Raw genomic sequence first — 72,089 nt, 5'->3', positions numbered from 1 at the left:
ACCGCGATCTTCCACCCTGACGTCGTTCCAATTCTTCATCCATGTTAGTTTTGTATCTGGTTCTTACTTGTTGCCTCGATTACTTCTTAATCCACCTATTCTGTTTAACTAATCACAATTTAACTTTAGAAGTAGCAACGAATCTCTCACGAAGATGCTACTTCTAACTAATATTTTCTTATAATTGGTGGCACGTGTAAGTTTTTTCAGAGTTAAGCAGTCTGCTCGTTTGTTACTCTGTAATAACTCGGCTGTTACTGATGGCACTGAAGTTGACTGGATCGACATCCACAAGTTCCTACACTTTATTGATCGTCTTGAGGTCCTTGTGGGGCGTTTCAACGGTGGAAGGCCACGTGGGATATGTGTGCCACTGCTGCACTCGTTGAACAGGTCCAACTGTGTCGAGAAATTTATGGTACGAGTTGTTTTCTGTTATATATGTTGTTCATGAACTATTGCTTATACACAGTTTTACAGCTGTGATCTTCTTGAAATAGGAACTGCCCAGTTCTATTGTTCCTATACAGATGCCTGACCATGGTCGGGTCAGACTTGCGCTTGGTCACAACATGATGTTTATGCCGACCTACTCAATTCCCCTTGGAGGTGAAAAGATACTTATTCATGGGTGGTCTCAAATGATGAAGGCCCGTCCATCTTGGAGAATAAGACAGAAGATTATGTTCATGCTTTTCCATGGCTCTAAAGAGAATATCCTGTTTATTGACCACGTTGCGAGATGAAGCCGCTTTCAGAAGGTTGTGGATGCATGGGGTGGTGCTTGGGCCTTGTCCTGGGGCTTGGCGGCCTCACCCTTGGTTAACTGTAGGCAAAGTAGCACTGTTCGAGGCATGCTTTGTACGGTTGAACTTGTATAAGTACTCATACTGCTTTCAGCTTTGGTTGTTAAGTGCCCCTGCTGGTTTCAGTTAAGGTTGTTAAGTACTCCTGCTGCTTTTACAGTCTGTTGTGTTTCTTCAGTCCTATCTTCCTCCAGCCGCCAAAACCAAACAAGCGCCGGCGGGGCCGCCTGCTTCCGCCTCCCACGGCTGGCTGCGCCTCAGCGCACGCATCGCCGCCCCACCATCTCCTAAATCGTTAACGCCGACGTCCTCCATGCGCTTTGGTGCGCTCGCCGCGGCACCGCCCTCTCGCGTTGTCAACATGGTCAACAAACAACAGGAATCGGTAGAAGTACGTGGAGAGGATGACAGTAGGGGCCCACCACGTCAGCGTATGGAAAAATAAAATGCTTCCTCCTAGTGTTTTCCTGACATCTGGGACCCATGACATTGTGAGCGTATATAGTCAATAGACAAGAGGACAGCGCAAGATCGTCTGACACCTGGGACGTAGCTACTCGAGCAGTATTTTTTTTGTTATTGTTGAGAAGAAGCAGGGTTTGAACTGGGCTGTGGCCCGTCTAGCCCAGGCTTATACTTTATGTTCACCATGTGACCAGCCCAGCTATTTTTTCTTTATGAAAATGAGCCCAGTTTATTTTTTCTGAAGAATACCCAATCCAGGCCTACTTATTCTTCTACGCCCTAATAGGCTGCAACTCTTTCAAGACACCTGCAAATCTTGAAAGTAATATGAAATGGGTTGTAAATATAAAAACACATGACAAATTGGCAATTACTTTATAATTTCTGAATTTTTTCACATTTTCAGATTCCTATTTCACTAGGCATTAACCTAATTTAAATATATCTTCAAAGTACTTTAAATCTGGCTCGACATTTTGGTATTAAAAATAGTTTGGAACCCACAGAAATATGCGACATTAGCCCTGGCCAACCAAAAGAAATGACTGCAATAAATTGCATAAGAAGTTGCCATGAGCTATATATAAATTATTAAAAAAAAGAGGGAGTGGTCTGACTTGTGGGCCTGTTTAGTTGACGCGTATGCAAGATTTTTTTAGTTATTATATACGTTAACAAACGATTCTAGCAGACATAACTGTTGGATGTCAATCCAACGGCCGTCGTGTTTCTTCAATCTCTGATCTTCTTGCTCCAGCCGCCAAAGCAGCGCCGGCGGGACCGCCCGCTCCCACCTCTCGTGGCCGGCTGTGCTGCCGCGCAGGCCTTAGTGCCCTCTACTACTCCCACCGTTGGCCAGGGCATCCCTCTACTCACCCACACCCCCTGTTATTCTGCGGCGACGGCAGCCTCACACCGCAGCCGAACCAGTGAACCCTCGTACTCCTCTCCGCGCGGGCTTCCACTGCCGCATCTTCCCCGGCTCCGCATCGTCCCCTTCCTAGGCCTCGCCGTTGTCCACCGCCGTGGTGATCTCGGCGCGGCATGGTCAATGTGGTCAAGGACCGACTTCCATTGGAAGAGTACTGTACGTGGAGAGGCTAATAGCTGGGTCCACGGCAGCCGCAAGGAAGTACCTCCTTATTATGCGAAAAATAATTATTCCTCCACCTGACAGCAGGGACCCACCGAACGGGCCACCAGTATTTCGCGAAAAAAAACGTTTTCCCCTGACTGCTAGGACCCACCGGACGGGCCACTGTATTTCGCGAAAAAACGTTCCCCTCGCTATCAGCTCGGACCCACCGGAAGTGCCTCCTTATTACGCACAAAAAATGAATACCCCCCTGCTAGTGGGACCCACCTTGGTGGGAGGCTGACTTGTGGGCCTACTAAGTTGTCTGGGACGGAGGCCTTTGTCAATTTTAGTCAATATATGAACGATTCTAGCTCCAGTGACCGTACGATGTCCATCCAATGGCCGTAGTGCTTCTTCAACCTCTGGTCTTCTTGCTCCAGCCGCCCAAAGTAGCGCCGGTCGTGCCGCCTGCTCCTGTCGCCCGTGGCCGGCTATGAGGCCGCGGAGGCCTCACCGCCCCCTACTACTCCCACCGCTGGCCAGGCCATCCCTCTATGCACCCACACCCCCAATTATTCTGCGGCGATGGCAGCCTCACACCGCAGCCCAACGAGTGAACCCTCATACTCCTCTACGTGTGGGCATCCACTGCCATGTCTTCCCCGGCTCCGCGTCGTCCCCTTCCTTGGCCTCGCCGTCGTCCACCGCCCTGGTGCTCTCGGCGCGGCGTGGTCAACGTGGTCAACGAACGGCTTCCATCAGACGTGGACTGTACGTGGAGAGGCTGACAGCTGGGTCCACGGCCGCAGCAAGGAAGTGCCTCCTTATTACGCACAAAATAATTATTCCTCCACCTATCAGCAGGGACCCACTGGATGGGCCACCATATTTCGTGAAAAAAACATTTCCCCCTGACTGCTGGGACCCACCAGCTACATCTTTGCACGCAAGGAAGTGCGTCCGGGCAAAAAAATGATTCGCCCCCCTGACTGCTGGGACCCACCAGCTACTTCTTCGCACGCAAGGAAGTGTGTCCCGGCAAAAAAACGGTTCGCCCCCCGACTGCTGGGACCCACCAGCTACATCTTCGCATGCAAGGAAGTGCGCCCGGGCAAACAAAAATGATTCGCCCCCCTGACTGCTGGGACCCACCAGCTACATCTTCGCACGCAAGGAAGTGCATCCGAAGAAAAAACGATTCGCCCCCCTGACTGCTAGGACCCACCAGCTACATTTTCGCACGCAAGGAAGTGCCTGACAGTCGGGGCCCACCTAGTCGAAGCGTATGTAGCATTGTCATTCTGGTCGCGAACGTGTACATACATATATACTGGTCGATGTAGAGGCGCGCACGTGTCGTAGTAGAGGCGCCATGTAGCATGTACACTTACGTACATCGGCCAGGGTGCAAGAAAGAAAATACGGCCACGTACACACATACGGGCAGGGTCTTGAACGCCTACTCGCGCATACGTATGGCCAGGGCTCGTGTACATGGCTGGGTCGGAACGGAGAAACATCGTCGTCGTTGTGTTCATGGGGAGCCAATCGGCTGGGTCGGAACGGAGTGCGTCGTCGTGCTCATCGGGAGGGCTTGGATGGAACAGGCGATGGAAACAAGGCCTGGCGTACCGCAGAACAGAGAAAACGGCCTTGTGTTCGACCGGCCACGTTTGAAACAAGATCTTGTTCATCGGGAGTGGTCTGGCGTACCACAAAACAGAGGAAACAGACCTCCTACGTTCGAAACGGGGTCCTGTTGATCGGGAGGGGTGTGGCGTACCGCAAAACGGACGAAACGTACTTGTGTTGGAGCACTACGGTCGAAACAGGGGTCTTGTTCATCATGAGGGGTGTGACGTACCGCAAAACGGGACTCCACGGGATACTGTTGATCTACACCATCGACCTCCTCCAGCCTCCACGTGCTACTATTCATCCACCGTCGAGCTCCTCCAGCCTCCACCTGCGACTGCTCATACACGGGATCCTGTTCATCCAGCCTCCACCGCGCGCTACTCCACCGGCTACTATTCAACCACCCCTCTCCACGGGCTCCTGTTCAACCACCCATCCACGGGCTAATGTTCATCCACCCCTCCACCGTCTACTGTTCATCCAGCCCTCCACGGGGTCGTCCTGTTCATCCATCCCCAACCGGCTCGATCGATCGGGGTCCTGTTCATCCAGAGGCAACGCCAGGGGTCCTGTTCATCCACTCCCACCGCTCACTGTTCATCCAAACCCCCGCGACGCTCACTGTTCATCCAGAGAGGCAGCATCGATCGGCTTCAGTTAGCAGCAGTAGCGAAGGAATCGCTAGATCGGGTTCAGTTAACAGCCATCGATCGATCGCTCGGGTTCAGTAATGCGTAGCCTGCAGTGCAATCGCTCGGGTTCAATTAGAGCCCAACGCCTCGCTCGGGTTCAGTTAGAGCCAACGCCTCGCACAAATGCGCGTACGTGTACGAGAGAAACGAGCATCGCTCGGCCCCGACCTCCCACCATAACTGGGAACTCCCCGAAATTTTCCTCGCCCGCGCTTCTACCACGGTTTTTTCCGTCATAGACGGCCCAAAGAATGTCATGCAGCTGCGTCTCCAGTCCGCCCAGGACGAAAAACCCATTTTTTGTCATGATTTTTTGTCATAGAAGTAGGAGCCCACCACATCTATGATGATACCGGGTTTTTTCACAATTATCGTCATAGAAGTGTCACATGTATGACAGAAAAAAAATTCGTTCGGCCCAAAATGTCAAGGATTTGTCTTTTTTTGTAGTGTTATTGCCAAAATAAAGCTTTTACTAAACATATCGTTGATGATTTGATGCAATCTTATGAAGAAAAACTTGAATTAGAAGTTTCTATCCCTAGAAAAATTTATGATGAGTGGGAACCTACTATTAAAATTAAAATTAAAGATCATTAATGCTATGCTTTGTCTGATTTGGGTGCTAGTGTTTCCACGATTCCAAAAACTTTATGTGATGTGCTAGGTTTCCGTGAATTTGATGATTGCTCTTTAAACTTGCACCTTGCGGATTCCACCATTAAGAAACCTATGGGAAGGATTAATGATTTCCTTATTGTTGCAAATAGGAATTATGTGCTCGTATATTTTATCGTTCTTGATATAGATTGCAATCTTTCATGTCCTATTATTCTTGGTAGACCTTTCCTTAGAACGATTGGTGCAATTATTGATATGAAGGAAGGAAATATTAGATTCCAATTTCCATTAAGGAAAGGCATGGAACACTTTCCTAGAAAGAAAATAAAATTACCTTATGAATCTATTATGAGGGCCACTTATGAATTGAATACCAAAGATGGCAATACTTAGATATATTCTCGCTTTTATGCCTAGCTAGGGGCATTAAACGATAGTTCTTGTTGGGAGGCAAGCCAATGTTATTTTTGTTCCTTGATTTTTGTTACTATTTAGTACTAAATAATTCATATAGCCTCTGTTTAGATGTGGTTTTATGTTTTAATTAGTGCTTGTGACAAGAAGAACCTATAGGATCATCTTGGGTGATAGTTAATTTGATCTTGCTGAAAAAAAGAAACTTCTGTGCACAAGAATAATTTTAATAAATCATAGAAACGTGCTTTTGAGTTGATTCTTTCTGAAGTAGATCAATAGGCAAATGGAATAGGACTTCCTATTTTGGCAGGATTTTTAGAGTTTTAGAAGTATTCGAAAGTTACAGATTGCCTCAGACTGTTCTGTTTTTGACAAATTCCATTTTTCGTGTGTTGTTTGCTTATTTTGATGAATCTATGGCTAGTATCGGTGGGTATGAACCATAGAGAAGTTGGAATACAGTAGGTTTAACACCAATACAAATAAATAATGAGTTCATTATACTACCTTAAGTGGTGGTTTTTCTTTCTTGCACTAACGGATCTCATGAGATTTCCTGTTGAGTTTTGTGTTGTGAAGTTTTCAAGTTTTGGGTAAAGATTTGATGGACTATGGAATAAGGAGTCACAAGAGCCTAAGCATGGGGATGCCCGTGGCACCCCAAGACAATTCAAGGACAACTAAAAGCCTAAGCTTGGGGATGCCCCGGAAGGTATCCCCTCTTTCGTCTTCGTCTATCGGTAACTTTACTTGGAGCTATATTTTTATTCACCACATGATATGTGTTTTGCTTGGAGCGTCTTGTATGATATGAGTCTTTGCTTTTTAGTTTACCAGAATCATACTTTCTGTACACACCTTTTGGGAGAGGCACACATGATTCGGAATTTATTAGAATACTCTATGTGCTTCACTTATATCTTTTGAGCTAGATAGTTTTGCTCTAGTGCTTCACTTATATCTTTTAGAGCACGGCGGTGGTTTTATTTTGTAGAAATTATTGATCTCTCTTGCTTCACTTATATTATTTTGAGAGTCTTTTAGAACAGCATGGAATTTGCTATGGTTATAAAATTGGTCCTAGAATGATGGGCATCCAAGTTGGGTATAATAAAAACTATCATAGAAAGTGAATTGAATACTATGATCAACTTGATGCTTGATAATTGTTTTGAGATATGAAGGTGGTAATGTTAGAGTCATGCTAGTTTGGTAATTATGCAATTGATAAATACGTGTGTTAAAGTTGGCAACTCCCGTAGCATGCACGTATGGTAAAAGTTGTGTAAAAAAATTGTTGCATGGGGTGCTCTTTTGATTGCCTTCCTTATGTGTGGAGGTCAGGATCATGTGATGGTTAACTCCTACCAACCCTTCCCGTAGGAGCATGTGTAGTAGTACTTTGCTTCGGGGGATGATAAAACTTTTGCAATAAGTATATGAGTTCTTTATGACTAATCTGAGTCCATGGATTATACGCACTCTTACCCTTCCATCATTGCTAGCCTATACGGTACCGTGCACTTCCCTTTCTCACATTGAGAGTTGGTGCAAACTTCGTCGGTGCATCCAAACCCTGTGATACGATACGCTCTATCACACATAAACCTCCTTATATCTTGCTCAAAACAGCCACAATACCTACCTATTATGGCATTTCCATAGCCATTCCGAGATATATTGCCATGCAACTTTCCACCATTCCGTTTATTATGACATGCTCCATCATTTTCATATTGATTTTGCATGATCATGTAGTTGACATCGTATCTATGGCAAAGCCACCATGCATAATTTTTCATACATGTCACTCTTTACTCATTGCATATCCCGGTACACCTCCGGAGGCATTCATATAGAGTCATATCTTGTTCTAGTATCGAGTTGTAATCCATGAGTTGTAAATAAATTGAAGTGTGATCATCATTATTATTAGAGCATTGTCCCTTAAAAAGGCCAAAAAAAGGCCAAATAAAAAAATAAAGGCCCAAAAAAAGGGGGACAATGTTACTATCCTTTTCCACACTTGTGCTTCAAAGTAGTGATACGTCTCCAACGTATCTATAATTTTTGATTGTTCCATGCTATTATATTACCTGTTTTGGATGTTTATGGGCTTTCTTTTACACATTTATATAATTTTTGGGACTAACCTACTAACTAGAGGCCCAACCCGTATTGCTGTTTGTTTGCCTATTTCAGTATTTCGAAGAAAAGGAATATCAAACGGAGTCCAAACGGAATGAAACCTTCGGAAGCGTGATTTTTGGAACAAACATGATCTAGAGGACTTGGAGTAAAAGCCAATAAGCAGCCGAGGTGGCCTCGAGGGTGGAGGGCGCGCCCACCTATCTCATGGGCCCCTCGAGCGGCCACCGACGTACTTCTTCCCCCTATATATACCTACATACCCCGAAAACATCCAGAGAGCCACCGAAGAAATATTTCCGCCACCGTAACCTTCTGTATCCGCGAGATCCCATCTTGGAGCCTTCGCCGGTGCTCCGCCGGAGGGGGAATCAACCATGGAGGGCTTCTACATCAACACCATAGCCCCTCCGATGAGTTGTGAGTAGTTTACCACAGACCTTCGGGTCCATAGTTATTAGCTAGTTGGCTTCTTCTCTCTTTTTGGATCTCAATACAATGTTCTCCCCCTCTCTTGTGGAGATCTATTTGATGTAAACTCTTTTTGCGGTGTGTTTGTCGAGATCCGATGAATTGTGGGTTTATGATCAAGTTTATCTATGAGAAATATTTGAATCTTCTCTGAATTCTTTTATGGATGATTGAGTTATCTTTGCAAGTCTCTTCGGATTATCAGTTTGGTTTGGCCTACTAGATTGATCTTTCTTGCCATGGGAGAAGTGCTTAGCTTTGGGTTCAATCTTGCGGTGTCCTTACCCAGTGACAGAAAGGGTTTCAAGGCACGTATTGTATTGTTGCCATCGAGGATAAAAAAGATGGGGTTTATATCATATTGTTGAGTTTATCCCTCTACATCATGTCATCTTTCTTAATGCGTTACTCTGTTCTTAGGAACTTAATACTCTAGATGCATGTTGGATAGCGGTCGATGTGTGGAATAATAGTAGTAGATGCAGGCAGGAGTCGGTCTACTTGTCACGAACGTGATGCCTATATACATGATCATGCCTAGATAATCTCATAATTATTCGTTTTTCTATCAATTGCTCGATAGTATTTTGTTCACCCACCGTAATACTTATGCTATCTTGAGAGAAGCCACTAGTGAAACCTATGGCCCCGGGTCTATCTTTTATCATATACGCTTTCAATCTACTTTTATTTACATCTTTACCTTTTGCATATATATTATAAAATACCAAAAATATATTTATCTTATCATATTATCTCTATCAGATCTCACTTTCGCAAGTGGCCGTGAAGGGATTTACAACCCCTTTTTCGTGTTGGTTGCGAGTTCTTTGTTTGTTTGTATAGGTTCATGGGACTTTTGAGGAGCCTCCTACTGGATTGATACCTTGGTTCTCAAAAACTAAGGGAAATACTTACGCTACTATTGCTACATCACCCTTTCCTCTTCAAGGAAAACCAACGCAAGCTCAAGACGTAGCAAGAAGGATTTCTGGCGCCGTTGCCGGGGAGGTCTTTGCTCAAGTCAAGACATACCAAGTACTCATCACAAACTCATCTCCCTCGCATTTACATTATTTGCCATTTGCCTCCCATTTTCCTCTCCCCCACTTCACCTTTGCCGTTTTATTTGCCCTCTCTTTCCCAATCTCTCTCTCTTTTTTTCGCTTGCCTTTTTCTGTTTGCTTGTGTGTTGGATTACTTGTTGCCATGGCGCAAGATAATACCAAATTGTGTGATTTCTCTAATGCCAATAATAATGATTTCCTTAGTACTCCAATTGCTCCTCTTAATATTGTTGAGTCTTGTGAAATCAATGTTGCTTTGCTGAATCTTGTTATGAAAGATCAATTCTCCGGGCTTCCTAGTGAAGACGCCGCTACTCATCTAAACAACTTTGTTGATTTGTGTGAGATGCAAAAGAAAAAAGATACGGATAATGATATTTTTAAATTGAAGTTATTTCCGTTTTCACTTAGAGATCGTGCTAATGTTTGGTTTTCGTCTTTGCCTAAAAATAGTATTGATTCTTCGAACAAGTGCAAAGATGCTTTTATCTCTAAGTATTTTCCTCCCGCTAAGATCATCACTCTTAGGAACGATATTATGAATTTTAAACAACTTGATCATGAGCATGTTACCCAATCTTGGGAAAGAATAAAATTGATGATTCGCAATTGCCCTACTCATGGTTTAAATTTATGGATGATCATACAAAAAATTTATGCCGGTTTGAACTTTGCTTCTAGAAATCTTTTAGATTCGGCCGCGGGAGGCATGTTTATGGAAATCACATTAGGAGATACTACAAAACTTCTTGATAGTATTATGGCTAATTATTCTCAATGGCACACCGAACGATCTACTAGTAAAAAAGTGCATGCTATAGAAGAAATTAATGTTTTGAGTGGAAAGATGGATGAGCTCATGAGATTAAGAGTTCTTATATTGATCCCAATGATATGCCTTTATCTACCTTGATTTAGAATAATAATGAATCTACGGATGTGAATTTTGTTGGTAGGAATAATTTTGGAAACAATGCCTATAGAGGAAACGTTAATTCTAGACCGTTCCCTAGTAATTCCTCTAATAATGATGGAAATTCCTACAATAATTCTTATGGTAATTTTAATAAGATGCCCTCTGATTTTGAAAATAGTGTGAAAGAATTTATGATTTCCCAGAAGAATTTTAATGCTTTGCTTGAAGAAAAATTGCTCAAAGTTGATGATTTGGCTAGGAACGTTGATAGACTTTCGCTTGATGTTGATTCTCTTAAACTTAGATCTATTCCTCCTAAGCATGATATCAATGAGTCTCTCAAAGCAATGAGAATTTCCATTGATGTGTGCAAGGAAAGAACCGCGAGATTGCATGCTAAGAAAGATTGCTTTGTAAAGGCGTGTTCTTCTAGTTTCCACGAAAATAATGATGAAGATCTTAAAGTTATTGATGTGTCCCCTATTAGATCTTTGTTTTGCAATATGAATCTTGAAAATAATGGACTAGATATGAGTCAACTTTAGTTAGAAGGCGTCCCAAGAATTCAGAGTTTTTAGATCTTGATGCTAAATTTGGTAAAAGTGGGATTGGAGAGGTCATGACTTTAAATAGTATTGAACCCACTATCTCGGATTTCAAGGAATTTGATTATGATATTGTTCTTTAGAAAGTTGTATTTCCTTGTTGCAATCCATTGTTAATTCTCCTCATGCTTATAGTCAAAATAAAGCTTTTACCAAACATATCGTTGATGCCTTGATGCAATCTTTTGATGAAAAACTTAATTTGGAAGTTTCTATACCTAGAAAACTTAATGATGAGTGGGAACCTACTATAAAGATTAAAATTTAAGATCATGAGTGTTTTGCTTTGTGTGATTTGGGTGCTAGTGTTTCCACGATTCCGAAAACTTTTTGTGATATTCTAGGTTTCCATGATCTTGATGATTGCTCTTTAAATTTGCACCTTGCGGATTCCACCATTAAAAAGCCAATGGGAAGGATCAATGATGTCCTTATTGTTGCAAATAGAAATTTGGTGCCCATTGATTTTATCGTTCTTGATATAGATTGCAATCTTTCTTGCCCTATTATTCTTGGTAGACCTTTCCTTAGAATGATTGGTGCGATTATTGATATGAAGGAAGGGAATATTAGGTTCCAATTTCCATTAAAGAAAGGCATGGAGCACTTTCCAAGAAAGAAAGCCAAATTACCTTATGAATCTATCATGCGAGCTACCTATGAATCAAGTGCCAAAGATGGCACTACTTAAATCTATCTTCGCTTTTATGCCTAGCTAGGGGCGTTAAACGATAGCGCTAGTTGGGAGGCAACCCAATTTTCTTTGTGTTTTTTCTTTTTGTTTCTGTTTAGTAATAACTTTTGTATATACCTTCTGTTTAGATGTGTTTTTATGTTTTAATTAGTGTTTGTGCTAAGTAGAACCTATAAGATAACCTATGATGATAGTTGATTTGATTCTGTTGAAAAATAGAAACTTTGCGCTCACGAGAAAAAATCAATAAATCACAGAAACGTGCTTTTGCATTGATTCTTTTTTGCTTCTGATCAATAAACAAATTGTACAGGACTTCCTATTTTGGTAGGATTTTTAGAGTTCCAGAAGTTTGCGTTAGTTACAGATTGCTACAGATTGTTCTGTTTTTGATAGATTCTGCCTTTTGTGTGTTGTTTGCTTATTTTGATGCATCTATGGCTAGTATTAAGTGGTATGAACCATAGAGAACTTGGAATACAGTAGGTTTAACACCAATATAAATAAAGAATGAGTTCATTACAGTACCTTATGTGGTAGTTTTGTTTTCTTTCACTAACGGAGCTTATGAGATTTCCTGTTGAGTTTTGTGTTGTGAAGTTTTCAAGTTTTGGGTAAAGCTTTCATGGACTATGGAATAAAGGGTGGCAAAAGCCTAAGCTTGGGGATGCCCAAGGCACCCCAAGATATTAAAGAATAGCCAAAATCCTAAGCTTGGGGATGCCCCCGGAAGGCATCCCCTCTTTCGTCTTTGTTCATTGGTAACTTTACTTGGAGCTATATTTTTATTCGACACATGACATGTGTTTTTCTTGGAGCGTCGTGTATTATATTAGTCTTTGATTTTTAGTTTACCACAATCATCCTTGCTGTACACACCTTTTGGGAGAATCCCACTTGATTAGAATTTATTAGAATATGCTATGTGCTTCACTTATATCTTTTGAGCTAGATAGTTTTTGCTCTAGTGCTTCACTTATATCTTTTAGAGCACGGCGGTGGCTTAATTTTATAGAAATTGCTAGTCTCTCATGCTTCACTTATATTATTTTGAGATTTTCTTAGAACAGCATGGTATTTGCTATGGTTATGAATTTGGTCCTGGAATGATGAGCATCCAAGTTGGGTATAATAAAAACTATCATAGAAAGTGCATTAAACACTAGGATCAATTTGATGCTTGATAATTGTTTTGAGATATAAAGGTAGTAATGTTAGAGTCATGCTAGTGGGTAATTATGAAATTGAGAAATACTTGTGTTGAAGTTGGCAAGTCCCGTAGAATGCACGTATGGTAAAAGTTGTGTGACAAATTTGTTACATGAGGTGCTCTTTTGAGTGTCTTCCTTATGAGTGGCAGCCGGGGATGAGCGATGGTCTTTTCCTACCAATCTATCCCTCTAGGGGCATGCGTAGTAGTACTTTGCTTCGAGGGCTAAGTAGACTTTTTCAATAAGTATATGAGTTCTTTATGACTAATGTGAGTCCATGGATATATGCACACTCATCCTTCCACTTAGCTAGATTCTATTATATCGCGCAACTTTCGCCGGTAGCATGCACCCATTATTTACCTTCCTCAAAACAGCCACCATACCTACCTATTATGGCATTTCCATAGCCATTCCAAGATATATTGCCATGCAACTTTCCACCGTTCTGTTTATTATGACACGCTACATCATTGTCATATTGCTCTTTGCATGATCATGTAGTTGACATTGTATTTGTGGCAAAGCCACCTTCATAATTTTCATACATGTCGCTCTTGATTCATTGCATATCCCGGTACACCGCCTGTCAGTGTACTAGAGTAGGGGTACCCTAGTATCCCGAACTTGTGCACGGGTAGTTGCAGCCACCCGCGATAAGGCTTGCCGGGTGACCGCCAAGGTCCTCCGCGGTTCCTGTGGAGCCATTCAAGGACAAAGTATCCAAGCCAAGGAGACAAGGCCCCGGCAAGAGGAGCTTGCCGGGAAGGCCAACCAAGGCATAAGAGCAAAGTATCCAGGCCAAGGAGACAAGGCCCCGGCAAGAGGAGCTTGCCGGGAAGGCCCACCAAGGCATCTCAAGGAGTTTGCCGCGACACGCCATGCGTCCCGGCAAGGCCCGGGGAGCGACAAGCCTCCGGACGCGACAAGACAACGACCGCGGCAAGGCACTTGCCGCGGCACGCTACCACCCCGTACCTACGCTCCAGCGCATCCACCAACGTGTCGCCCTGGGGCCTTCCCAGGTGCGCGTGGCAAGAGGCTGTGTAGCCAGCGGTGTGCGGTGGCAAGCGGCGCTGACAAGATCGCCATCGTGGCGAGCGGTGGCGTCCCTAACGGTCCCTGTTTGCACTGTTTGGGCGACGTAGACGGGCATTTAATGCCTTTGTCCCCTGCCGTCAGGGTTAGGTAGGAAACACTGTACAGGTAGCTATACCAACCACAAGTCCTTTTCCATTTTTACCCTTGTCTACGTTGCCACCTGTCAGTGACCCCTTGAGCATATAAAAGGAGGCCCATGCGCAATGTAGAGGCGGGTTCGGAAGGTTCGAAGCCAGAAAACACTCACGCTCGGTCTCGTTAGCAGCTAGAGTGTACTATAGCACTCAGCGCTCCCGAGCAAGAACTCAATACAATCAGACAAGCAGCAGTAGGAGTATTATCTCTCCGGAGAGCTCCGAAGCTGGGTAAACCGCTCACGTGCTTCGCCTCGATCTGCTCTTCGCGCGACCTCCGCCCTCCGCCGAACCGAAGGGGGCTCGGTCCGCCGGTCCCATAGGTGTTCATGGATCAGTTTCCCCGACATCTTTGGCGCGCCAGGTAGGGGGCGTCGAGATTGTGTGAACCTGATCCGGCGTTCACGCGAGCTAGATCTTCGTCTTCTTCATCGACATGCCACCGAAGAAGAAGGCTTCAGAGGCAGCTGTTCCATCCGCGTCGATCCCACCACCACCGGAGCAAGCGGGTGGTGGGGTAGACGCTGGCGGAAGAACGGACGCCAACGAGGGAGCGCACGGTGATGCCAGGTCCAAGGACAAGGCTGCGCAGACCTCGGCGTCCGTACATGTTCCGCGCCCATCTCAGGAGGCGCAGGACCGACAGCGTCATGGTATTCGCAGTACCATACGTTTGTTGGACCAAGATCGAGCTGGTGGATCTCGGGGTGCTCAAGACCAGCATGCACGCCAACGTGCTGGCACGAGCGAGACACGGTCGCCTGGACGGGATACTGCTCCTTCTAACATAGTTAGAAGTCCGAGCACATCCCGCTCCTCGCACCGTTCGCCACTACCACCCACCACTCCAGCAGAAGCTTTGGCGCGAGCTCAACTGCTCCTGGATTACCCTCCAACGGCGGACAAGACCGATCAATGGAGGGCCACCATTCAGAGTCTCATCGGCTTCGCCAACGGCGACACTCCGCGACCGCCAAGTACGTCGCTGCCGCGGCAGGACCGCCAGGCGCGAGCCGATGGCGACGGAACCGGTGGGGGTGCAACCACCGTGCACTCTCCACCCCGAAGGCCAAGATCACCGACTCGCCGGGTCCACCTCGATAGCGACTCCACCGCATCATCAGATCCACGAGCTCGTCGCGATCAACGCCAAGTTCTTCGCGAACGACAGCAAGAAGACGCTCGTACTCGCATCGAGCATCGAAGAGAAGCGCGGCGTCAATCTGACCAGCGCGCTGGGCCCTCTGTCGACATGCATGCGCCAGGGGAACCAGGCGACTTGCCGTACGCGGTAGGTTGCCCGGTGTTCACTCGTGAGCTGCGGCAAGTCCAGTGGCCCAGCAAGAAGAATTTCAAGCCAGACGTACCAGAGAAGTATGACGGCAAGACGCATCCGTCAGAGTTCCTCAGCATCTACACCATCGCGGTGCAAGCTGCCGGGGGACGGGACGACAAGATCCTTGCCAACTACTTCCTACTGGTGCTCAAGCCCAATGTCAGATCCTGGCTCATGCACTTGCCGGACAACTCCATATCCTCCTGGGCAGACCTATGCCATCAGTTTGTCGGCGCCTTTACAGGCGGCCACAAGCCTCATGGCCAAGAAAGCGACCTTCATCTGCTCGCGCAAAAGGAAGGAGAGCCCCTGCGCAAGTACATTCAAAGATTCAGCCGCGTATAGCACAACATCCCAGATGTCCACCCTGCCGCGGTAATCAGCGTGTTTCATCAGAACATGCGGAACCGCAGGATGCGGGAGGAGATGGCGATGTGCAAGATCAGAGACATCAGTGAGCTATATGCCCTGGCCGACAAGTGTGCGCGTGCTAAGGAAGGGAGGAAACTCCCTGGAGAGAATACAGAAGCAGGAGGATCTGACAGTGAGGAGGCCGCCCCGGCAAAGAAAAACCGGCGGCGGAACAACAGGAAGAAGAAAGGCAAAGATGTGCTAGTCGTTGAGCAGTCCGGCAACGGAGGTGGCGCCAAGAAAGCCAAAGCTGGTAGCTCCGGCGGTAACAACTGCCAGGCTGTGGCGGTCGCCGACAAGCAGGACGGCACCAACAAGCAGTACTGCAAGATCCACCGCACCAAGGGCCATGACCTCCAGAGCTGCAAGAAGGTCGAGCAGCTTGTGGAACAGCAAAAGGCTGAATACGAGCGGCGCGACAAGGAGAAAGCCCAGGAAGGTGCTGGAGGAGACGGTAAGAAGCGTCCTAGCCGAGGGGGGCGCCGCGGCAAGGCCAAGCAGTGGCAAGGAGACAGACCTCCCCGCGGCCGCGACAAGGATGAAGATGACGACGACGACGAAGACATGGATGACGACGAGACCGATGAGCAGGAGTTCCAGAAAGCCACAGAGGTCCTGTGCGTTGACGGGGGTGCTTCTCTGCATACTTCACACCGCCAGCTCAAGCAGTGGGTGCGGCAAGTCAATGCAGCGGAACCACCCGTCGAGTCACACAAGCCTCTGAAATGGTCCAGCACGCCTATCATCTTTGATATTGAGGACCACCCTGATCGCATAACTGCGGTCGGGTCCTTGCTGATGTTGGTTTCACCAACTATCCGCAACCTCAAGGTCACTAAGATGCTAGTTGACGGCGGGGCCGGCTTGAACTTGATCTCCTCCGCGGTACTCCAGAAACTCCAGATCCCTGATAGCGAGCTCGAAGAAACCGGCACGTTCCAAGGAATCAATCCGGGTAGGAGCAAGCCGAAGGGGAAGATCACGCTGCCGGTGACATTTGGCAGCGAGTTGAACTTCAGAATTGAGAGGGTCACTTTTGACGTTGCTGACTTTCCATTGCCTTATAATGGGATACTCGGCCGTCCAGCACTCGCCAAATTCATGGCAGCCTCTCACTATGCATACAACATGCTGAAGATGCCAGGCCCGATAAGTGTCATCTCTGTCCCTGGCGACAAGAAGGATGCCCTTATCTGCGCCGACAAGATCTACCGGGAAGCAGCAGCCGCAACAGATCGCAGGTCACTTGTCGTTGAAGCTCCCGGGGCGAAGAAGAAGACCAAGTCCGGCAAGAGTTCTGATGCCCACTCCGGCAAGCGCACCTCTTCGGAGTGCTGCGCTACCGTCGAGGACGCACCATCGAGCTCCACCGGCAAGTGTAAGAAGGCAATGGCAGCTCCACCAGAGACCAAGAAGGTGTCCGCCAAGGAGGACGGCACTGGTGGTACCTTCACCATCAGTGCCACTCTCGACCCTAAATAGGAAAGCGCGCTCGTTGCTTTCCTGCGGGCGAACGTCGACGTGTTTGCGTGGCAACCGTCTGACATCCCCGGTGTTCCCAGGAAAGTAATCGAGCACCATCTTGCCGTCTGTCCTCATGCGCGGCCCGTCAAGCAGAAAGTCAGGAAACAGGCAGTGGAGCGCCAAGAATTCATCGCAGAAGAAATCAAGAAATTGGAAGCAGTAGGCCTTGTCAGAGGAGTGCTCCATCCTACGTGGTTGGCCAATCCTGTAGTCGTGCGCAAGGCAAACGGGAAATGGAGGCTTTGTATCGACTTTACCGATGTCAATAAAGCTTGTCCCAAAGACCCATTTCCCTTGCCGCGCATCGACCAGATTGTTGACTCCACGGCCGGATGTGACTTGCTTTCATTTCTTGATGCATACTCAGGATACCATCAGATCTTCATGGCAGAAGAGGATGAGGAGAAGACCGCATTCATCACCCCATGTGGCACATACTGTTTCGTACGGATGCCTTTCGGTTTAAAGAATGCTGGTTCAACATTTGCAAGGGTAGTCCATTACGCTTTTGAGCCACAAATGCACAGAAATGTGGAAGCCTACATGGATGACATAGTGGTCAAGAGCAAGGACAAGGCGACTCTGATTCAAGATTTAGATGAAACCTTTGCAAATCTGCGCAAGATCAACCTCAAGCTTAACCCCGAGAAGTGTGTGTTTGGAGTCCCCTCCGGCAAGCTTCTCGGGTTCTTCGTGTCTCAGCGGGGAATTGAAGCCAATCCCGACAAGATCAAGGCCATTGAGCAGATTGAAGCACCAAAGCGCGTCAAGGATGTACGAAGACTTGCCGGTTGCATAGCTGCTCTCAGCAGGTTTATCTCTAGGTCTGCTGAGCGCGCCCTGCCATTTTTCAAAATATTGAAAAAGGCAGGTCCAATGAAATGGACTCCGGAAGCGGAGGCTGCGCTGCAGGACTTGAAGAGATACCTGTCCTCCACTCCAACACTTGTCGCACCTAAGCCACAAGAGAAGTTGCTGCTATATATAGCGGCAACCAATCAAGTGGTTAGTGCTGCGTTAGTAGCGGAGAGGGAGGCGGATGATGAGCCAGCAACCACGGCAGATGCATCCAGCGACAAGCAGGGGACTTCACCGCAAGCTCTGGTCCCGACAAAGATGGATCTGCGCAGGCGCATGAGAAGATGCAGAAAAGAATGGTGCAGCGCCCAGTTTACTTTGTCAGTTCCCTTCTGCAGGGGGCTAGGTCAAGGTACTCTGGTGTGCAGAAATTGCTTTTCGGCCTTCTCATGGCCTCGAGAAAGCTGCGCCATTACTTTCAAGCACATGAGATCACAGTCGTCACTCGTTTTCCGCTGAAGAGGATACTGCAAAATCCAGAAGCAACAGGCAGGATTGTCGAGTGGGCACTGGAACTGTCAAGCTTTGGCCTCAAGTTTGAGAGCACTTCAACTATCCAAAGCAGAGCGTTGGCAGAGTTCATAGCAGAATGGACGCCAACACAAGATGAAGAAATTCCGGAGACAAGCATCCCCGTCAAGGAAGCAAGCAAAGAGTGGCTGATGTACTTTGATGGTGCCTTCTCGCTGCAAGGCGCCGGTGCGGGCGTGCTACTTGTCGCACCCACCGGAGAGCACCTCAAGTACGTAGTCCAGATGCACTTTCCCAAGGAGCAAGCAACGAACAATACCGCAGAGTATGAAGGTTTGCTTGCCGGTCTCAGGATCGCAGCAGACCTTGGGATCAAGAAGCTCATTGTCAGGGGTGACTCACAGCTTGTCGTCCGCCAAGTGAACAAGAATTATCAGAGTCCGTTGATGGAAGCTTACGTTGATGAAGTGAGAAAGCTAGAAGAGCACTTTGACGGCCTACAGATGGAACATGTTCCAAGAGCTCAGAACGACATTGCCGATGGCCTGTCAAAGTGCGCCGCACTTAAATTACCTGTGGAACCAGGGATCTTTGTGCTCAAGCTGACTCAACCATCTGTAACACCGTCAACTGGACAGAGCAAGAAGAGGAAGTTGATTTTGGCGACTATTTTCCGGCAGAGCTCCCCGAAGCCGCCGCCAAGAAGGTCCCCAAGATCGACGCCAAGTGTGCTGAGGAGCAGTCTGCTCCGGCGAGCCTTAGGGTTTGTTCCGTTGAAGCAGACGCTTCCGACAAGTTTTGCTCCGGCAAGCTTGCCGGGGAACGTCAAGCTCCGGCTGAGCCGCAGGTTCTCGCCGTAGAAGCGGATGTTCCCGCAGCAGCAGATGTGCCTTTAGTCCTTGTTGTCGAGCCGCAAGCTCCAACATGGGCACAACAGATTGTCCGTTTCCTTCAGACAGGAGAACTTCCCGAAGAGCAAGAAGAAGCGGAAAGAGTAGCCCGGCAGTCAAGTATGTACCAGTTTGTCGACAACACACTGTACAGAAGAAGACTCAACGGCGTGAAATTGAAGTGTATTCACCGGGAAGACGGACAAAAGCTGTTGGCAGAGATACATGGAGGCATATGTGGTCACCACATTGGCGCAAGAGCACTTGCCGGCAAAGCGTTCCGGCAAGGTTTCTTTTGGCCGACAGCCCTCCAGGATGCAACTGCACAAGTAACCAAGTGTGAAGCGTGCCAGTTCCATTCCAAGCAGATACACCAGCCAGCTCAAGCTCTCCAGACGATCCCTTTATCCTGGCCATTTTCGGTCTGGGGGCTCGACATCCTCGGCCCTTTCCCCGAGCTGTCGGGGGCTTTGAGTACTTGTACGTTGCAATCGACAAGTTCACAAAGTGGCCGGAAGTGGAACCAGTGAGGAAGGTGACAGCACAGTCAGCAGTCAAGTTCTTCAGGTCGATTGTTTGCCGTTTCGGGATCCCTAACAGGATCATCACCGACAACGGCACACAATTCACGAGTCGCACCTTCATGCAGTACGTCCAAGATCTTGGCGCCAAGGTCTGCTTCGCTTCTGTTGCTCATCCGAGAAGCAACGGTCAAGCGGAGAGGGCAAATGCTGAAGTGCTGCACGGGCTCAAGACCAGGACTTTCGACAGGCTGCGCAAGTGCGGAAAGAACTGGATTGAGGAGCTGCCGGTGGTTCTTTGGTCGGTCAGGACGACACCAAATCGAGCCACTGGCCAGACACCTTTCGCTCTAGTCTATGGAGCAGAGGCAGTTCTCCCCACGGAACTCGTATACGGGTCACCTCGAGTGCTCGCTTATGATGAGCTTGAGCAAGAGCAGCTGCGACAAGACGACGCGCTGCTCCTTGAGGAGGACCGTCTTCAGGCTGCTGTACGAGCTGCTCGATACCAGCAAGCTTTGCGCCGCTACCATAGCCGCAAAGTTAATGCCAGAAGTCTCGAGGAAGGCGACCTTGTTCTTCGGCGCGTTCAGTCCGCCAAGAATTCCAACAAGTTGACGCCAAAGTGGGAAGGCCCTTACCGGGTGAAACGAGTCACTAGGCCTGGCGCTGTCCGCCTTGAGACCGAAGATGGCATTCCGGTGAGCAACTCCTGGAACATTGAGCATCTTCGTAAGTTTTACCCGTAAGGCGCGGTTGCCGGAACCTATTCCGGCAATCACCTTTTGTACAAGTCTTGCCGATGTTGCATGTAATCCTTTGTACAAAGCCGGGCGCAGATCCCGTGCATAAGTAAAGCTCATGTGCTCTGCACATCTTGTCAATTTCATGCTTTCTATATTCTTTGCATGCATGTATCTGACACTTTGTGCAGCACATACCCCCGGTAAGCAATAACGAGCCGTAAGGCTTCATATCATTATTTTCTCTGCTTTCTCTTTCTCAAAGGAAGGAAGTTCCCTCGCGCACCAGTTTGCCGGGGGGGAAGGAGATAATGGTGTGGACCAGGCGTCGTTCAAGGAAGTGTTCGCCTTACCGGAAAGAAAACGACAGAAAAGCTAAGTTGCCAAAGTTTGAGCAATCAATTTTAAATTTTTAAGTTATCTTCCTCGAACGACCTGCTTTGTATGGAAAACCTGTGCGCGGAGGAACCAACTCGTAGCTAGTTGCGCCCTTACTTTGTTTCGAGTCCGCTCAACAACTTAAGTGAGCTGCGACTAGTTGCGACAAGGTTTCTTGTCGGCAGCGGCACCGCCAGCAGGCTGCTGACGTTCCGCACTCAGCGCTCGCGGCTAAGGTGCCTGCGCCGACAAGTTCCCTAAAAGCGTAGGGCAAAAACATACAAAGGAAGGAATCAAGTAAAGGAGATAACATAGAAATTGCTATCCAAAATAGAGTCGTATTACAAGATAGCTTGTCGCAGCTCTAACAGTTTGTCTCATAACATGACCAGCAGCGACAAGAAAAGAGAAAACGGGCGGCCTAATCTACGCGATCGCCCTCAACCCTCTTGATCCCGCTCACCTTGTCCACAATGGGCGCGACAAGGGCCTTGAGCGCTTCCAGATCGGTGTCCGGCGGCAAGGACCTGAGGACGTTGGTGAGGTTGAGGCCTGGATTGCGAAACGACACCTTCACCAGCACCTTCTGGAGAGCCCCTGTGCAGATCTTGCGCGACTCATCGGCCAGCTGCTTTGGGATCTTCTCCCGGAGTCGCTGGAGGGCCGTCGCCACGCCTTCGAAGAACAAGCTGAGCTTGGCGCTGGGTTGGAGGTGCTCATCGGAGGAGTACCCGAAATCCTCCATTCCCAGCAGCGCCAGCTCCTTGTCGATGGCCGCGGCAGCATCCACAAGACCCTCGGTCCAATGCTCCACGGTCTCCCTGAAAGTGTCCTGGGCGGCAGCAGCGTTCGCCAGCAGCGCCTCGTTGGCCTTGATTTTCTCCGACAAGGCCGCTTCCCACTCCCTGGTGCCGTCCAGCATCTGAGTCAACGTGGCCAGCTTCAACTCGAGATCTGCACTGGAATCCTTGGCGGCACTAAGCTCCTTGCTCCTGTCAGCACGAAGACCCTGCAGCTCACGGCAGTGTCCTTCTCGCGCTCACGCTTGAGCGCGGCAAGCTCCTCGCTGCTCGCCCGGAGATCGGCTTCCAGCTGCGCCACCTTCGTCTCCAGCTCCTTCTTGGCGGCCTCGGCAGCTGCGGCAGCATCCTTTGCCTCCTTGAGAGCCCCGCCAATTGCTTGCTCACACGCGGCAAGCTCCTCCTCGTGGCTGTCAAGATTGACCTTGCGCTGCGCCAACTCTCCTTCCTGCGCAAATAGGTTTTCGGCGACAAGCCGTTGCTTCTCTTCAGCTTCAGCCTTCTCGAGGAGGAAGGCTTTCCGCTCCTCGAGAAGTTGCTCCCGCTCCTCCGCCAAGGACCGGAGAGCTTCCTGCCTGAGGCCCCGGAGCTCCTCCGCGCGCTTCTCAATGTCAACTCCCGCCTTCGCGACAAGTGCTTCGCGGGACGCCAGCTTGGCTTGTCGGGCGCGGTAGAGTGACAGCAGATTCCACAGCAGCCGCTCCTCCTCAGGCTCGTCGCTGCTGCTGCTTGGCGCGTCAACCAGCTTCAGCCCAGCGGAGGCAAGTACTTCTCCGTCCAGCATCTCTCCTTCGACCGGCGCCCTGGAGCTTGAAGCCCAGGGGAGCTTGATGAAGATGCCGTCGCCGGCCTTCAGATAGGCACCGGGCTGGGGCTCTTCGGAGCCTAGCGCTACAGCTGCGGCGGAGGGATCAGCGGTCGGCGTAGCGCCTAGCGCTCCTGCGGCCTTAGGGCCATCAGTGCGATCGCCAGATCCCTCGCCGGCTTCTGCGGCGGCAGCCTTGGCGGCCTCTTCGCCGGCAGGATCATCAGCGCCGGCCTCTCCTTTGGTGGTGACGGTGTCGTCAATGCTGCTACGCGCGTTCTCCTCGCCGGCGACCTCGGTTTCCATCGGCTCCGTGGCAGATGGATCTGGCGAACGGAAAAAGGGAGAGAAATCAAGCGAAGATTCAAAAAAGAAAATCAGAAGAAGAAGAACCCAAGGGAAGTTCTCAGGCAAAAGGATTACCTGTGCTAGGATCTGCGGTCGTGGTCTCAGTCACCGGAGGATCACTGGTGCTGTCCCTTGCCGGAGAACTACCCCTTGCCGGAGAATTTTCCCTTGCCAGAGAACGCTCCCATGCCGGGGAATCCTCCCTTGGCGGTGTAGTGGAAGCAGATGGCATTTCGGGAGCGGCCTCCGGGCCCTCCTGGTGAGGCTGCCCTGCTCCTGTACAAACCAGCAATCAGATATCAGCAAAGAAGGAGCACCCATGCGCGCCCGAAAGCAGGAAATAAATAATACACTTACGCTGGGGGCCGCACTGGGGGCTGCTTTGGGGAATGATTGTCGGGTCCGACAAGGTGGTCTCGGACATGTCCTCTGCCGTTGCGGTGGGATCATCCTCGATGACAATCACCGGGGCCTTGGCTCTCTTCGCCGCTCTCTGGGCCAGCGTCCTGAAAAGGAATAGGTTTAGAGTAAAAGCAAGCCAGATACAAGACAAAGCAACAAAATTGAAGAGTTGCAAGAACAGCAAAGAATCTTACTCTTCTTCTTCCTCGTCGGAGCTGAGCGCGGAGAGATCGAAGTCCGGCTCGCCTCTGGTGCGACGAGGCGGAGGAGTAGGTTCCCTTGCCCGCTTGGCAGGGGCAGTAGCGGTGGACCGGGAAGACCCCGCCCCAGTTGACGTAGCGGCGTGGGGCGCTCCCGCGGCAACTGTGCTTGCCGCGGTAGAGCGTGTGGCCCGGCACGGCGGCTGTTGGCTCGTCTGCCTCTCTGCTACGTCCTGGGCCTTGCGGAGACGTCTTCTTGGTGGAGCTGGGGGCTCTACTTGCGACGAGATGCCTGAAGGTTCGAGCCCGGCAAGCTCTCCCTCGCCTGGCTCGCTCGGCTCATCTTTGGGCCCGACAAGCTCTTCCTCGCCGACAAACTCCTCGCGCTCGGCAAGACTTGCCGCCTCTGCTGCCTCTGCCTCCTCCATGGTGAATCCGAACTCACCCACGGCAACGGCTGCTGCCACCTCTTCCAGCCTGGTGGCGATGCGCTGCATTTCATTATCGGTGGTGTCACGGGTGAGGCTCTTCTGTTCATCGGGGCGGATCAGCACTTCTTCCAGGCCGTCAAAGAAATCCCTCACAACGTCGGCGGCAGGCTCTTGCCAAGTCGGGACGATTCCGTGCGAGTCGCACAGAGGCATCATTGCACGGATGCGGTCGAGCGAAGAGTTGTTGCACAACGGAACCACACCCCTCGGCAACACGAATGGATGTTGAGGATCGCGCTTGAACAGCTCTAGGAGCATCGCATCCAACTCCAGGACGGTGAAGTTGAAGTTGAGGCCCGGGTGCAGCCTCATGATATCCGCCGAGTTCTGGAACTCCGAGGCGGGTCTCCTCCTCTCCTGCAAGGGGGCGATGCGGCGGCGGAGAAAGTCTGCACCAACGGCGCCTATGGTGAGCCCGGCAAGCCTGAGGCGAAGGATCCGGGTGACGGCAATCTGCAGCCTGTCGTCTTCCGGGGCCACGTTGCTCCAATCATTGCCGCGCACTATTGGGGCTTGGTGCAGGGCAGTAAATGGCTGCGGGTTCTCCTCGACGATCCAGCACCACTCTGCTCTCCATTCCTCCCACTTGCTGCGGAGCTCTCCCTCCAGATAAGCTTCCTTCTTGCCGACTCTTGAGATCCAAGCGATCCCGCCGGCAAGAGGCTCTCCTCTCTCAACCCGGGGCATAAAGAAGTGGCGAAAGAGGGCTACATTTGGGTGGACTCCGACAAAGTTTTCGCAGAGATGTGCGAAAACTGCCATGGTTAGAACGGCGTTGGGGGTGAAATCAAGGAGGCGGAACCCGTAGGTGTTCATGATGTCACAGAAGAATTCAGAGAAGGGCGGGCAGAGCCCGCAGTAGAAGAACAGCGCGAAGAAGGGGTACCCGTTTGGAGCCAGTTCCGATGCGGCAGCCGGGAGTACCCTCGTGCGCGGATGCGCTCGCGTCTCCGTCGACCAGAAGAGGTAGTAGTACTCCCTCAGCTCCTTCGCGGCAAGCTGAGGGGGGAAGAGGGCCCGCTCCTTTCGCAGCGCTACAAGCCGCTGCGTCTCGACCGACTTCACGCCCTTCCCCTTGTCGGCTTTTGGAGCCATGGCGGAGGTGGTGGGGGAGATCGACGGTGTTGGTGGTGCTGCTGGCAACGGGGGGCGGAGCGCTGCTCTCTCTCTCAGCTTCAGGAAGAAGGGGGGAGTGGCGGAGATTTGGGAAATGGAGTAACAACCGGCAGGATGGGCGAAACTGTCCCTGTTTCCCCTGCTTATAAAGAGGGAGGGGCGGACGTTTCGCCCTTCCGAGTAAAGAAACCACCCACGATCTCTCCCACGACGCCGCATTCGACGCATGCCGTTGGGGGAGGGCGCGGTGGATACGGAGAAAGATACGGCGTAACCCAGGCTGCACGTGCCCGTGCCCTGTTTTGGGCCTGGCCCAATAGCGCTCGGCACCGTGTGTGGCCCAGGCCCGGGGGCTCCTGTCGGTGTACTAGAGTAGGGGTACCCTAGTATCCCGAACTTGTGCACGGGCAGTTGCAGCCACCCGCGGCAAGGCTTGCCGGGTGACCGCCAAGGTCCTCCGCGGTTCCTGTGGAGCCATTCAAGGACAAAGTATCAAAGCCAAGGAGACAAGGCCCCGTCAAGAGGAGCTTGCCGGGAAGGCCAACCAAGGCATAAGAGCAAAGTATCCAGGCCAAGGAGACAAGGCCCCGGCAAGAGGAGCTTGCCGGGAAGGCCCACCAAGGCATCTCAAGGAGTTTGCCGCAACGCGCCATGCGTCCCGGCAAGGCCCGGGGAGCGACAAGCCTCCGGACGCGACAAGACAACGACCGCGGCAAGGCACTTGCCGCGGCATGCTACCACCCCGTACCTACGCTCCAGCGCATCCACCAATGTGTCGCCCTGGGGCCTTCCCAGGTGCGCGTGGCGAGAGGCTGTGTAGCCAGCGGTGCGCGGTGGCAAGTGGCGCTGACAAGATCGCCATCGTGGCGAGCGGTGGCGTCACTGACGGTCCCTGTTTGCACTGTTTGGGCGACGTAGACGGGCATTTAATGCCTTTGTCCCCTGTCGTCAGGGTTAGGTAGGAAACACTATACAGGTAGCTGTACCAACCGCAAGTCCTTTTCCAGTTTTACCCTTGTCTACGTTGCCACCTATCGGTGACCCCTTGAGCATATAAAAGGAGGCCCATGCGCAACGTAGAGGGGGGTTCGGAAGGTTCGAAGCCAGAAAATACTCACGCTCGGTCTCGTTAGCAGCTAGAGTGTACTGTAGCACTCAACGCTCCCGAGCAAGAACTCAATACAATCAGACAAGCAGCAGTAGGAGTAATATCTCTCCGGAGAGCTCCGAAGCTGGGTAAACCGCTCGCGTGCTTCGTCTCGCTCTGCTCTTCGTGCGACCTCTGCCCTCCGCCGAACCGAAAGGGGCTCGGTCCGCCGGTCCCATAGGTGTTCGTGGATCAGTTTCCACGACACCGCCAGAGGCATTCATATAGTCATATCTTGTTCTAGCTATGAGTTGTAATTCTTGAGTTGTAAATCAATAAAAGTGTCATGATCTTCATTATTAGAGCATTGTCCCAGTGAGGAAAGGATGATGAAGACTATGATTCCCCCACAAGTCGGGATGAGACTTCGGACTTTACAAAAAGAAAAAAAAAGGCCAAAAAGAAATAAAAAAGAAAGGCCAAAGAAAAAAAGGGAAAAAAGAAAAAAGAAAAAAAAGAAAAAAAATAAAATGAGAGAAAAAGAGAGAAGGGACAATTTCTACTATCTCTTTTCCACACTTGTGCTTCAAAATAGCACCATGATCTTCATGATAGAGAGTCTCCTATGTCGTCACTTTCATATACTAGTGGGAATTATTCATTATAGAACTTGGCTTGTATATTCCAATGATGGGCTTCCTCAAAATGCCCCAGGTCTTCGTGAACAAGCGAGTTGGATGCACACCCACTTAGTTTCTTTTGTTGAGCTTTCATACATTTATAGCTCTAGTGCATCTGTTGCATGGCAATCCCTACTCACTCACATTGATATCTATTAATGGGAATCTCCATAGCCCGTTGATACGCCTAGTTGATGTGAGACTATCTTCTCCCTTTTTGTCCTTACAACCACCACCATATACCACCATAGTGTTATGTCCATGGCTTGCGCTCATGTATTGCATGAGAGTTGAAAAAAGCTGAAGCGCATTAAAAAGTATGAACCAATTGATCGGCTCATCATCAGGGTTGTACATGATGGGAGTATTTTGTGTAATGAAAATGAAGCATGGCCTAACTATATGATCTTGTAGGGATAAGCTTTCTTTGGCTATGCTATTTTGATAGGACATAATTATTTGTTAGTATGCTTTGAAGTATTATTATTTATATGTTTTATAAGCTTTTGTCTTGAATCATTTGGATCTTAGCAATCATGCCACAATAAAGAAAATTACATTGAGAATTATGCTAGGTAGCATTCCACATTAAAAATTCTGTTTTTATCATTTACCTACTCGAGGACGAGAAGGAATTAAGCTTGGGGATGCTTGATACGTCTCCAATGTATCTATAATTTTTGATTGTTCCATGCTATTATATTACCTATTTTGCATGTTTATGGGCTTTATTTTACACATTTATATCATTTTTGGGACTAACCTACTAACCAGAGGCCCAGCCCGTATTGCTGTTTTTTTGCCTATTTCAGTATTTCGAAGAAAAGGAATATCAAACGGAGTCCAAACGGAATGAAACCTTCGGGAGCGTGATTTTTGGAACAAACGTGATCCAGAGGACTTGGAGTGCAAGCCAAGAAGCAACCAAGGTGGCCACGAGGGTGGAGGGCGTGCCCACCCGTCCTGGGCACGCCCCCTATCTCGTGGGCCCCTCGAGCGGCCACTGATGTACTTCTTCCTCCTATATATACCTACGTACCCCGAAAACATCCAGAGAGCCACCGAAGAAATATTTCCGCCACCGTAACCTTCTGTATCCATGAGATCCCATCTTGGAGCCCTCGCCGGTGCTCCGCCGGAGGGGGAACCGACCACGGAGGGCTTCTACATCAACACCATAGCCCCTCCGATGAGTTGTGAGTAGTTTACCACAGACCTTCGGGTCCATAGTTATTAGCTAGTTGGCTTCTTCTCTCTTTTTGGATCTCAATACAATGTTCTCCCCCTCTCTTGTGGAGATCTATTCGATGTAAACTCTTTTTGCGGTGTGTTTGTTGAGATCCAATGAATTGTGGGTTTATGATCAAGTTTATCTATGAGAAATATTTGAATCTTCTCTGAATTCTTTTATGTATGATTGAGTTATCTTTTCAAGTCTCTTCGAATTATCAGTTTGGTTTGGCCTACTAGATTGATCTTTCTTGCCATGGGAGAAGTGCTTAGCTTTGGGTTCAATCTTGCGGTGTCCTTACCCATTGACAGAAAGGGTTGCAAGGCATGTATTGTATTTTTGCCATCGAGGATAAAAAGATGGGGTTTATATCATATTGCTTGAGTTTATCCCTCTACATCATGTCATCTTTCTTAATGTGTTACTCTGTTCTTAGGAACTTAATACTCTAGATGCATGCCGGATAGCAGTCGATGTGTGGAGTAATAGTAGTAGATGCAGGCAGTAGTCGGTCTACTTGTCACGGACGTGATGCCTATATACATGATCATGCCTATATAATCTCATAATTATTCGCTTTTCTATCAACTGCTCAACAGTAATTTGTTCACCCATCGTAATACTTATGCTATCTTGAGAAAAGCCACTAGTGAAACCTATGGTCCCCGGGTCTATCTTTTATCATATACACTTTCAATCTACTTTTATTTACATCTTTACCTTTTGCATCTATATTATAAAATACCAAAAATATATTTATCTTATCATATTATCTCTATCAGATCTCACTTTCGCAAGTGGCCGTGAAGGGATTGACAACCCCTTTTTCGCGTTGGTTGCGAGTTCTTTGTTTGTTTGTGTAGGTTTGTGGGAATTTTGAGGAGCCTCCTACTGGATTGATACCTTGGTTCTCAAAAACTGAGGGAAATACTTACGCTACTGTTGCTGCATCACCCTTTCCTCTTAAAGGAAAACCAACGCAAGCTCAAGACGTAGCAAGTAGCACCATGATCTTTATGATAGAGAGTCTCTTATTTTGTCACTTTCATATACTAAGTGGGAATTTTTCATTATAGAACTTCGCTTGTATATTCGAACGATGGGCTTCCTCAAAATACCCTAGGTCTTTGTGAGCAAGCAAGTTGGATGCACACCCACTTAGTTTGTTTTGTTGAGCTTTCATACATTTATAGCTCTAGTGCATCCATTGCATGGCAATCCCTACTCCTCAAGTTGACATCAATTGATGGGCATCTCCATAGCCTGTTGATGGGCATCTCCATAGCCTGTTGATCAGAAAAGCTTTAGCATACGAACTACACGATCCTTGTGCTAGGCTTAGGATTGGGTCTTGTCCATCACATCATTCTCCTAATGATGTGATCCCGTTATCAATGACATCCAATGTCCATGGTCAGGAAACCGTAACCAACTATTGATCAACGAGCTAGTCAACTAGAGGCTTACTAGGGACATGGTGTTGTCTATGTACCCACACATGTATCTGAGTTTCCTATCAATACAATTATAGCATGGATAATAAACGATTATCATGAACAAGGAAATATAATAATAATAACTAATTTATTATTTCCTCTAGGGCATATTTCCAACATAAACCTCCTTATATATTCCTCAAAATAGCCACTATACCTACCTATTATGGCATTTCCATAACCATTCCGAGATATATTGCCATGCAACTTTCCACCATTCCGTTTATTATGACACGCTCCAACATTTTCATATTGATTTGGCATGATCATGTAGTTGACATCGTATCTGTGGCAAAGCCACCATTTATAATTTTTCATACATGTCACTCTTTACTCATTGCATATCCCGGTACACCTCCGGAGGCATTCATAGAGAGTCATATCTTGTTCTAGTATCGAGTTGTAATCCATGAGTTGTAAATAAATTGAAGTGTGATCGTCCTTATTATTAGAGCATTCTCCCTTAAAAAAGGCCAAAAAAAGGCCAAATAAAAAAAGAAAGGCCCAAAAAAGGGGGACAATGTTACTATCCTTTTCCACACTTGTGCTTCAAAGTAGCACCATGATCTTTATGATAGGGAGTCTCTTATTTTATCACTTTCATATACTAAGTGGGAATTTTTCATTATAGAACTTGGCTTGTATATTCGAACGATGGGCTTCCTCAAAATACCCTAGGTCTTTGTGAGCAAGCAAGTTGGATGCACACCCACTTAGTTTGTTTTGTTGAGCTTTCATACATTTATAGCTCTAGTGCATCCATTGCATGGCAATCCCTACTCCTCAAGTTGACATCAATTGATGGGCATCTCCATAGCCTGTTGATTAGCCTCGTCAATGTGAGACTTTCTCTTTTTTGTCTTCTCCACACAACCTCCATCATCATATTCTATTCCACCCATAGTGATATATCCATGGCTCACGCTCATGTAATTCGTGAGAGTTGAAAAAAGCTAAAGCGCATTGAAAAGTATGAACCAATTGCTTGGCTGAAACTGGGGTTGTGCATCATGGGAGTACTTGGTGTGACAAAAATGAAACATAGCCTAACTATATGATTCTGTAGAGATAAACTTTCTTTAGCCATCTTATTTTGAGAAGACATGATTACTTGTTAGTATGCTTGAAGTATTACTATTCTTATGTCAATATGAACTTCTATCTTGAATCATTTGGATCTGAACATTCATGCCACAATAAATAAAATTACATTGAGAAATATGCTAGGTAGCATTCCACATCAAAAATTCTATTTTTATCATTTACCTACTCGGGGATGAGCAGGAATTAAGCTTGGGGATGCTTGATACGTCTCCAACGTATCTATAATTTTTGATTGTTCCATGCTATTATATGGCCCGTTTTCGATGTTTATGGGCTTTACTATACACTTTTATATCATTTTTGGGACTAACCTACTAACCGGAGGCCCAACCCAAATTGTTGTTTTTTTGCCTATTTGAGTGTTTTGAAGAAAAGCAATATCAAACGGAGTCCAAACGGAATGAAACCTTCGGGAGCGATCTTTTTGAAACAAACGCAATCCAGGAGACTTGGAGTGGACATCAAGAAGCAGCCGAGGCAGCCACGAGGGTGTAGGGCGCGCCCTAGGGGGGTGGGTGCACCCCCCACCCTCATGGGCCCTTCGTGGCTCCCCTGACCGACCTCCTTCGCCTATATATATCTACGTACCCCGAAAACATCCAGGAGCACGACAAAACCCTATTTCCGCCGCCGCAATCTTCTGTACCCGTGAGATCCCATCTTGGGGCCTTTTCCGGCGCTCCGCCGGAGGGGGAATTAATCACGGAGGGCTTCTACATCAACACCATAGCCTCTCTGATGAGTTGTGAGTAGTTTACCACAGACCTTTGGGTCCATAGTTATTAGCTAGATGGATTCTTCTCTCTCTTTTAATCTCAATACTATGTTCTCCTCGATCTTCTTGGAGAACTATTCGATGTAACTCATTTTACGGTGTGTTTGTTGAGATCCGATGAATTTTGGGTTTATGATCAAGTTTATCTATTAGAAATATTTGAATCTCCTCTGAATTCTTTTATGTATGATTGGTTATCTTTCCAAGTCTCTTCGAATTATCAGTGTTTGGCCTACTAGATTGATCTTTCTTGCAATGGGAGAAGTGCTTAGCTTTGGGTTCAATCTTGCGGTGTCCTTTCCCAGTGACAGCAGGGGCAGCAAGGCACGTATTGTCTTGTTGCCATCGAGGATAAAAATACGGGGTTTATATCATATTGCTTGAGTTTATCCCTCTACATCATGTCATCTTGCCTATTGCGTTACTCTGTCCTTATAAAGTTAATACTCTAGATGCATGCTGGATAGCGGTCGATGTGTGGAGTAATAGTAGTAGATGCATGCAGGAGTCGGTCTACTTGTTGCGGACGTGATGCCTATATACATGATCATCCCTAGATATTCTCATAACTATGCACTTTTCTATCAATTGCTCGACAGTAATTTGTTCACCCACCGTAATTCTTATGCTATCTTGAGAGAAGCCACTAGTGAAACCTATGGCCCCTGGTCTATTTTCCATCATATAAGTTTCCATTCTAATTTATTTTTCAATCTATGTCATAAAAATACCAAAAATATTTATCTTATCTTATTATCTCTATCGGATCTCACTTTCGCAAGTGGCCATGAAGGGATTGACAACCCCTTTATCGTGTTGGTTGCGAGGTTCTTGTTTGTTTGTGTAGGTATGAGGGACTTGTGTGGAGCCTCCTACTGGATTGATACCTTGGTTCTCAAAAACTGAGGGAAATACTTACGCTACTTTGCTGCATCACCCTTTCCTCTTCAAGGGAAAACCAACGCAGTGTTCAAGAGGTAGCAAGAAGGATTTCTGGCACCGTTGCCGGGGAGGTCTTCGCTCAAGTCAAGAAATACCAAGTACCCATCACAAACTCATCTCCCTCGCATTACATTATTTGCCATTTGCCTCTCGTTTTCCTCTCCCCCACTTCACCCTTGCCGTTTTATTTGCCCTCTCTTTTCCATTCGCCTCTTTTTCGCTTGCCTCTTATGTGCTTGTTTGCCCTAATGGCCTTGCCTAAAAACGCCTATCTTCACCTTCGAAGGCTGGAAGAGATCGAAATCAACGTTAGAAGCTTTATGGCTTTACAATTTGAGCATAATAATTTCTTTAGAAACGAGCTTAAAGAACAAAAAAAGCTTTATGGAATACATGAATAAAGATCTTGATGATATGTCTAAGGAATTTTATGGTTTGAATTCTCAGTTTGCTCGTCTTGAAAAATCAATTGCCCAAATTTCCGATAAGCGAGCCACCTTAGTTAATAAGATGGCTGCCAAACTAGAAGGGTTAGAAAGAAATAATGATGAAGATCTAAAAGTGATTGATGTGTCTCCTCTTAAATCTTTGTTTTGCAATATGAATCTTGATAATAATGGGACTCGAGATGAGTCAACTTTAGTTCAAAGGTGTCCCAATGATTCGGAGTTTTTAGATCTTGATGCTAAAATTGGTAAAAGTGGGATTGGAGAGGTCAAAACTTTACATAGCAATGGACCCACTATTTTGGATTTCAAGGAATTTAATTATGATAATTGTTCTTTAATAGATTGTATTTCCTTGTTGCAATCCGTGTTGAATTCTCCTAATGGTTATAGCCAAAATAAAGCTTTTACTAAACATATCGTTGATGCTTTGATGCAATCTTATGAAGAAAAACTTGAATTAGAAGTTTCTATCCCTAGAAAACTTAATGATGAGTGGGAACCTACTATTAAAATTAAAATTAAAGATCATTAATGCTATGCTTTGTCTGATTTGGGTTCTAGTGTTTCCACGATTCCAAAAACTTTATGTGATGTGCTAGGTTTCCGTGAATTTGATGATTGCTCTTTAAACTTGCACCTTGCGGATTCCACCATTAAGAAACCTATGGGAAGGATTAATGATTTCCTTATTGTTGCAAATAGGAATTATGTTCCCGTATATTTTATCGTTCTTGATATAGATTGCAATCTTTCATGTCCTATTATTCTTGGTAGACCTTTCCTTAGAACGATTGGTGGAATTATTGATACTAGCAAACATGCCCGTGCGTTGCAACGGTAGATACAAAATTACACGTTGGTCGAATAAGTATGACTCAATACCCCGACATATCAGTATCTTCTATTTTAACATAGTGGCTCATCATTTTGCCACTTATCTTTCTTCCGACTCTCGCTGATGATGGATGTGATGTCCATGTGATCACAATGCAATCGACATGGTAAATCCCAATGCAACGAGCTTGCCACCGCATGACACACTTGTCATTGTGTAGCGCAAGAAAATGTTTAAAACTTTAAAAATAAATCTCATCTACCACGAACTACTCCCAACGCCTAGACATATAAAGACTTTCCAAAAACTAATCAAAACCTAGACATAAAAGACTATTGAAATGGTGAAAAGTTTTTTCAATTGACATACATTTAAAAAAACATTTTTAAAAATTCGTAAACATTTTTTTAGATGAACATTTATTGAACGCATGAATACTTTTTTAGTTCCTGAACATTTTCTGAATTAATGATTTTTTTTAAATTAGGGCAAAAAATTGAAATTCGCAGAAAAGGTGAATATTTTTTGATAATTTTATAAAATTTCATGGATATTTTTTTAGATTCGCAAATATGTTTTGTATACATTATCATTTTTTCAAAATCAAGAACATGGTTTATTTCCTGACAATTGTTTTTCCAAATTGTGATTTGTTTTATAATTTGCCAACATTTTTGTAAAATTACCAACGTTTTTTGAAATAACGAAACATTTATGATTTTTTGAACATTTTTAAATTTCCTAGACATTTTTAAAATTTGTCAATCTCGAATTAATTTAAAGAAGAAGTAAAAAACAGAAAAGATAAAAAAATGAAATGAAAAAAACAGCGACGCCACGCCCCGCGGGTCGGCCCATGAAAACATACAGGGGGGGATGAGGTGGGTGAGAAAAAGAAGTGAGAATATCGATAGAAGCAGGGTTCGATCCCTGCTCTTCCCAGTGGAAGTACCAGGCTTCTGCCAATACGCCACCGGTGCGCATTTGATTTAGACTGGGTATCTTAGGTATAAAACACTTACTACGACGGTGACTTAAAAATACGAACCGCGTTGTTTCACTTATGGATGGCATAGCGGGTAATATAAAACAACTTTGAGGGTAATTTTTTAGACGGACGACCAGAAGCAATACTTGGTTTATTAGTAGGTATAGATGAAGGAAGGAAATATTAGATTCCAATTTCCATTAAGAAAAGGCATGGAACACTTTCCTAGAAATAAAATCAAATTACCTTATGAATCTATTATGAGGGCCACTTATGAATTGAATACCAAAGATGACAATACTTAGATCTATTCTCGCTTTTATGCCTAGCTAGGGGCGTTAAACGATAGCGCTTGTTGGGAGGCAACCCAATGTTATTTTTGGTCCTTGCTTTTTGTTCCTGTTCAGTACTAAATAATTCATCTAGCCTCTATTTAGATGTGGTTTTATGTTTTAATTAGTGCTTGTGCCAACTAGAACCTATAGGATCATCTTGGGTGATAGTTAATTTGATCTTGCTGAAAAACAGAAACTTCTGCGCACGAGAATAATTTTAATAAATCATAGAAACGTGCTTTTGAGTTGATTCATTTTGAAGTACGTCAATAGGAAAATGGACTAGTACTTACTATTTTGGTAGGGTTTTTAGAGTTCCATAAGTATTCAAAAGTTACAGATTGCCTCAGACTGTTCTGTTTTTGACATATTCTGTTTTTCTTGTGTTGTTTGCTTATTTTGATGAATCTATGGCTAGTATCGGGGGGTATGAACCATAGAGAAGTTGGAAAACATTAGGTTTAACACCAATATAAATAAAGAATGAGTTCATTACAGTACCTTAAGTGGTGGTTTTTCTTTCTTGCACTAACGGAGCTCATGAGATTTCCTGTTGAGTTTTGTGTTGTGAAGTTTTCAAGTTTTGGGTAAAGATTTGATGGACTATGGAATAAGGAGTGGCAAGAGCCTAAGATTGGGGATGCCCATGGCACCCCAAGATAATTCAAGGACAACCAAAAGCCTAAGCTTGGGGATGCCCCGGAAGGCATCCCCTCTTTCGTCTTCTTCTATCGGTAACTTTACTTGGAGCTATATTTTTATTCACCACATGATATCTGTTTTGCTTGGAGCGTCTTGTATGATATGAGTATTTGCTTTTTAGTTTACCAGAATCATCCTTCCTGTACACACCTTTTGGAGAGGCACACATGATTCGGAATTTATTAGAATACTCTATGTGCTTCACTTATATCTTTTGAGCTAGACAGTTTTGCTCTAGTGCTTCACTTATATCTTTTAGAGCACGGCGGTGGTTTTATTTTGTAGAAATTATTGATCTCTCTTGCATCACTTATATTATTTTGAGAGTCTTTTAGAATAGCATGGTATTTGCTATGGTTATAAAATTGGTCCTGGAATGATGGGCATCCAAGTTGGGTATAATAAAAACTATCATAGAAAGTGAATTGAATACTATGATCAACTTGATGCTTGATAATTGTTTTGAGATATAAAGGTGGTAATGCTAGAGTCATGCTAGTTGGGTAATTATGCAATTCAAAAATACTTGTGTTAAAGTTGGCAACTCCCGTAGCATGCATGTATGGTAAAAGTTGTGTAAAAAATTTGTTGCATGGGGTGCTCCTTTGATTGCCTTCCTTATGTGTGGAGGTCGGGATCGCGCGATGGTTAACTCCTACCAACCCTTCCCCTAGGAGCATGCATAGTAGTACTTTGCTTCGGGGGCTAATAAAACTTTTACAATAAGTATATGAGTTCTTTATAACTAATGTGAGTCCATGGATTATACGCACTCTTACCCTTCCATCATTGCTAGCCTCTACGGTACCGTGCACTGCCATTTCTCACCTTGAGAGTTGGTGCAAACTTCGTTGGTGCATCCAAACCCTGTGATACGATACGCTCTATCACACATAAACTATGGGGAACGTAGAAGAAACTCAAAAAAATTCCTACGAGTCACCAAGATCTATCTATGGAGGGACTAGCAACGAGAGAGGGGGGAGTGCATCTACATACCCTTGTAGATCGCTAAGCGGAAGGGTTCAAGAGAACGGGGTTGAGGGAGTCATACTCGTCGTGATCCAAATCACCGGAGATCCTAGTGCCGAACGTACGGCACCTCCGTGTTCAACACACGTGTAGCCCAGTGACGTCTCCCACGCCTTGATCCAGCAAGGAGAGAGGGAGACGTTGGGGAAGACTCCGTCCAGCAGCAGAACAACGGAGTGGTGGTGGTGGAGGAGCGTGGCACTCCAGCAGGGCTTCGCCAAGCACCGCAAGAGACGAGGAGGGAGAGAGGTAGGGATGCGCCAGGGAGAGGTCAAAACTCATGTGTTGGCAGCCCCAAAGACCTCAACTATATATAGGGGAGATGGAGGGGGCTGCGTCCCCTCTAGGGTTCCCACCCCAAGGGGTGCGGCAGCCCCAAAACCCATCTAGGGTGGCGGCCAAGGGGAGGAGAGGGGGAAACTTGCCCCCCAAGTAAGGTGGAGGCGCCCCCTCCCCAAACCCTAGGCGCCTTGGGCCCTGGTGGGGGGGCGCACCAGCCCACCTGGGGCTGGTTTCCATCCCACACTTGGCCCATGCTGCCCTCTGGGGCCGGTGGCCCCACTTGGTGGACCCCCGGGACCCTCCCGGTGGTCCCGGTACGTTACCGATAGCACCCGAAACTTTTCCGGTGACCAAAACAGGACTTCCCATATATAAATCTTTACCTCCGGATCATTCCGGAACTCCTCGTGACGTCCGGGATCTCATCCGGGACTCCGAACAACATTCGGTAACCACGTATATCTATTCCCTATAACCCTAGCGTCATCGAACCTTAAGTGTGTAGACCCTACGGGTTCGGGAACCATGCAGACATGACCGAGACGTTCTCCGGTCAATAACCAACAGCGGGATCTGGATACCCATGTTGGTTCCCACATGTTCCATGATGATCTCATCGGATGAACCATGATGTCGAGGATTCAATCAATCCCGTATTCAATTCCCTTTGTCTAGCGGTATAGTACTTGCCCGAGATTCGCTCGTCGGTATGCCGATACCTTGTTCAATCTCGTTACCGGCAAGTCTCTTTACTCGTTCTGTAACACATCATCCTGTGATCAACCCCTTGGTCACATTGTGCACATTATGATGATGTCCTACCGAGTGGGCCCAAAGATACCTCTCCGTCACACGGAGTGACAAATCCCAGTCTCGATTCGTGCCAACCCAACAGACACTTTCGGAGATACCCGTAGTGCACCTTTATAGTCACCCAGTTACGTTGTGACGTTTGGTACACCCAAAGAATTCCTACAGTATCCGGGAGTTGCAGAATCTCATGGTCTATGGAAATGATACTTGACATTAGAAAAGCTTTAGCATACGAACTACACGATCGTTGTGCTAGGCTTAGGATTGGGTCTTGTCCATCACATCATTCTCCTAATGATGTGATCATGTTATCAACGACATCCAATGTCCATGGTTAGGAAACCGTAACCATCTATTGATCAACGAGCTAGTCAACTAGAGGCTTACTAGGGACATGGTGGTGTCTATGTACCCACACATGTATCTGAGTTTCCTATCAATACAATTATAGCATGGATAATAAACGATTATCATGAACAAGGAAATATAATAATAATACCTGATTTATTATTGCCTCTAGGGCATATTTCCAACAGTCTCCCACTTGCACTAGAGTCAATAATCTAGTTCACATTGCCATGTGATTAACACTCACAGGTCACATCGCCATGTGACCAACATGCAAAGAGTTTACTAGTGTCACTAAACTAGTTCACATCATCATGTGATTAAGACTCGATGAGTTCTGGGGTTTGATCATGTTTTGCCTGTGAGAGAGGTTTTAGTCAACGGGTCTGCAACATTCATATCCGTATGTACTTTGCAAATCTCTAGGTCATATTGTAAATGATGCTTCCACGCTCCACTTGAAGCTATTCCAAATGGTTGCTCCACTATACGTATCCGGTTTGCTACTCAGAGTCACTCGGATAGGTGTCAAAGCTTGCATCGACGTAACCCTTTATGCCGAACTCTTTATCACCTCCATAATCGAGAAACATGTCCTTATTTACTCCAAGGACAATTTTGACTGCTGTCCAATGATCGATTCCTGGATCATTCTTGTACCCCTTGACTAACTCATGGCAAGGCACACTTCCGGTGCGGTAGACAGCATAGCATACTATAGAGCCTACGTCTGAAGCATAGGGGACGACCTTCGTCCTTTCTCTCTCTTCTGCCGTGGTCGAGCTTTAACTCTTAACTTCATACCTTACAACTCAGGCAAGAACTCCTTCTTTGACTGATCCATCTTGAACACCTTCAAGATCATGTTAAGGTATGTGCTCACTTGAAAGTACCATTCAGCGGGTTTTTTTATCTATCCTCATAGATCTTGATGCTCAATGTTCAAGCAGCTTAATCCAGGTTTTCTACTGAAAAACACCTTTCAAACGACCCTATATGCTTTCTAGAAATTCTACATCATTTTTGATCAACAATATGTCAACAACATATACTCATCAGAAATTCTATAGTGCTCCCACTCACTTCTTTGGAAATACAAGTTTCTCATAAACTTTGTATAAACCCAAAATCTTTGATCATCTCATCAAAGCGTATATTCCAACTCCGAGATGCTTACTCTAGTCCTTAGAAGGATTGCTCGAGCTTTGCATGCTTGTTAGCATCTTTCAGGATTGACAAAACCTTCTGGTTGTATCACATACAACCTTTCCTCAAGAAAACTGTCGAGGAAACACTGTTTTGACATTCTATCTGCAAGATTTCATAAGTAATGCAGTAACTGCTAATCCAATTCCAATAGACTCTTAGCATCGCTACGAGTGAGAAAGCCTCACCGTAGTCAACTCCTTGAACTTGTCGGAAAACATCTTAACGACAAGTCGAGCTTTCTTAATGGTAATACTTACCATCATTGTTCGTCTTCCTTTTAAAATCCATCTGCACCCAATAGCCTTACGACCATCAAGTAGTTCTGCCAAAGTCTACACTTTGTTTTCACACATGGATCCTCTCTCGGATTTTATGGCCTCGAGCCATTCATCGGAATCCGGGCCCACCATCACTTCTCCATAGCTCGTAGGTTCATTGTTGTGTAGCAACATGACCTCCAAGACAGGATTACGTACCACTCTGAAGCAGTACGCATCCTTGTCGACCTACGAGGTTTGGTAGTGACTTGATCCGAAGTTTCATGATCACTATGATAAGCTTCTACTTCAATTGGTGTAGGTGCCACAGGAACAACTTCCTGTGCCCTGCTACACACTAGTTGAAGTGACGGTTCAATAACTTCATCAAGTCTCCACCATCCCTCCACTCAATTCTTTTGAGAGAAACTTTTCCTCGAGAAAGGACCCGTTTCTAGAAACAATTACTTTCGCTTCCGGATCTGAGATAGGAGGTATGCCCAACCATTTTGGGTATCCTATGAAGATGCATTTATCCGTTTTGGGTTCGAGCTTATCACGATGAAACTTTTTCACATAAGCATCGCAACCCCAAACTTTCAAGAAACGACAGCTTAGGTTTCTCTAAACCATAGTTCATACGGAGTTGTCTCAACGGAATTACGTGGTGCCCTATTTAAAGTGAATGTGGTTGTCTCTAGTGCCTAACCCATGAACGATAGTGGTAATTCGATAAGAGACATCATGGTACGCACCATATCCAATAGGGTGCAACTATGATGTTCGGACACACCATCACACTATGGTATTCTAGGCGGTATTAATTGTGAAACAATTTCCACAATGTCTTAATTGCGTGCCAAAGCTCGTAACTCAGATACTCATCTCTATGATCATATCATAGACATTTTATCCTCTTGTCACGATGATCTTCAACTTCACTCTGAAATTACTTGAACCATTCAATAATTCAGACTTGTGTTTCATCAAGTAAATATACTCAGTATCTACTCAAATCATCCGTGAAGTAAGAACATAACGATATCCACTGCGTGCCTCAGCACTCATTGGACTGCACACATCAAAATGTATTACTTCCAACAAGTTGCTTTCTTGTTCCATTTTACTGAAAACGATGCTTTCAGTCATCTTGCCCATGTGGTATGATTTGCATGTCTCAAGTGATTTAGAATCAAGTGAGTCCAAACGATCCATCTGCATGGAGTTTCTTGATGCATATATACCAATAGACATGGTTCACATGTCTCAAACTTCTCAAAAATGAGTGAGTCCAAAGATCCATCAACATGGAGCTTCTTCATGCGTTTTATACCAACATGACTCAAATGGCAGTGCCACAAGCAGGTGGTACTACCATTACTATCTTATATCTTTTGGCATGAACATGTGTATCACTACGATCGAGATTCAATAAACCATTCATTTTAGGTGCCAGACCATTGAAGGTATTATTCAAATAAACAGAGTAACCATTATTCTCCTTAAATGAATAACCGTATTGCGATAGACATAATCCAATCATGTCTATGCTCAACACAAACACCAAATAACAATTATTTAGGTTTAACACCAATCTCGATGGTAGAGGGAGCATGCGATGCTTGATCATATCAACCTTGGAAACACTTCCAACACATATCGTCAGCTCACCTTTAGCTAGTCTCCGTTTATTCCATAGCTTTTATTTCGAGTTACTAACACTTAGCAACCGAACCGGTATCTAATACCCTGGTGCTACTAGGAGTACTAGTAAAGTACACATTAACATAGTGTATCTCCAATATACTTCTGTTGACCTTGCCTGCCTTCTTATCTACCAAGTATCTAGGGTGGTTCTGCTTTAGTGTCCGTTCCTCTAATTACAGAAGCACTTAGTCTCGGGTTTGGGTTCAACCTTGGGTTTTCACTAGAGCAGCAACTGTTTTGTCGTTTCATGAAGTATCCCTTCTTGCCCTTGCCCTTCTTGAAACTAGTGGTTTTACTAACCATCAACAATTGATGCTCCTACTTGACTTCTACTTTCGCGGTGTCAAACATCGCAAATACTTCAAGGATCATCATATCTATCCCTGATATGTTATAGTTCATCACGAAGCTCTAGTAGCTTGGTGGCAATGACTTTGGAGAAACATCACTATCTCATCTAGAAGATTAACTCCCACTCGATTTAAGTGATTGTTGTACCCACACAATCTGAGTACAAGCTCAACGATTGAGCTTTTCTCCCTTAGTTTGTAGGCCAAGAAGCTCGTCGGAGGTCTTATAACTCTGACGTGGGCACGAGCCTGAAATCCCAATTTCAGCCCTCGAAACTTCTTCCCGGCGTTTTGAAAACGTCTTTGGTGCCTCAACTCTAAACCGTTTAACTGAACTATCACGTAGTTATCAAAACGTGTATGTCAAATGTTCGCAACATCCACAGACGACGTTCGAGGTTCAGCACACCGAGCGGTGCATTAAGGACATAAGCCTTCTACGAAGCAACGAGGACAATCCTCAGTTTACGGACCCAGTCTGCATAATTGCTACTATCAACTTTCAACTAAATTTTCTCTAGGAACATATCTAAAACAGTAGAACTAAAGCGTGAGCTACGACATAATTTGCAAAAACCTTTTGACTATGTTCAGGATAATTAAGTTCATCTTATGAACTCCCACTCAGACAGATATCCCTCTAGTCATCTAAGTGATACATGATCCGAGTCAACTAGGCCGTGTCCGATTATCACGTGAGACAGACTAGTCATCATCGGTGAACATCTTCATGTTGATCGTATCTACCATACGACTCATGCTCAACCTTTTGGTCTCTTGTGTTTCGAGGCCATGTCTGTACATGCTAGGCTCGTCAAGTCAACCTAAGTGTTTCGCGTGTGTAAATCTCGCTTACACCCGTTGTATGTGAACGTTAGAATCTATCACACTCGATCATCACGTGGTGCTTCGAAACAACGAACTTTCACAACGGTGCATAGTTAGGGGGAACACTTTCTTGAAATTTTAATGAGGGATCATCTTATTTACTACCGTCGTTCTAAGCAAATAAGATGCATAAACATGATAAACATCACATGCAATCAAATAGTGACATGATATGGCCAATATCATTTTGCTCCTTTTGATCTCCATCTTCGGGGCTCCATGATCATCATCGTCACCGGCATGACACCATGATCTCCATCATCATGATCTCCATCATCGTGTCTCCATGAAGTTGTCTCGCCAACTATTACTTCTACTACTATGGCTAACGGTTTAGCAATAAAGTAAAGTAATTACATGGTGTTGTTCAGTGACATGCAGGTCATCCAATAAATAAAGACAACTCCTATGGCTCCTGCGGTTGTCATACTCATCGACATGCAAGTCATGATTCCTATTACAAGAACATGATCAATCTCATACATCACATATCATTCATCACATTCTTTTTGGCCATATCACATCACATAGCATACCCTGCAAAAACAAGTTAGACGTCCTCTAATTGTTGTTTGCATGTTTTTACGTGGCTTCTATGAGTCTCTAGCAAGAACATTTCTTACCTACGCAAAACCACAACGTGATATGTCAATTGTTATTTACCCTTCATAAGGACCCTTTTCATCGAATCCGGTCCGACTAAAGTGGGAGAGAGTGGCACCCGCTAGCCACCTTATGCAACAAGTGCATGTCAGTCGGTGGAACCTGTCTCACGTAAGTGTACGTGTAAGGTCGGTCCGGGTCGCTTCGTCCCACAATACCGTCGAAACAAGATTGGACTAGTAACTGTAAGCATATTGAACAAAATCAACGCCCACAACAACTTGTGTTCTACTCATGCATAGAATCTACGCAATAGACCTACCTTTGATACCACTGTGGGGAACGTAGCAGAAATTCAAAGATTTTCCTACGAGTCACCAAGATCTATCTATGGAGAGACTAGCAACGAGAGAGAGGGGAGTGCATCTACATACCCTTGTAGATCGCTAAGCGGAAGCGTTCAAGAGAACGGGGTTGAGGGAGTCGTACTCGTCATGATCCAAATCACCGGAGATCCTAGTGCCGAACGAACGGCACCTCCGCGTTCAACACACGTGCAGCCCGGTGACGTCTCCCACGCCTTGATCCAGCAAGGAGAGAGGGAGAGGTTGGGGAAGATTCCGTCCAGCAGCAGCACAATGGCGTGGTGGTGGTGGAGGAGCGTGGCACTCCAGCAGGGCTTCGCCAAGCACCGCAAGAGACGAGGAGGGAGAGAGGTAGGGCTGCGCTAGGGAGAGGTCAAAACTCATGTGTTGGCAGCCCCAAATACCTCAACTATATATAGGGGAGAGGGATGGGGCTGCGCCCCCTCTAGGGTTCCCACCCCAAGGGGTGCGGCAGCCCCAAAACCCATCTAGGGTGGCGGCCAAGGGGAGGAGAGGGGGAAACTTGCCCCCCAAGTAAGGTGGAGGCGCCCCCTCCCCAAACCCTAGGCGCCTTGGGCCCTGGTGGGGGGGCGCACCAGCCCACCTGGGGCTGGTTCCCATCCCACACTTGGCCCATGCTGCCCTCTGGGGCCGGTGGCCCCACTTGGTGGACCCCCGGGACCCTCCAGGTGGTCCCGGTACATTATCGATAGCACCCGAAACTTTTCCGGTGACCAAAACAGGACTTCCCATATATAAATATTTACCTCCGGATCATTCCGGAACTCCTCGTGACGTCCGGGTTCTCATCCGGGACTCCGAACAACATTCAGTAACCACGTATATCTGTTCCCTATAACCCTAGCATCATCGAACCTTAAGTGTGTAGACCCTACGGGTTCGGGAACCATGCAGACATGAACGAGACGTTCTCCGGTCAATAACCAATAGCGGGATCTGGATACCCATGTTGGTTCCCACATGTTCCACGATGATCTCATCGGATGAACCACGATGTCGAGGATTCAATCAATCCCGTATTCAATTCCCTTTGTCTAGCGGTATAGTACTTGCCCGAGATTCAATCGTCGGTATGCCGATACCTTGTTCAATCTCATTACCGACAAGTCTCTTTACTCGTTCCATAACACATCATCCCGTGATCAACCCCTTGGTCACATTGTGCACATTATGATGATGTCCTACCGAGTGGGCCCAGAGATACCTCTCCGTCACACGGAGTGACAAATCCCAGTCTCGATTCGTGCCAACCCAACAGACACTTTCGGAGATACCCATAGTGCACCTTTATAGTCACCCAGTTACATTGTGACATTTGGTACACCCAAAGCATTCCTACGGTATCCGGGAGTTGCACAATCTCATGGTCTAAGGAAATGATACTTGACATTAGAAAAGCTTTAGCATACGAACTACACGATCCTTGTGCTAGGCTTAGGATTGGGTCTTGTCCATCACATCATTCTCCTAATGATGTGATCCCGTTATCAATGACATCCAATGTCCATGGTCAGGAAACCATAACCATCTATTGATCAACGAGCTAGTCAACTAGAGGCTTACTAGGGACATGGTGTTGTCTATGTACCCACACATGTATCTGAGTTTCCTATCAATACAATTATAGCATGGATAATAAACGATTATCATGAACAAGGAAATATAATAATAATAACTAATTTATTATTGCCTCTAGGGCATATTTCCAACATAAACCTCCTTATATATTCCTCAAAACAGCCACTATACCTACCTATTATGGCATTTCCATAACCATTCCGAGATATATTGCCATGCAACTTTCCACCATTCTGTTTATTATGACACGCTCCATCATTTTCATATTGATTTTGCATGATCATGTAGTTGACATCGTATCTGTGGCAAAGCCACCATTTATAATTTTTCATACATGTCACTCTTTACTCATTGCATATCCCGGTACACCTCCGGAGGCATTCATAGAGAGTCATATCTTGTTCTAGTATCGAGTTGTAATCCATGAGTTGCAAATAAATTGAAGTGTGATCGTCCTTATTATTAGAGCATTGTCCCTTAAAAAGGCCAAAAAAGGCCAAATAAAAAGACAAAGGCCCAAAAAAGGGGGACAATGTTACTATCCTTTTCCACACTTGTGCTTCAAAGTAGCACCATGATCTTTATGATAGGGAGTCTCTTATTTTATCACTTTCATATACTAAGTGGGAATTTTTCATTATAGAACTTGGATTGTATATTCCAACGATGGGCTTCCTCAAAATACCCTAGGTCTTTGTGAGCAAGCAAGTTGGATGCACACCCACTTAGTTTCTTTTGTTGAGCTTTCATACATTTATAGCTCTAGTGCATCCGTTGCATGGCAATCCCTACTCCTCATGTTGACATCAATTGATGGGCATCTCCATAACCCGTTGATTAGCCTCGTCAATGTGAGACTTTCTCTTTTATTTTTCTTCTCCACACAACCTCCATCATCATATTCTATTCCACCCATAGTGCTATATCCATGGCTCACGCTCATGTATTGCGTGAGAGTTGAAAAAAGCTGAAGCGCGCTAAAAAGTATGAACCAATTGCTTGGCTGAAACCGGGGTTGTGCATGATGGGAGTACTTGGTGTGACAAAAATGAAACATAGCCTAACTATATGATTTTGTAGGGATAAACTTTCTTTAGCCATGTTATTTTGAGAAGACATGATTACTTGTTAGTATGCTTGAAGTATTACTATTTTATGTCAATATGAACTTTTATCTTGAATCATTTCAAACTGAACATTCATGCCACAATAAAGAAAATTACATTGAGAAATATGCTAGGTGGCATTCCACATCAAAAATTCTGTTTTTATCATTTACCTACTTGGGGACGAGCAGGAATTAAGCTTGGGGATGCTTGATACGTCTCCAACGTATCTATAATTTTTGATTGTTCCATGCTATTATATGGCCCGTTTTGGATGTTTATGGGCTTTACTATACACTTTTATATCATTTTGGGGACTAACCTACTAACCGGAGGCCCGACCCAAATTGTTTTTTTTTTGCCTATTTGAGTGTTTCGAAGAAAAGGAATATCAAACGGAGCCCAAACGGAATGAAACCTTCGGGAGCGATCTTTTTGGAACAAACGCAATCCAGGAGACTTGGAGTGGACGTCAAGAAGCAGCCGAGGCGGCCACGAGGGTGCAGGGCGCGCCCCCCACCCTCGTGGGCCCCTCGTGGCTCCCCTGACCGACCTCCTTCGCCTATATATATCTACGTACCCCAAAAACATCCAGGATCACGACGAAACCCTATTTCCACCACCGCAATCTTCTGTACCCGTGAGATCCCATCTTGGGGCCTTTTCCGGCGCTCCGCCGGAAGGGCAATCGATCACAGAGGGCTTCTACATCAACACCATAGCCTCTCCGATGAGTTGTGAGTAGTTTACCACAGACCTTCGGGTCCATAGTTATTAGCTAGATGGCTTCTTCTCTCTCTTTGAATCTCAATACTATGTTCTCCTCGATCTTCTTGGAGATCTATTCGATGTAACTCTTTTTGCGGTGTGTTTGTCGAGATCCGAAGAATTGTGGGTTTATGATCAAGTTTATCTATGAGAAATATTTTAATCTCCTCTGAATTCTTTTATGTATGATTGGTTATCTTTGCAAGTCTCTTCGAATTATCAGTTTGGTTTGGCCTACTAGATTGATCTTTCTTGCAATGGGAGAAGTGCTTAGCTTTGGGTTCCATCTTGCGGTGTCCTTTCCCAGTGACAGCAGGGGCAGCAAGGCACGTATTGTATTGTTGCCATCGAGGATAAAAAGATGGGGTTCATATCATATTGCTTGAGTTTATCCCTCTACATCATGTCATCTTGCCTAATGTGTTACTTTGTTCTTATGAACTTAATACTCTAGATGCATGCTGGATAGCAGTCGATGTGTGGAGTAATAGTAGTAGATGCAGGCAGGAGTCGGTCTACTTGTCGCGGACGTGATGCCTATATACATGATCATGCCTAGATATTCTCATAACTATGCACTTTTCTATCAATTGCTCGATAGTAATTTGTTCACGCACCGTAATACTTGTGCTATATTGAGAGAAGCCACTAGTGAAACCTATGGCCCCTGGGTCTATTTTCCATCATATAAGTTTCCAATCTACTTTATTTTGCAATGTTTACTTTTCAATCTATATCATAAAAATACCAAAAATATTTATCTTATCTTATTATCTCTATCAGATCTCACTTTCGCAAGTGGACATGAAGGGATTGACAACCCCTTTATCGCATTGGTTGCCAGGTTCTTGTTTGTTTGTGTAGGTATGAGGGACTTGCGTGGAGCCTCCTACTGAATTGAAACCTTGGTTCTCAAAAACCGAGGGAAATACTTACGCTACTTTGCTGCATCACCCTTTCCTCTTCAAGGGAAAACCAACGCAGTGCTCAAGAGGTAGCAGTGGCTGAGCTACAAATATTATGTCAGCTATATGATCATGCAGAGCAATATGACAATGATAATGTGTGTCATATGAAAAACAGAATGATGGAAGTTGCATGGCAATATATCTCAGAATGGCTATGGAAATGCCATAATAGGTTGGTATGGTGGCTGTTTTGAGGAAGATATAAGCAGGCTTATGTGTGATAGAGCATATCATATCACGGGGTTTGGATGCACTAGTGAAGTTTGCACCGATTCTCGAGGTGAGAAAGGGCAATGTACGGTATCGAAGAGGCTAGAAAAATGCGGAAATGTGAGAGTGCGTATAATCCATGGACTTGCATTAGTCATAAAGAACTAACATACTTATTACGAAAGTTTATTAGCCCTCAAAGTAAATTACTACTACGCATGCCCCTATGGTGATAGATTGGTAGGAAAGACCATTGCTCGTCCTCGATTGCCACTCATAAGGAAGACAATCAATACTAAATCATGCTACAACTTCTTAGGATAATTAGAGACCATATGTGCATGCTTCGGGAATCACAAACCTTAACGCCAATATTCTTACTAAACCACAATCATTAACTAGTACCTCCCACATACCATCTTAACATCACAAAACTATTGCAAGGAATCAAACTTATCATATTCAGTGATCTACAAGAAAGTTTTTTATCATATTAGGACCAATTTCATAACCCGTGCATATTGTCATTACTATTTATCAAACTCTCAAAAAGATATAAGTAAAACATGAGAGTTCAACTACTTCTTCAAAATATAACCACCATCGTGCTCTAACAGATATAAGTGAAGCACTAGAGCAACTGCCTACCTCAAAAGATATAAGTGAAGCACAAAGAGTATTCTAACAAATCACGAATAAATGTGTGTACCTCTCCAAAGGTGTGTGCAACAAAGATGATTGTGGCAAACTAAAAATCAAATAAAGCAAATACTCATATAATACACGACGCTCCAAGCAAAACTCATATCATGTGATAAATAAAAACATAGCTCCAAGTAATTTACCGATGGTTGTTAGACGAAAGAGGGGATGCCTTCCGGGGCATCCCCAAGATTAGACGCTTGGGTCTCCTTGAATATTACCTTGGGGTTCCTTGGGCAACCCCAAGATTAGGGTATTTCTACTCCTTATTCCTTCATCCATCACGATCTCACTTAAACTTGAAAACTTCAGAACACAAAACTCAACAGAAACCTCGCGAGATCCGTTAGTATAACAACCAAATCGCAAACTTTAGGTACTATTATGAACCCATCCATATTTTATTATTGCATAATACCTAGTTTATTCAAACTTCTCCATGACTTATACCCCCCTATGCAATCCATAGATTCATCAAAACAAGCAAAGTATGCAAGGAAAACAGAATCTATCTAAAATAGAACAGTCTATAGTAATCTGAATAATGACTATACTTATATAACTCTAAAAATTCTAAAAAATCAGGAAAACATGGGGAAATTTGTATATCAATCATGTGTAAAACATTCAAATCAAAAGCACATTCCAGTGATTTTTAGATTTTTCTGGAGTGGGCGGAAAAGTTTCTGTTTTTTCATAGAATCAAGTCAACTATCAACCAAATCATCTCAAAGGCTTTACTTGGCACAAAAACTAATTAAACCTCAAAAACACAACCATAATAGTGGAATAATTGTGTGCACACTCAAAATCAGAAGAGATAACTATTAGGTTGTCTCCCAACAAGCTCTTTCCTTACAACCATTAAGATAGGCTTAAGATGCTATTGATGCTCACATAAAAGATAATAATTGAAACACAAAGAGAGAATCATGTAGCATGTGAAAAACACATTTAATTCTAACATACTTATTATGCATATACATTTTATAATCAAACAAATTATCAAGGCAAGAAAAAACTAGCATATGCAAGGAAGAAAAATGAAACAATAGCAATATCAACATGAAGAGAGGTAATTTAGTAACATGAAGATTTCTAAACCATATTTGCCTCTCTCATAATAATTACATGTAAGATCATATTCAAATTAAAAAAAATATCTATCACATAAAATATTCTCTTCATGATCCACATGCATAAAAGTCTTATAATCTTCCAAGATAGCAGGATTAACATCAAATAAAGCCATGACCTCTTGGAACCCACTTCTATCAAAAAATTCATAAGGTTGAACACTCTCCAAATATGTGGGATTTTTATTTCTTAAAGTTGACACTCTTCCAAACCTACTTTCAATAGTATTGCAAACATTATTATCAATATCATATCCATCAGGAGGATTAAATAAATTCTCAAGATCATAAGAAGCATCATTATCCCAATCATGATCATTGCAATAAATATTGGACAATAACAAAATTATCATCTCCAAGCTTGTAGCTTTGCATATCATTAGCACAATTGACATTAATATAATTTATAGTGACAATTGCAATCATGCTTTTCATTCAAGGAGCTATCATGAATCACTTCATAAATTTCTTCTTTTAACACTCCATCACAATTTTTAGATTCATGATATTCAAGCAAAACTTCATAGAGGTAGTCAAGTGCACTCAACTCACTAGCAATTGGTTCATCATAGTTGGATATTTCTGTTTTTAAGTGTTGACAAGAAGGCAATAAAAGCAAGCAAAACAAAATATTTCTATGCTTTTGCAAAAAAAATAGAAGTGGGAGAGATGAAATCGAGAGGCAAAGGCAAATGAAAATAAGAGCAAGTAGATGATAGTTTATGTGAAGGTACTTGATAGATTTTGGTGAAGTCTCCCCGGCAACAGCACCAGAAATTATTCCTGCTACTTGTGAGCTGCGTTGAGATTTCCTCAAAGAGGAGAGGATGAAGCAGTACGGTAGAGATAAGTACTACCCTCGGTTAAGAACCAAGGTTATCAATCCAGCAGAAAAACCATGCAAAACCTCGTTAACAGTACCTGCACACACAATAAGCAAATTCTTGCACCAAACGCAAACAAGGGGGTTGTCAATCCCCTCGGCGGTTATTTGCAAGGATCAAATCTTGTAGTGGTAGATAGATATAAAAACACAAAATAAATTAATGGTAATAAAATTCCAGCAAGGCATTGTTGGATTTTATAGATGATAAAGATAGACCCGGGCCGGGCCATAGTTCTCACTAGAGGCTTCTCTCTTAAACAAAAACATATAGTGGGTAAAAAAATTACTGTTGGGCAATTGATACAAAAGCACGTAGTTATGATGATATTCAAGGCAATGATCATATATATAGGCATCACGTCCAAGACAAGTAGACTGACTCCTGCCTGCATCTACTACTATTACTCCGCCCATCGACTGCTATCCAACATGCATCTAGGATAGTAAGTCATAAAACGAAATAACGCCTTAAGCAAGATGACATGATGTAGATAAAGTAAATCCAAGCAATATGAATAAACCCCATATTCTTAATGGCAATAATACAAATACGTGTCATGTCCCTTTCTGTCACTAGGATTGAGCACCACAAGATTGAACCCATCACAAAGCACCTCTCTCATTGCAAGATAAATCAATCTAGCAAAAACAAACAGATAGATCAGAGAGAAATACAAAGCTATACCAATCATGCATATAAGAATTCAATAAAGACTCAAATATTTCTCATAGTTATTGGGGACGATGACGAAAAAGAATCCCCCTCTCCGGAGGCCAGATCAGCCTCCAGACAATCCCCTCAAAGAAGAACAAAGGAGGCGGAGGTTCTCTATGCTGCAGAAAATTCTGATAAATCACATAGAGAGTTTTCGTGTAGAAGATAAGTATAAAGCAAAGGGCATCAGTGATACCTCTCTAGCATATCTATAATTTATGAAGTATTCATGCCATCTTCACAATAATTTTATATGTTTCTGGTGCACACTTATATGATTTTATGGACTAACCTATTAACTTTATGCGTAGTGCCAGTTCCTGTTATTTTTGCCTATTTGTAAGTTTTTGCAGAAAAATCAGACCAAACAAAGTCCAAGCGCGATGAAAATTTACGGTGATTTTTTGGAACATAAGAGACCCCCGAAGATTGGGGAAAGAACCATAAGACCCATATGGATGCCACAAGCTCGCACGACACACCCTAACGGGTAGGGAGTGTCGTCCGAGCTTGTGGGCCCCTCATAACTCTGATTGGCGTGATTCCAATGCTGAAAATTCCTATAAATACATAGAACCCCAAAAAGAAACCTAGAACTTTTACGCCACTGCCGCAAGCCTCTGTTCGGAAGCTATCTCATCTGGAGGCCTTCTCCGGCACCCTGCCAGAGGGGAAAACCATCACCAGAGGCCATCTTCATCATATCGGCGGTCTCCATGACGAGGGGGGTGTAGTTCACCCTCGGGGCTGAGTGTATGTACCAATAGCTATGTATTTGATATCTCTATCTCATGATCTTGATTTGGCATGATCTTGATGTACCATGAGCTTTGTTAATATAGTTGGATCATATGATGTTCTTCCCTCTCTATCCTTGTTGTGATGAATTCAGTCTTGCTCTTTGAGGGTTCATTGTTATCGGATTCAATATTTTGGACTTGAGATAACTTGATATATGTTTTTCCCTTTGAAGTTATATTATTGGATTGAGTCTTTAAGGATTTGAGAACACTTGATGTATGTCTTGCGTGTGGATACCCGTCCAATGGGGTATTCTATCGAGTCACTTGATATATGTTTTGGTAACCAACTTGCGGATTCCCGTGGTGACTTGGGGTAATCTAGGCAAAGAGGTTGATACATGTTTTCGTCCTACTTTCTTCGATAGAAACTTTGGAGTGATTCTTTGTCGCATGTTAAGGGTGAAAGAACATGCGGTGCCCCCATGTTTGGTTTTGGTAATTGATGACAATCTCTATGGACTAATGGTTGTCTTGAGTTATATTTGAAGGATCTGTCCATAGGCTTTTCTTGAAGTCCATGTGTGGTTTCAAGGAGTTTATGAGTTGACCAAGGTGCTATTAAGGAATTATCCAAAGAATGGTCATGTGAGTGTTGAGCTTATTGCAAGCATGTCTTGAAGAAGAAGATTGTGTGATCATTCACGTTTACATTCAAGACATCATCCAAATAAAGAGAGTTGGAAAGATTCAAGGTTGATCAAGACTAAGTCAAAGAGTAAATCAAGTTGATCAACACACAAAGCATAGAATATGTACCAAGAGGGATCAAGCGATCCCATGGTATGGTAAGCACTATCAATTATGCTTTGTGTACTAACCCATGATCTTCGTGAGAGTTCTTTGTGGGGTTAGGTTGTGGTGTGCAAGTTCAAGTGAAGCATCACGAAGATATCAAATGCTTGAAGCTTGTCGTCCATTGTGGTGACAATGGACTTGTGAAGATGTGCGGAAGAGAGGCTCACCCACAGTGGAGTATGGGGGAGCAATCAACTAGTCTTCATCGAGCCAACGCAATCAAGAAAGGTGGTCCAACTTGAGGGAGTCAAGATCATCATCATCTAGCTCAAGTGGACCATGTGCAAGGCAAAGGTTTGCCCTTGATAGGTTTTCTATTTTACCGGTCTCATGGTAGTTGTGGGAGACCGGGTTATAGGATCGCTTGCCGTACTATCAAGGGGGGCTCTTGATGAGTTGCTTGATCGTATCGTTCGTAGAGAGCTCAAACCATTGCATCCTTGCATCATATTTTTGGTTCTTGTTTGGTTCTTCTCCTTGTGAGATTTGGAGCTTATGGTCATTTTTATGACAAGCTCGAGTTCATCGAAAATGGAGTTCACATGCATCTTCTATGATGTTTTCGATGTTGGAGGGTATGCCGGTTCTTCTCTATTGGAGGTGTCACTCCTTTGTTTGCTAAGCATACCTCCTCGCTGTTTTGATGCTACTCGTTGTCTTGTATCCAACAAGCTTGAGTTTGCTCAATTCGGAGCTCATATGAAGAAGTTATGGCAGTTCTGTTTTCTCCCTGCGGTAGTACCGCGGTGGCAGCGGTAGTACCGCTTGTAGCGTCAAGCGGTAGTACCGCTCCAGTACCACTCTACTACCACCTCGATTTTGGGTCTTGCTCTTTTCGTGTCGGGTTTAGCAGTAGTTGCACGGCAGTAAGGCACGGCAGTTCCGCCTATAAGCGGTAGTACCGCCCCGATTGGGCGGTAGTACCGCCTATAAGCGGTAGTACCGCTCCGGTCGGGCGGTAGTACCGCTACTGCATTACTGCCGACGTACTCTGCTCTCCCCTGCCTCTTTTGAACCCGTGTTCTGCTCCTCCAGTGGTAGTACCGCTGGGGTGAGCGGTAGTACCGCTTATAAGCGGTACTACCGCCCCAAGGTTCTTGTTTTGTTGCTCCGTTTCCCTGCTTCTTCCGCCCGAGCGGTAGTACCGCTCGTGGAGGGTAGTACCGCTCGTGTGCGGGCTGAGCACATAACGGTTGGATTTTCCCCCTCCTATAAAAAGGGGGTCTTCTTCCCCAATGAACCTTATCCTTTGAGCTCGTGTTCTTCCCCCATTGTTGACCTTCTCCGAGCTTGCTATCTCTCAATCCCTCCATGGATTCTTGCTAGTTTTTGGGGGAAAAGAGAGAGGAGATCTAGATCCACATTTCCACCAATCACTTTCTCCTCTATGTGAGGGGAACCCCTTGGATCTAGATCTTGGAGTTCTTGGTGTTCTCCTTCTTGTTCTTCCTCTCATTTTCCTCCCTAGCATTAGTTGCTGCGGTGGGATTTGGGAGAGAAGGACTTGGGCACTCCGTGTGCCCTTACCATTGCATTTGGTGCATCGGTTTGAGTTTTCCACGGTGATACGTGGAAGTTTCAAGTTGAGAAGCTTATTACTCTTGGGTGCTTGGTGCCCTTGAGCTTGTTCCTCTTGGGTGCTTTGGCGCCCTAGACGGTTGGTGGTGCTTGGAGCTCAGTCATTGTGGTGTAAAGCTCCGGGCAAGCGTCGGGGTCTCCAATTAGGTTGTGGAGATCGCCCCGAGCAATTTGACGGGTTCCAGTGACCGCCCCCAAGGGTTGCCAAAGTGTACGGGTTCGGTGACCGCCCCCAAGGGTTGCCATTTGTACGGGTTCGGTGATCGCCCTCAAGGGTCCCTTAGTGGAATCACGGCATCTTGCATTGTGCGAGGGCGTGAGGAGATTACGGTGGCCCTAGTGGCCTCTTGGGGAGCATTGTGCCTCCACACCGCTCCAAACGGAGATTAGCATCCGCAAGAGTGTGAACTTCGGGATACATCGTCATCTCCGCGTGCCTCGGTTATCTCTTACCAGAGCCCCTTTACTTATGCACTTTACTTTGTGATAGCCATATTGTTCTTTGTCATATATCTTGCTATCACATAGTCGCTTATCTTGCTTAGCATAAGTTGTTGGTGCACATAGGTGAGCCTAATTGTTGTAGGTTTTGTGCTTGACAAATTAACCGCTAGGTTTATTCCGCATTTGTTCAAGCATAAACGATAATTATTTTAAAGCACCTATTCACCCCCCCCCTCTAGGCGACATCCACGATCTTTCAAAGGGATTGTCATACGATTCAATTATGTTAGCAGTGTTGAGAGATTGCACTAGTGAAGGTATGAACACTAGGCCTTATTTCTAAGCATTGATATATCGTTTTGTTCGCTCTGCTACTTGTTACCTTGCTGTTTTTAACTATTCATATTATAAAAAACATATTTCTACCATTCATATTACACTTGTATCATCATATTTTTGCCGAACTACTACACCTCTACAATTTACAATTGTATTGGGTGTTTTCGGGAACAAGAGGTTTCTTGTATTTGATTGCAGGATTGTTTGAGAGAGACCATATTCATCCTACACCTCCCATGGATTGATAAATCTTAGGTCTTCCACTTGAGAAAATTTGCTGTTGTCCTACAAAACTCTGCATTGGAAGTCCAACCGAGTTTACAAGAATAAAGTCCCATAGTCGACATCAGTCGGAGGTAGTGCCTATGGGCCCCATCTGTCCACCTCAAGCGGCCATGGGGTGGCCATGTGGTCCCCACAAGTAAGTACCCCCTCTGGCTCTATGACTTATTTCTTCCAAAAAAGTCTGTACTTTTTTCATATTCTTTTGGGCACCTTCTCTGAACAAAAAAAACCATGCGAATTTTGCTACAATAGCGCTAGTCTAGGTTATATTTATTCATATGCAAGTTAGAGAGCAAAAACATAACAAAAGTGTTTGAAAGTAGATACGTTTGAGACATATCATACATCACTAGTTCTTCTCGATTTACGCATCATATAGAGGATAGAAGATTCATGAGTTGAATTTCTCCCCTAGACTCATGCCTACATCTAAACAACATAAGAGCTTAGGGAATGAAGGAGTGCAAGACATCACATGCTGTTATCCAGATCCAAGATGCTAATTTCACTCCCGAGTTGGCCAAATATTGCTTCATCCAAAGGCTTAATGAGGATGTCGGCTAGTTGTTGCTTGGTTCTAACATGAGCTATATCAATATCTCCAAGTCCAACATGACCCTGCAAGTAATGATGACAAAGGTTGAAGTGCTTGGTGTGGCTATGTTGAACAGGGTTGTTGGCGATCTCGGTTGTAATTTTATGATAACATAGAAGAGGCCCATAATCTTTCAAGTTCTGCTTCATCTAGAACAATTGAGAACAACAACTTGTGGTGGAAACATACTTGGCTTTGGAGGTGGAGATGGAGACACAATTTTGCTTCTTCGAGGGCGACCTTACTGATGAGCGTCCAAGAAATTGACAGAAATCGGAGGTTCACTTACAATCACTTTGTCTCCAACTCAATCTGCATCCGAATACCCAAAAACATCGAACTTTACAACTTTGGGGTACCAAAGCCCTAAACTTGAGGTGTGAACAAGGTATCTATGGATGCTCTTAACCGTCAAATAATGGTTCTTGAGGGTGTACTTTGATATCTACCACACATGCATAAACTCAACATGATATCCGACCTAGATGCACAAGGTAAAGCAAATATCCAATGAATGAGCAGTATACTTTGGGATCGACTGACTTACCATGGAGGTCTTGGTCAAGATGCCATGTAGTAAGAATAGTGTATTGCATGGTTCATCATTTGACAATTCGTATTTCTTGAGAATGCCTTCGGTGTACTTTGCTTGAGAGAGAAAATATCTTCATCAAATTGATTAATTTGGAAACAGGGGAAGAACTTCAACGCTCCCATAGTTGACATGTCAAATTTCTTGGTCGTGGTCTTGGCGAAATCCTTGCACAAATTTATGTTAGGGGAACCAAATATAATGGCATCCACATAGATTTGACATATGATCAAATTACCCTTAGATCTTCCAATAAGAAGAGTGGCATCGATTTGCCCCATCACAAATCCTTCCTCGACTACAAACTCTTTAAGGTGATCATAAAAAGCACATGGGGCTGCTTGAGATCGTACAATGACTCATGGAGTTTATAGAAGTGGTCCTTGTGGTGAGGATCAATGAAACCAGTGGTTTCCTCATTAATGCGGCAATTTTAAAAATATTTTAGTTTTTTACTAACTTTATGGAATTCTATAAAATTGTTCATTTTTTAAAAAATATTCTTGATTTTAACTTTAAAAAGTCCACAATTTTAAAACATTTTTTAGATTTTTTTCATAAATCTAAAATATCTCCCAAAATTAAAATAACATTCATGATTCAAAATATATTAACATTTCCAATGTTTTTATTAGTTTAGAACGTATCATGGATTTTTTAAATAAGAATTAATTTTCAAAATATTTCAGCATTTAAAACATGTCAAAAAATAAAAATGTTCTCTGATCTTAAAAGTTTCCACAAACAATGAATTCTAAATAAAATCAAAATGATACCGTACGTTCCAAAATTTTAGAAAATCTTCAGATATTTGAAGAATGTTCGTGTATTACAAAAAATCATCTACTTAAATTTTTATGAAAAAACTAAAATTTTCACGTATTTAAAAACGTGCCTAATTTTTAAGTAATTTGGTGATTTTTAAAGATGCTCATGATTTTCAAAATATTTAATGTTATAAAAGGTTACTGTATTTTGAATAATGTTCTAGCGAATTTAAAAGTTGCCGGGTTTGTTCTCTTATTATTATTATTATTATTATTATTATTATTATTATTATTATTATTATTATTATTATTATTATTATTATTATTATTATTATTATTTTACTTTTACAGTTAATTTTCATATTATTTTAAATTTGTGAACATTCCTTAAATACAATAACTTTTTTTCATTGAGATTTTTTTAAGCCATGATTTTTTTAAATTGAAGAATATTTTAAAAATTTGCGTATATTTTTTTACAAATAATGAAAATTTAAAATTCGGGAACATTTTTGGAAATTTCGACCATTTTGAAAATTTTATGCTCATTTTTATTTTTCTGATCGTTTTTTAAATTTGTGGACATTTTTATAATACATGAACTATTTTTAGATTCTCGATTATTTCAGAAAAAAATAGTTTAATCTATCAGAAATCAGAGTTGTTTTTTCTGTTAGCCAGCAATAGTGATTTTTCTAGACTGAGCGCCCGTTAAAGGAAAAACACAACGTACGGGCGAGCGATTGGCCAGTCCCATAGCGTGTCACTGCTATAGCATGCTGCGCATTTTGTGACTCCCAAGTAGCGAGCTACATGCCCCGCCAGAGAAATTTTGGTCCCGTCGTCTCCGACTGCCATCTTGGCACCGAGAGGAGGAGGAGGAGGGGGGGGGGGGGGGTCTCAGTTCTTTCAAGAGTTTTATATTCTTTAGCAACATCTAACGGTCATCGTAGTTTTGTCAAGATAAAATTACTCTCAATTTTTTTGACGGTGTCATGAAGTTAGAGAGTTTTGTGCCTCACACGTCCAATTGTTTGGGTGTGATTAGTTGATGTTAGTGTGTTAAACTTTTTTGTTAGTTTGATTCTTTATGAAGGTGAAATCTTCATCGACGCCATGGAGGGGATAATCCCCGGCCAATTAGCTATACAGCATGCACAACGTGTATCTAGACCGGGGAGATTACCTCCTGATCCCTGATAAATATGTGTTCTATCCTTGCAATGATCTGTTGACAAACATATGTTTTTCTCTGAGTTATTGCTGCATTTTGTGAGCCGTGTCAGGATTAATGAACTATGTTGGTGACTGGACTCTGAAACACTGGAGACACGAACTGTGACACGATTGTGACATGGCAAAATTGTAGCTACCTTTTTCTTTATACTATAGTACTAGACTGCAGCTATTTTTTAGCACTTAGAAGCATGCATATGTGCAGTCGATTGCAAAAGCCAAAGTAGTATACACACATTCTCGCTCGACCAAATACGGATGCAGGCAACTCTCAAGTTACGAGACACCATTTTCCACAAAACCGTATTTACTATACGCCTAATGGTGACAGTGCTGGTACGTACACGTCACGAGAGAATTCAGATGCTTAATTCTCGTCGATCACGCCTCCTCGGAGTTGCAACTACGGGCGGCCGGTGGCGCTGACGGGCACGTAGTGGTCTGCGCCAGCTTCTTGAGCTTGGCGATGATGGCGACCAGCTTGTTGTCGAGCCGGCTGACGATGCACCGGGGCAGCCACCCCGCCGCCGGGTCAAGCTGCACCACGTAGGTCACGATGCAAGACTCGACGCCGTCGTCATCCAGGAGCTTCTCGACGACCCACCCCGACTGCAGGAGCAGGCCCCGGCCGACAGAGCTCCGGCCCTTGGAGTCCCGTGGCAGAAGGCCCGCCGCAATCTCCTTGGGCAGCGACGCCACGGCCACCACCAGCGTGCCGTCGTCCATGGTCTGGCGCCGCTCGTACACCACGAGATCTCGGCGGCGGAAGAGTCCACCCGGCCGCTTGGAGGTGTCGCCGAACTTGAGGTGGATGATGCTCAGGTCGTCGCCCAGCTCCTTGATGTATGTCGCGTCAACGAGGTCAGACTCCCACTGCTGCACGTAATAAGTAATAACAGCAACAGCGCATTGGATTGAGATCAACTTTTCAACGGAGGATGATAATGAAGGGTAAACACATTGATCAGCTTAAATAGAGACGTTGACATGTTTTTTTTTTGTATAGTGAACTACATATTCCAGCTAAGCATAGCTAGTTGGCACGGTTATAATAATGCAATGTTAGTGGACTACCTTTTCTTGTGAGGAATATTGAACAGTAGCTACATCCAAAATGGTAGAAGCTCAATCTACCAGATTAGGGAACAGGACCAATGGACCATCCGAACATGCATGGTGGGCACCTAGTGCCATGATCACCGAGTGGTGTACTTAAAGAGGTTAGGTATTGATCTTTTCCCCCCAACTTAACTCGGTGTACATAATTTTCGAGTCAAAGAATGGACACTGCACGTTCGTCTGTCCTACGCATTTTCTTTTTTGTCTCATCAAATTCACGGTTTTATCACATGTCTTCCTTCTGGAATAGAAACTAGGTTACTTCAAAAGCATTCTATTGGAACTTTCAAGGGTTTATTCATATGTATTTTGTTTAATCCCATTTTATTCGTTCAGATTAACTGTAGCCGGAAGATGCATGTGGCTCCACATGCGCGTGGTCATATGGGGCGGCCATGCATGTCTGCATGCCGACTGCCACCGAGCAATCCCAATAGTTAATTAGCACATATGCATGCATCTACTCCCTCCTTTTCGGTTTATAGGGTTTATCTCAAAATTTTAGTTTTTCCATTTTATAAGGCTTAATTTGGTTATATTCCATCACATGTTCAGATTTCAAGGTGCATTAAATCATTGCATGCAAGTATTGAGAGAAAATTGACCAATGCATGTACTTTATGCATGCATGCATTGCAATTAATGCATTGATAAACATAATTTTTTGAGAAAAACAAGAGCATTAATTAGGTGCTTTTGCAAACTATGAAAAATATTCCACCACTCACCATCTACCTTGGTTGGTGAGATTTTTGAATTGAGCCTTATAAACCGGAAAGGAGAGAGTAGTTAATCATCCTCGTATTGCGTGCGCTCTGCTCTCTTCTCGCTCTGGGATCTCGAGGTGCCAACTGCCAAATGATTTGGCTCGTACTTTGTGGGCTCGCAAACTCACGCGTGCCCGCTTGCAGCTGCTCCATGTCAGATAAAATAAGTGCAGTACCCACCCACAGAATCAATTACTATCCCCCTTCACGGTTGGCCTGTGCAACGCTAGCTAGGCTGTGAATGCAATTCGGTCACGGGTGTATGCACCCTCCAGGCACGGTAGGCATGCACATGTGTTGGGTTGGCAAATCACGCGACGCGTTACCGTCACCTCCGTGGCCAATTAAAGCGGTCATAAGTTGCCCAGCTAGTCAAGCCAGCTGCTGGCAAAGTGTCAAGACTAACCTCCCAGTGGTACCTACACTAATCCATCATTATTGGCAAAAATCATACTCCAATAAGTACACTTCTATAGTTCGTGAGCCCAAATCACCCATCAGACACCTCTACAGCAAATTCTCTCAAAACAGTTATACTGGAGTAGTAGTACAGAAGAAGATAAAGAAAAGGAAATGAATATTTCGTATGCGTTACCTTTGCGGCGTCGACGGCGTTGGCGACGGCCATGAACTGCTCTGGCGAGACGGCGTAGAGCAGCCACCGGCTCCGGAACATCTGCCCCGTCCCCGACCGCCGCTTCGCTATCTCCACGCCGTTGCAGTACGCCAGTGTCTGCCACCCGTCGTCCTCCTCGCCGCCTCCTCCACTTCCTTCCCCGCCCCGTCCGGCGCCGCCGGAGTCCGACGCCGCGAGCAGCTCCTGGATGCAGCTCTCGCTAGCGTAGCTCACGTACCTCCTCAAAGAATCCTCACTTATGGACCTACAAACAAATGACAAGCCGATGGCAAACATACACAAACACGATCAGGCTTGCCCTTTCTTGTGAAGATCACACACACGCCCATCTATACAGGCTGACAAATTAAGAAGCAAAATGGGGTATATGTCAACTGGCTAGCAATCACGCACCATGACCTCGAGCAGACCGAAGGGGAGGAGGATGTGGGAGAGCTGCCATTGCTCATGCTTCTTCTCACCAAGTTTGTGCTTGTGCCTAGGATGATGATGTTTTGACGAGGCAGAGAAATGGATGGATATCTATTGGCTTTCTGGTCGATGAAATGGCCGAGCTATGTAGCGAAGCTGTATTAGTAGCTTAGATGGAGCAGGTTTAGCTTTTATATATGGAGAGATTGGAGTTGGAGAGGCGAGGTTTTATGACGGAGAGGAAGAGTGAGTAGGAAATGGAGGTGGAGCCACATGCAGTGATCGTGGCACATGGAGATGTCAGTGACAGAGAGGGCGGTGGCCGGCCGGTGGTGGCTTTGCCCTCCGCCATACACCACAGGGTAAAATAAAGACAAAAGGGCACTAGAAAACTGCAAATATTTCTGTACTTTGCTGCTCCATGATGATATTTCTTTTGCTACCTAGGAACTTGGAACTTTACAGCATTTAACTTGATGAAGAGTTGTTACATGTACATCACTAATTTGCCTAGTGCAATACATGGAGTACATACAATGTCAAAAAGAAGACCTAATTTGCACCAGAGTTGTTTGTAAGGTGATTTAGTGGTTGCATGCTGTGTATTTAATTAACCCTAGTGCACTGCAAATGCCGAAGGTGGTAGTAAGGATATATACTTTTCCTTTGGAGATCACACAATAAAGAGATGAAGAAGCAAAGGTAGATGCTGGGGGAAGGTTTCTGCACATGGCATGTTGGCAGGACTGCTCTACAAAGGAAAGAATTGTGAGCTTTAAGAGACTGATTAAATTACGGTTAAGTGAGATTAAAGTTGTGAATTAATGGAGAGGTTAGAGCAACTCCAATGGGACGACCCACTTCGTCCGCGGCCGTCCGTTTGGGTCGGCGCGGACAAAAGAGAAGGCCCATCGCGCCGACCCAAACTCAAACCGAGTCCGCTTCGCGTTCGCGTCGATGCATTTGCGGCCCAAATGCGTCGGTGTGGACGCAGAACGGACGCCACGCGCGCCTTCTTGGTGTTCGCCGCGTCCCCACCTGGCGGTCGTCCAACTGCCCGTGGCCTATCTGGTCAGCTTAATTTATGACCTTGGGCCCACGCGTCAGGACGGCGGTCGGCCTTTTTTAAGCCGATTGTGCGGTGCGGCCGTCCTCATCCGCTTCCAGCCAGCCCCCATCCCCATCTAGCCACACTCTGCTTCCCTGTCGCTGGCAAACCTAGCCACCCCAGCGAAGCCAGATGGGGATCTTCTCCGGCGCCGACAGCAGCAAGGCCAAGGGCAAGTCCCTCATCATTCCTTTTCCCGTGGAGTTCCTCCGCCTCTGTCGGCGCCAGCCCGCCGACCGAGGCAGCGCGTCAACGTGCCAGTGCATCAGGCGGAGTGGCACTGGAAGCACCTCGTGCCTCTCCCGTACCCCGACACCACCCTGTCACACGACTGACACCTGGATCCGGAGAGGATCCTAGTGCTGGCGGCGCCGCGGTCGGCTAGGGCGCATGCGGAGGATCGTAGTTGCGGTGGATGATAAATAATCCGTTGGATACGTAATACTGTTGTCACACAGTGTCCTGCCGCCGGTGGCCCTGCCGTCCCCAGTCAAATCCGAGCCGGAGCGCTGCTCCTGGACGGGAGTAGTGCGCAAGTGGGTCAGCGCGCCACCGGTCTGGGAGGGGGCGACACTGGCGCAGGAGGCAGCGTACCTCGAATAGTGGCGCCAGCGACGGCTGGCCGAGGAGCGCCGCCACGGTAAGTACCTCGAGATGCTCGAGCGCGACACCGAGGACGAGCAAGGCGAGGCCGAGGAGGAGGCGTGCCATGCCACGGCTGCACAGGCGGCCGCACAACCCCCCGCGGCGGCACAGCCCGCGCCCGACATGAACGCCCTCTGAAACACGGCGTTTCCCTGGGCCAGCCCTGCGCCGATGCTCATCGACCTCACAGACACCGATGACGACGACGACGCCTAGGTAGCGCGCCTCCTCGTAGTTTAGTTTGTTTTTAATTTTCTTTAATGCAAATATGGACGCGTGGACTCTCGCCGGTCTTCGTGACCGGCTTTAATGTTTAATGCAAATATGCATGTATTCTTCTTTTTTTTCTCGCGTCGTCAAAATGGATCGGGCCAGCGTTACGCGCATGCGCTGACCCAAAACGCAGAAGCGGACATTCATGTCCGCCTGGCCGACTCAAACGGACAAAAAACGAAAAAAATCGCCGTCCGTTTGGGTCGGCCCGGTTGAGTTGCTATTAGGCTGCTCATAGTGGGAGTAACATAGGTAGTAACATAGATGCCACATAAGCAAAAATACTACCTCTCTCTCAGTTTACAGGGCGTGCGCGTACCCCTAGGTCGTCTATTTGACCAACCTAATACAAGTCATATATTACAAAAAATATATCAATATAAACTTCAGATGTTCTATTTTCAAAAGATATAATTTTTGTGTTATATAGTTTATATTATGATGGTCAAATTGGCAACCTAGGTATACGCGCAGGACTTGTAAACTGAGACGGAGGGAGTATTGATGTGGCAAGTAGTTAATGAGGAGAGAGGCAAATAGAGTAACCTAATATGTTACTCCCTCCTTCCATCTATATAGGGCGTAATGAGATTTTTAAGACCGCCTTTGACTATTGACAAGATTAATAGTACATGACATGCACAATGTAAAAATTATATCATTGAAAGAACCTTTCATAGACGAATTTAACGGTGTTCTTTGTGTAAGTTGCATGTCATATATTATTGCTCTAATATTTGGTCGAAGTTAGCATCGAAAAACGCATTAGGCCCTATATAGATGGAAGGAGGGAGTACCATCACATAGCGCTTTCCAATGCAAAATGAGTCTACAAGACAATAAATAAATATGTATATGTTATTACGCATATGACACTTCCCACTATAAGGGTAGTAACATAGAGTAGTAATGTATGCATGTTACTACTTTAAGTTACTCCCCACTATGACCAGCCTTAGAGGATTGCTTTTCGGGCGCTTGTACTTCTTTTCTGTGGGGTTTGGGGGCTATGATATGCTCTCATTGCCTATACATGTGCCAACCAAGCTCCATGGATGGAAGTGAATATATGCCACGTCAGAACAAAGAGGACCATCATGACCCTCTCTCAACTAGAATTGGTTGTGATATTAAAAGTACTTAGGAAGTATAGTAGGTGCTACATTTAGTAGCTCTCGACGTGGAAGAGGTGATGCGATATGCTTTGTACGCTGACAAGCCGCGGGACACGTAAATTTACACACCTGCTCCCTCCTCGCCACACAAATCGACACCTAGCTCGACCGCCATGTGTGGATGCCACCTGGTTGTGGATCCCGGACAGATCAGACGGCATTATCATTCTACCTAGAGGCGCGCATGTAGGCGAGGCCATTGGCTACGCGATAATCATCACGGCATCGATGGCGCGTAGCCTTAATTAGCAGCACGACGCTGTTGTTGGCGAAAAGTTGAAATTAAGCCCCGAAATCTGAATTTTAGCCGCTTTTCCATACGATGGTCGATCGTGAAGTAAATTCAAGCTCGGTCAGCCGTGTTGTCCTTTGGGGGCTGGCACGTACGTACTGGTACGTGATTGCGTGCCTTTGAATTGGTGGCTAGGTAGGTCTGGCCATGACTTTGGGACTTGATCGCTGTGGCGATTAACCTGTTCCTTTGGACTTGGGCTGTCTGCTGTGAATGCCGCACACGATGGTAACGTGCATGCACCGCCGTGCGTGCGATCGTCCTAAACAAAAGCTAATTAACGTGCCTAATGCTTCATTGCTCATCAAGCACGCGCAGTACAGCCGCCTCTACACTTGGATGACAAGCTAGTTTTTATCTGTACGTGCATGAGCTGCTGAGCATGTATAGTCCACGCGCTTTACCTGCCACCCACATACGATGGGTGCCAACATCCTAGATCACACTACCAAGAAAATCAGTTGGACCAGATTGGCCCATGCATCCACCCACTGAGATCGAAACGCGCTGCATCCTGCATCATGCATGCATGCGGCCCAGCCGTAGTGGAAAGAGCTCCACGATCATTCGGAGCTGCACTGCATTTGACTAACTAAAGTCGCTAAATTTATCGGCTGGGCGGTGGCAAGCTGTTGAGACGTCACTTTGTTTTGCCGATAGATAGCCAGGTTGACATTTGGTGAAAACGGTTAACGTGGGCTCGTGCATAACGATACAGACCGATGGTCAACTCCTCCTGCCATGCATGTGCTGCATGATATGCTGGTGCTCAATCGTGCATGGACAGCACTGGTTGACTGTTGGCCATGCATGCATACCTGCTGGTCACTGATCAGAATGAGATTAATATATGTGGCCATGCATTGGTCAACTGTTTGCAACCCGAAAAAGGAAGAAGAATAAAATATTCACATCAATAGAAAAGTTCCAAGCTCTCATTTTCAACAATCAAACGAACAAAGTGCCAATAGAGCTGGAAATTGCTTTTGGAGCACTGGCTCGATGGACAAAGCCGTAGTTAGGGACTTACTTCCTCCGTCCGGGTTTATTGGGCCCTTAGACCAAATTGCAGGTACCAAGGCAGAACTAATAATTCCCTCGAATTAGCACCATTATATTTCGGCTTCTGCACCAAATTAACTGCCAAAAGAATCAAATCTCGCTGCATGCGCGCACCTACCTGCATGCAGCCCCATGCTCACTTTAATGTAGCGGCTGTACCCAATACGAGGGACGCATGCGCCAGCTGATAAAGGAAAATCAAGCTATTTGTTGCCTTATTAAGTGCGAATGAAGGAAACGAGGCGTGGAGAAAATACTCCGGTTGCATGAGGGCCTTGTAAATAGGGACAGCGTCCGGTTGCCCACGGGCCTAATAAACCCGGACGGAGGGAGTACTAGGGTGGATACAAAAAATGTTGGACCTACGAAAGAACTCTTATTTTCGAAAGGGGGCCTTTTATTACTTAAAAGATTTAAGCATTACACTCGGTCTCTGCATAACTAAGATTTACACAGCCAAACAAAGTCCTCTCGCACAAACGAAAAATAAAAAGACGAAATACAAAGAAACATGTGGACCAATCCTAAGTAATTTCTTACGTAATTTCTTTTTCCACGAATTAAACAACCTCTCTGAATTTCAGGGTGGGCCTACGCCCCAACTAATGATCAATAAAAAACTGCCAAATCACCCCGTAACCTCCTTACTACGTAATCCTCGGTGGGTGTTGCAAAGCTCGGGAGGATACAGAGGTCCATAAACTACCTGGAATTATCCCATAACCTTGGGAGCTCAACGGTGACTTCGAAAGCTTGGTAGCTATGTGTTCGCTATGGCATGTCACGTGTCCAGTGTGTGTCTCGTCTCAGGCCAATTGGTTTGACGGCCGCTCTCGGGTGGCCCAAGCATGAATTGTTTGAGTTATGGAAAGGCTGCGGCAACGGCCAGATCCGTGGAATGAGTATGGTGGCTCCTTGATGGCCGTGGCGGTGATCTTAGGCGGGAAGATTTGTCACCCACCCTCTAGTGGCACTGCCTCCTCTCGTCACCATTGCCGAGCGGTGGGACACTCCTCCTCGGAATATGATCGGGTTGGTGGCTCCTAGAGGCTTGCACTTCATTGGCATATGGCCGCAAGGAGTGCCGGGAGAGGTGCGCAGCCTCGTCCGAAAGACACCACGGTGGTTCTCCGCCGAATACTGGTTTGCGCAGCTTTTGGATCACCGTTTTGTATCCTATGCAAAATTCTTGTTCTCACCCTCATTAGTCGGACACAATAACAATGAATTGTGTTCTTACCTTGTTGAAGCGTCGTCTTCATGCCGATGTCCTGCCCTTGATTGATTGGTCTTTGCATCTAGGATGAAAATACTTGTCGAAGCCATCTATGGTTGGACGCGGCAGCAGTGGGCGAGGGTGTTATCCTTTTTTTCTCGAATACGCAAAGCTTGCGTATCATTGCATTGATAGAAAAAGTAGAATGAGTACAGTGAAGGGTACAACACATGACACGAACGCAGACAGACGTGAACATGGTGCCCGGAGCAGACAAGGGATGCTCAACCTGAGAAGGGAAACAACACAGCTAAACTCAATCAAGCCCAAACCGACACTGTCAAACCAACAATAAGTCTCAACATCATGAAAGCCTACACCGGGGACACCATGAGCGAGTAAGATAGCGCCTTCAAGAAGGAAGACGACATCGAGACGTCTTCGCCACCGGACCTAGGGTTTCCCCTGAGCTCGAAGAGGGGCACAACTGAAGGCCATGACAACGCCTCCAAGGAGGAATACGACACCCGCGGGCGCCACCGCTGCCAGCACCGGCAAGCCGAGCAAGGATTTCTCCCTGGCCTGAGGCTGGGCAATCCCATAGCCGCCGGGGATGGAATTGAAGATGAGGAAGCCAACGCTGGCCGGAAACAAGCCGAAGGGGGGTTGGTGGGGCTGCACCTGCCGCCGAAGGGTGGCACCGCCTCCGGACCTATGAGTATGAGCACCGGATCTGGCAAAAGGGGAGGCTTTGAGGCGTACACGGTAGGGTCAGCGGCGAAGCAAAGACCACTGCGAGGGGGGCGACGGCGACCGGCAACGCCGGCAAGCTGGGACTGGAGGGATGCAGATCCAAACTGCCGTGGCCGTAGCTGTCGGGTCATCGGCGAGCCAAGAGATCTGGAAGGGACACAGCTACTGGCCACCGAGGCCGAAGCCATCCGGTAGAAAACGCCGGCAAGCCTTGGACACCAGAGAACGCGGGTATGAGGCCGCCGGGGCCGGAGCAGCGTAAGCAAAGACCCGCTGCGATGTGCCTCGCGCCTGCCACTACCACTGAAGCCTCGCCACCGCCACGCAAAAGCCATCACCTTGACTCGAGGGGGGGAAGGGCCGCCGGAGGAGAGGGGAACTGCACCAGGCAGACCATGAGCACCCGCAACCCGGCGCACGCCCCGCACCCGAACGCGGCCAACAACAGCATCAACGGAGGCTGGGCCGCGCCGCCGGGGGGTGGGGAGGGCAGCACCGTCGGATCGGCAGGATTGAAGCAGCAGCTGGGGGAGGCGTGACGCCCGTGACGGCCAGGGGAGGAGCTCGGGGACGGAGGGAGGTGCAGCAGGTCCAGAACCGCGCAGGGGTGAGGGAGCGCGGCTAGATCCGCCCCGCCACCACCTTCCTGGGGCCCGGCACGGCTTCGCCGGCCGGCCCTCCGGCAGCGGCGACGCGATGGAGGACGGCGGAGGTGCCTCCTTGCGGCGGCGGCTAGGGTTCCCCCCGTGTCGCCAGAGGAGAGCGACGCGGGGGGCGGGGGGTGAGGGTGTTATCCTTTCTTGAAGGCAACTTCATGATCATTTTGTCAATAGGTGAGGACAGAAAAATAGATTCGTTTTCCTTACAAAGTTGCCTGGTATTTGCATTTAGCAACAAAAATATAAATTTTGTCAACAGGTGAGGACAGCAAGGTATACTTTTTTCTCATTTTTTTAACTAGTTATGTTCTATGCATCAATAGATGTAGAGGCTCGGGCATAATCTCTTTTTGGAGAAGCCTAGACAAAAGAAATGATTATACCGAAAAAGGCTTTCATCCCGCTTTATAGATAAAGCAAACCGTCAAAGAGCACACATACAGAATCAAGTCCACACACACGCACACATCCAGTCTCACGATCAAATACAAAGGTTCTGCTGAGGGCACAGCTCAACAAGCCCAAACAAAAAATAAAAAAAGGCAGAACACGCCGGACGAAGAAGACGCCTAGTCAGGCTCCGACGGAGGCGGCGGCGACAGGCGAACGACCATCGATCGGAGGTCGGCGATGAAGGCTGAGATGGCGTCGCGGTCCAAGGGGCGGCTAAGAGGCCGCCAAAGCTGCAAGAAATCCGAGAGTTTGAAGAGAGCGTCAGTAGACCGACGGAGAGGAGTGTGCTGAATCACAAGCTTATTGCGGACAGTCCAGAGGGTCCAGGCGAGGACCCCAATCTCAAGCCACCTAATGTGGCGAGAAGTCGCGAGGGACAACTGGAGTTCGGCAAATAAGTCTGGGAAGTTGGTGTGGCACCAATCTCCACCGACCATTTCGCGAAAACAGCTCCAGAGGAACTGGGCGGAGACGCAGGAGAAGAAAATGTGGTTCGAGTCTTTGGGAACCCCATAGAGCGGGCATAAGCCAGTACCCGGGCCATTGCGCTTGCGCACCTCCACCCCGGACGGGATCCGACCGCAAATCCATTGCCACATGAAGATGCGGATCTTCAGAGGCATGCGGGTGGACCAAACCATCGAAAGAGGGAGGGGGCGGCGGATGGTGCGATGGCCGGGTATAGGGACTTGGTGAAGAATTGGCCCGAAGGCTCAAGGCGCCATCGCACTAGGTCAGGGCCACCATCCACCAACGGTCCGTGGAGAGCAACACAGTCAAGTAACTCACGCTAGGCGGCGGATTCCATGGGGCCAAAGGCCCGCCGGAAAGCAAGGTGCCCTAAGTCAAGAAGGGCCCTATCAACAGAGATTACGGGGGCGACGGAGATGGAGAAGAGGCCAGGGAAGCGAGTCGCGAAGGGGGTGTCTTCGGCCCAACGATCAAACCAGAACAGCGTCGAAGTTCCAGATCCCACCGAGATGAAGGTCCCGATACGGAGAACCGAAAGAAGCTGGACGATCGACTGCCAGAACTGAGAGCCTCCAGACTTTTGGCAAAAGGCGAGTGGCTGTCCGCGTAGGTATTTGTTCCGGATGATGTCAAGCCAAAGACCACCGTGTCCTTGCAATATTCGCCAAAGCCAGCGGGAGAGGAGGGCAATGTTCATCCGTTTAGAGCACATGATGCCAAGGCCACCTTGCTCCCGGAGCTTGCAAATGTCAGACCAACTGACCATATGATACTTCTTCTTATCATTGTCGCCCGCCCAGTAAAAGCGGGACTGGATCTTGACAATCTCCTTGTGAAGGGTCTCGTGGAGGCTGTAGAAGCTCATAAGAAACAAGAGGAGGCTGGAGAGGGAAGAGTTGATGAGGATAGTCCGGGCCGCTTTGGGCAGCCACCTCCCCTGCCAGGGCTCGACGAGCGTTTGAAGCTTGGCCACGGAGGGGCGCAAGTCCGCGACGGTAAGCCTGGAGTCACTAATGGGCGTCCCCAAGTAGGTTGTGGGGAATGAGCCCATGCGGCAATTAAGCCTGTTGGCGATGGCCAAAGACTCAGCAGGGGGTATCCCATCACCATCACATCACTCTTGTCGAAGTTGATCTTGAGGCCCGACATCTGTTGGAAGCAGAGGAGGAGGAACTTGAGGTTGGAGATATCATTCTCCGAGCCTTCAACCATAATGGTAGTGCCGTCAGCATACTGGAGAATGGATATCCCGACGTCACAGGCGAGGTGGGGAGTGATCCCACGAATATGGCCAGCGGCTTTCGCCTTATCAAGGATGGATGCCAGCGCGTCCACGACCATATTGAACAAAACAAATAATTATATCTTGAGGATTTCGCTTGGTGTGAACAATGTATCAGCTCAGACTGCGAAGAGAAGATCTGGCACATGACACCATTCATCAATCATATCAAACTAATTGGTTTATTCAAAGAAGCTGATAACCCTCTTTTCTCTCCACAAATCCAGTGCTGCTGGACTGCTGGTCCATCGGCATGCATCTACTTAGCCGGTGCATCAGTTTACTGTTTGACCAGACAATTTATTCGCATCCACAACGGTATGCATGCTTTAATGTATGAAACAGTTGATTGACTGGTCTACTGCCTTGTGATCTCACAGTGTTCATGGCAGCATCATGTGGCGTG

General features: G+C 45.9%; 1 protein-coding gene across 2 annotated transcripts; it reads right to left on the bottom strand.

Annotated features, from left to right (window-relative positions):
* Window positions 1-59,474: 59,474 nt before the first annotated feature.
* On the bottom strand, window positions 59,475-62,591 carry LOC123091216 (uncharacterized). 2 transcript variants are annotated; one of them, XM_044512647.1, is made up of 3 exons: window positions 62,277-62,591; window positions 61,842-62,127; window positions 59,475-60,233 (listed from the first exon to the last, which is right to left on the bottom strand). In XM_044512647.1, the coding sequence occupies exons 1-3, from the start codon at window positions 62,330-62,332 to the stop codon at window positions 59,742-59,744; spliced, it is 834 nt and encodes a 277-aa protein (XP_044368582.1). In that variant the 5' UTR covers window positions 62,333-62,591; the 3' UTR covers window positions 59,475-59,741. The 2 variants fall into 2 exon arrangements, with proteins under 2 accessions (XP_044368582.1, XP_044368581.1); XM_044512646.1 differs by having other exon boundaries at window positions 59,475-60,236; window positions 62,277-62,562.
* Window positions 62,592-72,089: the final 9,498 nt, after the last annotated feature.

This window comes from Triticum aestivum, chromosome 4B (genome assembly GCF_018294505.1).
Source record: "Triticum aestivum cultivar Chinese Spring chromosome 4B, IWGSC CS RefSeq v2.1, whole genome shotgun sequence".
NCBI lineage: Eukaryota > Viridiplantae > Streptophyta > Magnoliopsida > Poales > Poaceae > Triticum > Triticum aestivum.
The sequence above is the reverse complement of the archived record's forward strand: the minus strand, read 5'-3'. Positions and strand labels throughout refer to the sequence as shown.

Bases quoted from the DNA above. Each gene is read 5' to 3' on its own strand.
- LOC123091216 (XM_044512646.1), bottom strand. From the start codon at position 62,332: ATGAGCAATGGCAGCTCTCCCACATCCTCCTCCCCTTCGGTCTGCTCG. The intron at 62,128-62,276 runs GTGCGTGATTGC...ATTTGTTTGTAG, and splicing joins TCGGTCTGCTCGAGGTCATG to GTCCATAAGTGAGGATTCTT. The intron at 60,237-61,841 runs GTAACGCATACG...TATTACGTGCAG, and splicing joins ACGCCGTCGACGCCGCAAAG to CAGTGGGAGTCTGACCTCGT.